General features: G+C 34.8%; 3 protein-coding genes and 1 pseudogene across 3 annotated transcripts; 3 read left to right on the top strand and 1 right to left on the bottom strand.

Annotated features, from left to right (window-relative positions):
* The first annotated feature begins 26,794 nt into the window (after positions 1–26,794).
* LOC125682451 (uncharacterized) lies at positions 26,795–30,639 on the top strand. The gene is made up of 3 exons (XM_048923056.2): positions 26,795–26,951; positions 28,767–28,849; positions 28,984–30,639. Exon 3 carries the CDS (start codon positions 28,993–28,995, stop codon positions 30,553–30,555), a length of 1,563 nt encoding a protein of 520 aa, XP_048779013.2. The 5' UTR covers positions 26,795–26,951; positions 28,767–28,849; positions 28,984–28,992; the 3' UTR covers positions 30,556–30,639.
* A 14,765-nt stretch (positions 30,640–45,404) lies between these two features.
* LOC130053140 (uncharacterized) lies at positions 45,405–47,504 on the top strand. Its single transcript, XM_056159799.1, has 2 exons — positions 45,405–45,510; positions 45,743–47,504. The coding sequence occupies exon 2, from the start codon at positions 45,763–45,765 to the stop codon at positions 47,305–47,307; it is 1,545 nt and encodes a 514-aa protein (XP_056015774.1). The 5' UTR covers positions 45,405–45,510; positions 45,743–45,762; the 3' UTR covers positions 47,308–47,504.
* Positions 47,505–54,879: 7,375 nt separating this feature from the next.
* On the bottom strand, positions 54,880–61,476 carry LOC130053143 (adhesion G protein-coupled receptor B3-like). The gene is made up of 3 exons (XM_056159808.1): positions 61,274–61,476; positions 60,655–61,160; positions 54,880–57,104 (listed from the first exon to the last, which is right to left on the bottom strand). The coding sequence occupies exons 1-3, from the start codon at positions 61,356–61,358 to the stop codon at positions 56,994–56,996; spliced, it is 702 nt and encodes a 233-aa protein (XP_056015783.1). The 5' UTR covers positions 61,359–61,476; the 3' UTR covers positions 54,880–56,993.
* Positions 61,477–69,149: 7,673 nt separating this feature from the next.
* LOC130048129 (uncharacterized) lies at positions 69,150–70,276 on the top strand (annotated as a pseudogene).
* Positions 70,277–72,089: the final 1,813 nt, after the last annotated feature.

Here is a 72,089-nt window from a genome sequence, read left to right as displayed (position 1 = left end):
TTCCTTGTTGATATTATATGACAGATACCATATACCAATGGGTCCCCCCCCCCCCGCTTCATATACACAATTTTCATCACAATGATGTCCTCTTTTCTACCCAGATTCCGTATTTGTATAGTGAATTGATAAAACGTGTAAAGTGCGGGCTATTTTTAACCATTTGACCTGCGCTGTGAGGACACAAGTGTAAAATTCTGGTCGTACAGTTACGCCCCCCTAAACGTGATTTACAGGATCATCATCAAAAAAAAAAAAAAAAAAAAAAAAAAAAAAAAAAAAAGAAAGAAAGAAAAAAGATAAGTGGGGACAATTGGTATGTGTGCACTTCTCTACTAATATTCTCTCTCAAAACATTTTTTCACAAATCGAAAGAGAGTATTAAATATTAAATAAATTCTATAAGTGCTATTATAGCTATCTGAGAGAGAGAGAGAGAGAGAGAGAGAGAGAGAGAGAGAGAGAGAGAGAGAGAATTATATAATAGGCCTAAAATGAATTGTTAGATTTTTCATTTTCATTGTACCAAATTGAACCGTTATTGATTACAGGTACATGAACCGTGCATAGATATATTCGAGCCAATTGTATATTGTGCATCAAGAGTTGTCACGCTTAACATCTGATAATGTACTCAAATGAATTTTGTCAAAATGCAATAAATAAATAAATAAAATTGATAAAAAGGTATCGTCAACGACAAAGATATCTTATCATTGAATATGATATTTCTTTGTTACTGTTTACTTGAATTTTTTTCACGTACCTGCCATGGCTATAACTTTTTAAAAGAAATTTCGCTGTGTGAGGGATCAATTCAGGTTCTAATACCTCGGACAGCTACAGACTCGAACAAAATTGTCTGTTTATATGGATAAATCGATGATAAGATATATTAAATATCCATGCTATGATATTTATACGTATTTATACGATATGTATTAATTTACAAAAACAATGGCGTTCGTATGCTTGTAGCAGAAAACAAAAGCGTGTCTAATATCATATGTTAAAACCACCTTATTAATCAAAGATAGCGTGTCAATGTAAATCATAATAGAAAACATGTTAAAGTGTAAAAGCTTGTCAGTTATTTAAAATGACGAAAAAATGCGAGTCCTATAAATAAATACAAAACGACATTGGCTGGGAGACATACCCGCATCTTGACTAGAAATGCAATATATAAAAGTAATACACAACAGCGTTCTCTTAGCCACAATACAAAACACAAAGTGCGATAAAAACACTGTATGAACATTTACTGGAAACAAAAGTGGTGCATTATTATGATAATATTTTGCAAACACAAAACCCACACATATACAAATAACAATATGAAGGCGTTGAAATAAACAAAAATTGAAAAAAATATGAAAATCTATTTCGCTCGCCTTTATATGTGGTAGTTGCTACTGCTCACAAATAATTTTAAAAAGAAAGAAAAAAAAAAAAACCCCAAAAAACCCAGAAGCACATACAAGGAGCTATTCAAGACTCATTTAAAGCAATATTTAAAACGAGAATTTCGTATATTTGTACTTTGCACATTTCCCCCCTAAAATTCGGGAATATTATGTAGTTTTTTTTTAATATTTGGGTAATTTTTACATTTTTCAATATTAAGCAGTGAAAAACACACTCATTACACGATTCAAACTTATGGAGAAACTACCCAGAAACACCTGCATCATTTAAGAACAGCTGGTGTAAATGATGAGTTTTCTACGTTAAATTCGCCGTGTTGCTATATTCAGACGCATATTCTTGTAAAACCAAGTGTATTTTAAAATACACATATACATGTATATCCATTTTAAAGTTTGAAAGAAGCCAAATAGTGATTATAATTTGTAAAATGCTCACAAATCATCGATAAAATTTTCACTCTACTTGTAACCCCCGATTCCCGTTCAATCCACGACTAATGCACCCACTTTTTAGTTTAACGTTTGTTCACAGCTTACCCTCTTGTTTTGTCGAAATATCTTCCCCGTCTTTGTACATTCGTTTAAAGCGCACGTTATGAACTATCCATTACATATACAAAGTGACAAATGAATATCTTTTTTCGCTTTAAATACTGAGAGGGTCAGTGACATTTCCTTGAAGAATACCCCAAAACTGTAAAATTCGGCGAAACGTGCGTGTGCCTCAAAATTCACGAACAAGGCGTTTTCATGTTCTCATTGAAATAGGACAACGCACTCAAGATCAGAGGAGGTATGTTAAATTTTTGTAGATTTTCTCACCTTTTCACAAATGATTTGATATCATGAATCAATTAGTATATAAAATTCTACTCTACCATTTCTTTATTCAATCAGAAATATGGTGAACTTTGTGAGAAAACTTTTTACTGCCATAATTCTTCAACCTTTTCGCGTTGGAAACCCAAACAATTTACGACTTAGAGGCTTTCATGGAAGAAAATCAGACGGAAGCACGTCGGCAGTTGTCTTTTTCGCCACCATGTTGCCAGTTTTAATGGTTGTACTTTTTATGTTGGCGGCTCATAGAGGAGATAATATGAAAACAATTAATCTGTACTGGATATCACCTGCGCCTATCTCGTTGACTGCACTGGTACTGTTGACTGTCATTATCGTAAGCATGTTCAAAACTGAAGGCATAGGACGCACCCAAAGAAGAAACGAGGCATCGTCGTACACACTACAAATGGGATTCTTGAGCCTTTTCGGATTATCAATTATACTATATAGCTGTTTGGAGGTCATGGTCACGGTGGGATGCATTAATTCAGAAGAGGATATCCTGCCGGGGTACGCTGGACACTTGGTTTCTACTATAGCCCTCATTATCTACGTCGTTTTGCTGCTGGTCTTCATTGCTCTTCATCCACAAAGAGGTCTAAAAAATACAATAATGATGAATTACTTTATTTTGGGAGTACTCTGGATGAATGGCAGCATTTGGTTTAAATCTTTTACATACAGATTTTCGGAAGTGTTTGAATTAGAAAATAGTACATATATTAACGGTATGTTAGACTGTTATCATAAATCAAAATCTCGACACATTATTCAAGATATAAGACCCTACACTGTACCCATTACGGCTGAATTTCTTTTTCTTGCCTCGTCTTATTTAGTCAAAGTATGGCCGGCCCATCAAAGAGAAACTGCAGATTGTATCTTTGGTGATGCTGAAGAGCGAAGAGTAGATAACTCGGGACCGCGGTCGATAAAAATAGCAGCATTTGTGATTACAGTTGTTGTTCATACACCGCTGGGGCTGATGTCTGTTCTCGTGCGTTTTGTCTATCGCTCCGATATCTCCACCATTCTCAACTTGTGGGAGTATTTTTCAATTTGTCAGAAATTGTTAATGTTGTTGTTAACTTTTGTTGGTTTCAGTTACTTAAAACCAAGGAACCCTTCCAAGTGGAAATTAACATCTACTGATTCTATACTATTCGTCTGCATGGCTGCAAAACTTTTTAGGTTCATTGTGATAATATTATCAACACTGAGCGCTTCCGGTCATTCTGCCAAACTTATAACGAGCAATAACTTAGTCTACCTGATTCTGGTATTCTATCAAACACTTTATGTGTCAATTTCCCGTCGTCCCGAGCTTTGTCGCCATTCTGCATCACGTGTTTCCGTTTTTATCCGCACTGTATTTTTTACTGTAAGCATTGGAAAGTGGGTGATTGCTTCTTTCATCATAAATGAACAGGGAAGTGATATACTAACAGATAGCATAGTCAATGTTTTCAAAGACCGCCGGGTTTGGATAACAATGCAGTATTTAGTCGCCCCACTGGATGTGTTGTACGATTTTATATCAGCCATGCATTTCTACACTTTGCTGAGGTCGACAGACAGATAACGCTACAGGTGTGACTATATAAATGTGAAAACCCATTTATTACCTATTCATCATTATTCCTGCTTTCTTTACACATTCATGGTACATTTTACAATAATTTTCACAGTAATTAAATACAATGCAGTCGTACGGGCACTCTATCGCTGTGGACATGGGGGGTAACTCTATCACATGACTTTAAAATCTCTACAAAATATACAATACTCTAATGTCCAGAAACACTATCCGCGAATTCACATTTTATCAATACTGCATTACTCTTTTAATCGCCCACGAATTTAAATGAGCACACAACCAGTATGTACATAATATTGTGCATATGCTACATGTAATACTGCTTTTCTTGGAGTTGCAACTGCAAATTAATTCCAGTACAACGTTACAAGCGAGGGGATCAAATATAATTCATTTCCTATAGTATTGCTCTAGCTTTTGATGGACTTTATGTTTAGCGTTCATAATAAAAGTGTTGGGTTAAAAGAAGGCAAGATTATTTACTTTATCTAACCATATAAAGATGTACGATGCTTAATGAAAAGTACTTACAAACATTGCTAACTTATAAGGAAGGACATTAACGCCGTGAAAAGGGTATCTTTGTTGATGGAAGATATGATGTACGTGACCCAAAAATTCCTTTTAAGGAAATAATGTAACAGGAAACAAACATCTTAAACGATATCATAATATTATCAAGATTATTTAATTGTTAATGTATGTGCGTCCGCTATTTGAATTAGGAAAGCCTTATTAGTTATTGCCATTGAGTTTAGGGAGGATGGTGAGCTATATCAAATTTTTGAAAATAATTTTTGTTATTCCCTTCCGTATCGGCAATCCTAATTTGTCGTCGGACTATAAAACAGACGGAAGCTCATCAGCTGTCATTTTGTTTTCTTGTCTTGTTTCATCGATCATTGTTGTGATAGGAACATTTAGTGGTCAACACAGATTCAACGAAGTCTCAATGAAAGTGATATGGGGACTAATCGTATCGCTCGTGACCACAGCAACATTAAACATATTCTTACTATTTTGTCACATTCGTAAACATCGCTCACGACTAACTTTACCAAGAATCGAAACAGATGCCTCTATTAAACTGCAACTGGGGTTTCTTTGGACATTTGGCTTAGGATTACTTCTTAGGACATCGTTGACCATTGCAACAAATATAGAATGCATCAGTGAGAAGCACCTTCCGTCAGACATTGGTAGTATCGTGTCATCCACCATGATGATAGTGTTCATGTTGTCTCAAATTGGTCTCATAACTTACATGCGGGATTTTAGATTTCTTCGCTCCGCTTGGATATATTATTCTATTGGAATGATTCTGTTGGCCAATGCAAGTATCTGGTTTAACTTTACGACAGCAGGAATAGCGGGAATTCTCCATAACGCAGTGTCAAATACGTCCTCCACTGACGTCACAGTAAACAACGCAAGTTACGGCTTCTGCTTCTTTCATTCCAAAATACATTCGTTATCTTTCAAGATTCAACCCTATTTATTCCAAGTCTCCTTGGATTTCCTCTTGCTGGCAATGTTATTTATCATGAGAACTTGGCCAAGTTTGAAAATTTCCCACTATTCGACCATGGAAAATGAATTAAAAGCAACTGAAAATGAATTCGAGATGCCAAGAACTGATCACAGAAAAATCGGAGTGTTCTCCGTGGTGATTGGAATAGTTTTCCATATCCCATTCCTCGTGTTGGCATTGCTCATCCGCTTTGTGTATAGCGATAAAACGTCTGCATTGCGTGAGACATGGCAGGTTAGCGTAATTGTGCAAAAGACGGCCATGCTTTTCTTTATCATACTTGCGTTTTCTCAAATTGATGAAAGAAGTAAAGAATTAAATGGTTGGACTCTCGGCTCTAATGACGTTGTACTCCTGTTTTGTTACGTAGGGAAAATAATTCTACCTGCATTTGGAATTATTGCTGCAACGTATTGTACAAAAGATGACGTATTACTGGGCAAAGGTCTGACGTCACTGTTCTTTTATTTCTATCACACGCTTTATATCATGATATCGAAGAGATCATCGCATACTGCTTTAAAAGAGTCACCCGTGTCCGTGTTTGTACATGTTTTATTATTTACTCTCAATATGACACAGTGGATAACTACAACCTTTATTCTCAGTGTACAAGGAAATTATGTTCTGAATGAAGGGGAGGGTTGCTTGTTCGTTAACCCCAGTGTGTGGATAATGATTCAATATATTTTCATTCCTTTTACTGTGTACTATGATTTTCAGTCGGCCATGCATTTTTACAGTATCCTACCTCGTTTTAGTTATGCCCAGCGTGAAAATGTCCATTCAGAATGAAAAAATAAAAATGATATAAATAGCTCTAATAAATTGTACACTGTAAAATAAGTATAGATTGTGTTCAAGAAAAGTTTAATTTATGGAGGCTCCAACTGTTAGCTTTTTATCCTCATAGCATGCCTGTAAAGGATTTTCTAGTGGTTGTGTATTACAATAATTCGAACTACAGGACTGTACAAGCGTCGCTTTTCTCCACTGTCCGAAATTTTGCTTGTACTTGTATGTGAATGATAGTAGATAGTGTTTTTCTACATATTTATCATTCAGACTGAAAACTGATCAAATATAGGATTACAAACACTGTTTTTAAAAGACAATATTCATATCTTGTGATTAGATATTCAAAACCAATAACGTGTTAAAAAACCCACTCTGATTCTACACACCACTACTCTGAAGTTGATATTAAAAAGATGGTGGAGTTTCTTATGGACAATTTCTACATAATACTTAGTGAATAGGTCTACCAACAGTCTGTTGGAATTTTCCTCGACACGAATTGCGCTCCATTATTATCTGACCTGTTTATGTTTATTATTATTATTATTTTATTCATTTATAAAGCGCAAAATTACATATAGTTTCTATGCGCTGTATGGATTCTGATAAGGCAGAATTTATTCAAAAGCTTCGACATAAGAAGGCAAATCCATTGTTGTGGCTCTCAACACGAACATTAGATACTTAGACAGCGTTTTATCCACTAGAAAATTCACTTTAATTGATATTCATGTCTATTCGATATTATCCAGTGAACTCGAAATAAAAGACACTCACTCTTCCACATCTGATTCATATTTGGATATTTATTAAACAAAGACATCAACGGTAAACTACTCATTCAATTTTACGACAAACGGAATGACTTTAGCTTCTACAATCAACTTCCGCTATATACGTTAGTAGCAATATTCCATTATTCCCTGCATATATTGCTTGTCTCTCAGCTAATTTGATGTGTGAGAGCATGCTCTGTCATAAGTAAATCAAGACAGGCTACTGACAAACAAGTCGACGTTGCAGAGGTTTCTTCAGTCTTGTTTAAAGTCTACAATCAACACATTTTATGATCGTATTTGCAAATACAACCTCCCATTAGGTCTAATTTTTCTTTCGTTATTGAAAAATGCAATTAAAATGTATTTCATCTTCAATTTCACCTCCGTTGCAGAGCTCACATAATCTGTGAGATTTATCTCTACTTCAAAAAACAACAACCTGTCATATTCAACTTGTAATTTGTGATTAAAACACTGATTTCGTTTCCTCAGTCTCCTCTACATTTATCGCTCTGGACACACCCACTCTCATTTACAGAATTGAAATTAGTCAGCTAACTTGTGGACTCTTGTTCTTGTACGGTTTACAAACAGTGCATCATTTTGTAGTTTTCATAACATTTAGCGGTTAGGATTTTTTTACATATCTGTATTGAAGAATACCTATGACTACGTTTTTAATCAAAAGGAGTCCATGTTAAAATGTTTCCAACATAACCACTTAGTATGCCAATGTTTCTTATAAAGATGTCATGTAAAGAAAACACTGTAAATTGTTGAAGTATACATGTTTGCTCAACTCTTAATTTTGTATTGCTTATATGAGTTAATAACTTTGTTATTTTCAACTTTCATGTATATACTAATGTAAAAGTGTTGCATTTTAAAATTGCTTTGTTTCTCTGAAAGGAGAAAATAAAGATTGAATTAACATTGGTCTTTCACATTTTAGATAAACAAACATTCCTTGGAACAGATTGATTATTTCAATGATTTACAGAATTATTTTTGTTCAATTTAGCTCCAATATATATAACAACCAGTCTAGATGGAAAAAAATACCGTCCCGTGAAGGTTGTTTATAATCTCATATAACAATTGACATATTCCCAGGTACAATGTTTTGCCAAAATCAAATTATCTTAGTATTTACAGATACATGTGTATATGTATATACAAAGATATAGTAAGAGCAAAACATCCACACCCATCAAATAATTCTAATACGAATTTTTTTCAGATTATACAACAGACTGTACAGAGCTTTTCTTGTTTGCTGCACAAGTCTCACTTTAGTCTTATGACAATCAAAGTACCATCTGTAGTTCAGGTGCAGTTGTAGCAAAAGCCACATTGGTATCAGTATATGAAACTGATATAATTTAAAAAAAAAAACTTCAATGAAAAGGTGAAGATAATGATCAATCACGTAACCTTATAAGGAATACAAAATTAGGAGTTGGGCAAATACGGATCCCTGAATACACCAGATCAGGTGCCCAGGAGAACTAAACATACCCTGTCGACCGGTCTCACCCGCCATAAGTCCCGTATCACGCTCAGGTATACGGAGTAACTCGTAATTGAAATCAATGTGTAAAGGTACCGTATAGGGGTTTTTTCCCGCGGGGGGATAAATTTGGCTTATTTAGCGGTTAGATACCTTACCGCAAAAATTTCACTTGCCAAATATGCACCCATTTGCGACTTCAGTATTTGCAAGAGAGATAAACCTTCCTTGTCCGCCAAAATTTATTCCGTTAAAATTATTAACATGCCTTTGAACCAGCCAATCGCCAAATTTCAGACCCGCGGAAAAAACCCCACCATACGATAATATTACTGTTATCAAACAGTAAATGTGATATTTCACAAATATCAGTAATTCTATTATATGCCCTAGACATGAAGCCAGTAAGGTCATTTAGAAACAAAGAAAATAAAAGAGGGTACACACTCTCTCCTTGTCTTGCTCCAATATCAGACATAAACTATTCTGAACATTTCATGCCATTCCTTACACAAGTTATACATTCTGTAAAGTAATAAGCATGGTTATATACCTGCCTTTTCCCCTATATAAAATCATAATAATACTACTAAATATTTGGACTGTTCCCGCTCAACAATGTATTGATTTACGGATTAGAGTAACAGATCCGTTCTCCGGTCAACCAAAACAGCTGTCGTTTGAGGATCCACTGCTTATTTGTACATTATTGCTACCGGCTTACGGTTTCTGCCAGAGTTAAACTTTATTTACTGAATCAAAATAGGTTATGTAGTCATTAAATGCTCAGTATTCTTTTTGTCAACTGTCTAAATATAATAAACCACGTAAGTTTAGATATGATTCACAGTTTCATATCCCTATACACGACTCACGAGTCTTGCATATTTTACACAGAGAATGTCAGATTTTTCCAGATAACGAAAAAGTCTATAGCACATTACAGGTAAATGATTTCTCAAAATCAATCCAAAATGTTTATTCCTATCTAATGGCAATTCTTTGTGTTTCCAGAATCATCCGTATCCTTAAAAATGGGCATATAATTTTCATTTCCCGCGGATCTTGTATAAAACCACTCTAAGAACAACAATGGAAATTTCTGTAACAAATACTGGCATTAATCTACTAAAGGAACGCTTTATTATTTTTTCAGTGATTTGATTGTATCAAAAACCTCTTTCTCGGTCGTATACTGATTAATTACAGAATTTCCTCACCGATCACCCTCGTAAGTCGTTCTGAATAGTCAGTTTCTACCTTCTGTAAGCTTCTGAGATGACCACTTGTAAGATACTAATACATGTATATGTGAATGGACGTAAGATCTACGTGTACATGTATGTGCATGCTGTTCACACTTCAGGTGCCTTAGGGCATATTTAGACCTGTCGGCAATTGTAATAATCAGACAGTTGAAATAAATTCAATTTAAAATCAAGTCATGATGTTTTACCTATCACTTTCATATGAAATAAACAGGATTTAACATTTAATGCACTCACTATCGGCGTTAATGTTTGTATGTGAAACTTATACGGTACCAATTTTGATGCACCAGATGCGCATTTCGACAAATAATGTCTCTTCAGTGATGCTCAACCGAAATGTTTGAAATCCAAAATAACTATGAAGTTTTAGAGCTAAATATAGCCAAAAACAGCGTGTTAAAAAAAGGGAGCCAAATTCGTCCAAGGATAAGAGCTCATCACTGGTAGGTGAAGTGCCACAAATTTCAACCTACGTATTGGCGCTCAAGGCCATAGTATTGATGTTTTTTTTTTATCGTACAAACACCCACTGTGAAACGGAACCAACGTCACATTGGAAAGACCCGTGGAAATCACATTTCTAATATCGAGCGCGTTGTAAAGAGCATTCACTACACAAGTTACCGGTAAGTGGTGCCTGGAATTCGAGTTCGAACCCGCTATTTCCTGGTTTCAGAGCCCCGCTATTTCCTGGTTTCAGAGCGAGCGCCCAAACCACGAGGCTACACCAGCAGGTTGGCAATTGTGTTTTGTCTCGATCAGTCCATGCAATTTAACTACATGTACTTCTTTAATGTTCCTAGTTCTCGTTTCGCACATGCATTTTTATATAAACCCCCCAACAACCGGAAGAATTTCATGCAACAAGTGCAATAAAAATACGGAAGAAAAGCATTGATTTTAGAGATAGCAGTGAAATCAGAGGTATAAAGCGGAATATACATGTACATAGACGGACTAATCAACAACTTTATCTGACACTATTGTCTGAAGTTCCTAACGCCATTCTAATATTGAAAGCTTGGTTGTTTTCAAACTAATTCTGTACCAGATGACTTTCTCATTCTAATTACGATGGCACGTTTAATGAAAATATTGAAAGTTGTATTTCTGATGCCATTTTCTATAAGCAATCCAAATGAAGTGTTGGAAAATGGGCACAGTAAGAATTCCTCCGCTGTGGTATTTTTTTCTTGTCTCGGTGCTATAATCATCGTTATAGTCGGAATTTTCAGTTGGCAAAAGGATGACGTTTCAATGGATTTGATGTGGGCACTAATCGCAGCTTTAATAACCATCGCAACAGTAAACATCTTTGTGATTTTCTTTCTAATTTCTAAATCTCGATCCCGATGGACTTCTATAAGATCACAAACTGATGCTTCCTCTAAACTGCAACTTGGATTTTTGTGGGCTTTTGGATTGGGACTGCTGCTGAGGACGTCAATGGCTATCGCAACGAATATAGAATGCATCACTGAGCAGAGAGTTTCTTTAGAGTTAGGAAGGATTTTCACTTCATTTGTGATGATCGTTTTTATATTATCACAAATTAGTTTCATAACATACACGAGGGATTTGAAATTTGTTCATTCTCCTTGGATAGAATATTCAACTGGCATAATTCTTCTGGCCAACGCAAGTATTTGGTTCAACTTTGCTACCGTGGGTATTACTGAATACTTGCAAAATTCTACAAACAGAACTTTAACGATTGATAATACCAGTTTACACAGCTGCTTTGAAGATTCGAATATTTTTAAGTTCACCTCAAAATTACGACCATATTTGTTCCAAATTTGTTTAGACTTCTTTTTGCTGGCAACATTATTCATTCTGAAAACATGGTCGAAATCTACATGTGATTCGAACATCGAATTTGTATCTAGTAGCAGTGAAGTAGCGTTGTTAAATCCAACGACAGAAAATAAGCGTACCTGTGTGATTTATGCGACGTTTGGTGTCATTATTCACGCACCTTTTATTGTTTTAGCATTACTAATTAGATTTGTTCATTACGAAAACGAGTCTAAGTTACGCGAAGTATGGCAATTCAGCATTTTCTTGCAGAAATCAAGTATGCTTTTATTGATTTTATTAGCGTTTTCAAAACTAGGAAAAAGGACCAAAGAAATGCGCGATTGGAAATTAAGTTCCAGCGATTTTATCCTTCTGTGTTGCTTCGTAGGGAAAGTTGTACTCCATATATTTGATATTGTTGCAGCAAATCACTGCGTAGTTGATCATATCCTTCTTATGAGTAAGGGCTTAGCATCTTTGATATTTTATTTTTATCACACACTTTATATTATGATATCGAAGAGGTCATCACAGAATGTTTTAAAAGACTCCAAAGTGCTAGTATGCGTTCACATTTTATTACTAACCTTGAATATGACACAATGGACGACCACAACATTTATTTTGAGTGTATATGGAAACTATGTACTGAACGAGGGGGAAGGGTGTCTCTTTGCGAACCGTAATATATGGGTTATGTTGCAATATATCATAATTCCTTTTACTGAGTACTACGATTTCCAATCTGCAATGTATTTTTACAGCATTTTACCCCATTTTGACACTGTATAGCAGGAATATAAGGAGTGATATTTACATTTGCCAATGCACTTCCTTATATGACAGTACTAATGAAATTGATGTTCAATTTCGTGTGACATGAAATTGGTCATGTGATCAGTTTGTTCTTGCGTATGAATACAATCACCGCTTCAAAAGTCAGTTCCTGTATTTTCACCTGGCTTCTTGCTTATGCAATGCAGTGGGGGATTTAGACACCCCCCTCCCACTCTAGCTACAAATTTAAATAATAGAAATAGTGTGAGTAAAATTCCAGATTGGCACCCAAAATGGCTAAGCATTTTGGCTAATACTTGACTTTCACACACATCCTTTCGGAAACCCTGGATCCACCACTGCAATGCCATCATAACAGAAATAAACGCAGCAGGATATTTATACAGTTTATTTTGTAAAAAATAAGAATTTCATCAATTTATAAAAGAGAAACATTAAACATATATCCTTCTGTTGTTTCATTTTATACAGTTTTAAATACCGTCTGCAACTTCTGCATGGCGAATTCATAAAATAAAAGTTCTATGATATTGGAAGGGAAAACATGTAGGCAGAGTTATAAGCCTACATGTATTTACTTCATGATGATAAGTTAACCTGTGTTTCCTGGCAACTTCCATCACGGCTATGACTCGGCATGATTATAAGCAAGGCTGGTTTCGAGGCTCAAAAATTTTACATATTCATGTCAGGGTACCGGTGCGAGTCTTCTGACATTAAAATCCTACAACAGAAATCTCTCAAGTGAACAAAAACTCCGTCAGTTCATTTTTATTTTCTTTTACACACACTGAAGGTAAATAAAAGACGCAACCTACCTGAACTTGGTCTAAATCTGTCCTACTGTCTTGAATCGTCTCCTGCATGGCTACAACCGCGAGTCCTAACGATGAACATACCGTTGTTTCTTTGCAAAAACCTGACTAAGAGCTTAACGTTAACTTGACCCATCATATCCACCATCAATTCTCTCAGATCCTTTGAATTTCTGTCGAAATCTGTGATCAACAATTGCGCTTTTCAACTTAGTAAGCTAGACCAACGCCAGTTTCTCCATCGCTGATCGCGACCAAATCACACCACGGATGTAGTTTACTCCGCTCTTCTTGTCATTTCAGTTAACTTTACCCTCTAAATTACCTTTATTTTTACACATGTTTCGTCTTTTTTTAACATTTTTAATTATATATCTATATCTTATATTCTCTTTGATATTGTTGCTAATTTTTTATTCGATAAAACTCTTACGAACTATATTTTGTGTTCTACGATCGTTATTTTGGTCATCTGCTACATAATCATGGAAGCTCGGTAAGAACACAAATCATAGAAAATATAAATATAAGAAATAAAATATCATTTTTTAATGTTATTGGGATATGACATGAAGTTGGTACGTGATCAAATCTACTATAACGCCCTTTGGGCGTTATAGGATTTGATCACGTGACCAACTTCATGTCATATCCCAACAACATTCAAAAATGATATCTTATTTCTTAATTAATCCTTATCAAAATTCTTGATTAGATAAAACAGACAAAAGGTAATATTCTTAAATCTGCACACCACTTTTTTCTTACCAGAAAATTGAGCCCTGATGTGCTACAAATTTGATTTTTGGCAATAATTCAATGGGCGTGTGATCGATATAAATCGACATTTTAATGGGGTTACAAGAATATTTCAATAACAAGGAAAGCACGTCTAGTGTGGTATTGATATTTAAGGAACGCTCTATAAAACATTACAAATAGAGTCATGACTCTCGTTTGCTATGAGTAAGGGTACTGAAATTGCTCAAATAATGCATGAACAATTTCAAAGCCTAGTGGCTCAATAACGCAGAGTTGATAAGCCAACAATATTAAGTTTGGCGTTTCCGGGAGACACAGAATATGAGGATTGTCCAAGAGGAGCAGACGACAGTATTTTACGTCAAGTCGTAATCGAAATCACGTGGTAACGGAAACTATAAACGTACTGAATAAATTCCCAATCAATTGTGAGAGTTTAACACCAGACTGAAACGATCGTATGTAGGATCCGTGCTTATCTATTGCAGTGGCTGCGTATTCATGCACCAGGCATTTAGATTGGCTTATAGCTAAGGCGTTATTTGCGGACGAATCACCATTTGCCTTTCACAGACCAGAGGACGACAGCTGATAATTAGGCGCACCAATATGTTCTGGATAAATGTTCAGTGATTGAGACATGTTCCCGTTAACATACAGGTACTGATTCTAAACGAAATGTGTATATCGATGTGATCTTAGGGTAAACTAACACCCGGAGAGAGGAGAAATAAAGATGGGGGCGTGGTCTGTCGTTCGAATGGAAATCCCTATCACGTAAAACATCTCTGTGATTTATGCAGAGAACGAATGTCCAGATCAGTAACTTAACTATAATCTATGTATTTAATTTTTCTTATTTCTATATCGATTTTAAAGACATGTATAAGCCAGCAATTTTCTAATATGGATATTTTTAGAAACTGAAAGTAATCATTCACATTAAAAATATATTAAGATAGAGTCTTATTAATATTTTTCTGCAAAATATGACAAAAACATCAAGCAACACTCGTTTTCTTGTGTACAAGTATGAATGAACGATTTGGATAATTAATCGAATATGTCAAGTCTTCCCACTTTTACTTTGTTCAGACATACATAATCTGGCGAGAGAGAGAGAGAGACAGAGAGAGATAGATGGAGAGAGAGAGAGAGAGAGAGAGAGAGAGAGAGAGAGAGAGAGATGAGCCCTCTTTTTGACAACGCTCAATATATATCATTTATACATACAAAGCTAGTTACATTCACAAGCAAAGTAATATAATTATACTGACTGACTGCTCCCTGTACAATTCTTTATAGTAGTATTGAATGATTAAATGTTAAAAATGTGTGATGAACGCTTGTAGTAAAGAAAGAATGCTCCCCCTCCGCGATTTAAAATTTTGAAGTTTGGGACAAGACTTTGGTACCCCCAACCCACCCCTATAACAACACACATATGAATAATAAAAAATGCTATGAGATGCGTACATTTTGTAAGCTTTACTATGGGATCTGTATGCTATGAAATATGTATGCTTTACCATGGGATTTGTGTGTTTTTAGATGTACAAGCTTTACTATGGGATCTTTATGTTATGAGATATGTACGTTTTACTATGGGATCTGTGTATTATGTGATGTGTATGTTTTACTCTGGGATTTGTGTGCTGTGAGATGTACAAACTTTACTATGGGATCTGTGTGCTATGAGATGTGTATGTTTTACTATGGTATCTGTATATTATGAGATATGTAAGCTTTAGTATGGGATCTGTGTGTTATGAGATGTGTACGTTTTACTATGGGATCTGTGTGTTATGAGATGTGTATGTTTTACTATGGTATCTGTATATTATGAAATGTGTATTATTTACTATGGGATCTGTGTGTTATGAGATGTGTACGTTTTACTATGAGATCTGTGTGTTATGAGATGTGTACGTTTTACTATGGGATCTGTATGTTATGAGATGTGTATTATTTACTATGGGACATGTATGTTATGAGATGTGTGTGTTTTACTATGCGATCTGTGTGTTATGAGATGTGTACGTTTTACTATAGGATCTGTGTGTTATGAGATGTGTATTATTTACTATGGGATCTGTGTGTTATGAGATGTGTACGTTTTACTATGGTATCTGTGTGTTATGAGATGTGTATGTTTTACTATGGTATCTGTATATTATGAAATGTGTATTATTTACTATGGGATCTGTGTGTTATGAGATGTGTACGTTTTACTATGAGATCTGTGTGTTATGAGATGTGTGTGTTTTACTATGGGATCTGTATGTTATGAGATGTGTATGTTATGAGATGTGTGTGTTTTACTATGAGATCTGTGTGTTATGAGATGTGTATGTTTTATTATGGTATCTGTATATTATGAGATATGTAAGCTTTACTATGAGATCTGTGTGTTATGAGATGTGTACGTTTTACTATGAGATCTGTGTGTTATGAGATGTGTGTGTTTTACTATGAGATCTGTGTGTTATGAGATGTGTATGTTTTACTATGGTATCTGTATATTATGAGATATGTAAGCTTTACTATGGGATCTGTGTGTTATGAGATGTGTACGTTTTACTATGAGATCTGTATGTTATGAGATGTGTGTGTTTTACTATGGGATCTGTATGTTATGAGATGTGTATGTTATGAGATGTGTGTGTTTTACTATGCGATCTGTGTGTTATGAGATGTGTATTATTTACTATGGGACATGTATGTTATGAGATGTGTATGTTTTATTATGGTATCTGTATGTTATGAGATATGTAAGCTTTACTATGCGATCTGTGTGTTATGAGATGTGTACGTTTTACTATGGGATCTGTGTGTTATGAGATGTGTATTATTTACTATGGGATCTGTGTGTTATGAGATGTGTATGTTTTACTATGGGACATGTATATTATGAGATGTGTATGTTTTACTATGGTATCTGTATATTATGAGATATGTAAGCTTTACTATGGGATCTGTGTGTTAAGAGATGTGTATCATTTACAATGAGACATGTATGCTATGAGATGTGTATGTTTTACTATGGGGTCTGTATAATATTTTATGAAATACGTTGATGATGTTATAATATGGTACATACGTGTACCAGAAAGATAAACATGGAATTTCTAGACATACATGTATCAAACACATTAAAAAGTCGTTAATCTGAAAATCTAAGCTGAAATGTAAAACTATGAAGTTATCCGAATTTAAGGTATACTGTTCTGTTTCCAGTAGTATATCATTTAAATGGACTACAGGTTAATAAATTTCATCAACAGAATCCATGGTTATTTCGATGTTTTAAAGCTATACTTTCACACAAATGACCATGGATATAATAACATTCAATTAAATATCCAACACATGCTATCAATTTCGGTTTTTCAAATACGAGTACATTATATTTTGACAACAAATTATTACAATAGCGGTGTGCCAAATAATATCATTATACTTTCATGTAAAATACTCGAACCTGATTGGTCGAGAAGCATTTGAAAAAACATATTGTTACCCTCTGATAACATAAAACACGCGCCCCAGGGCGATAGTATCTAGCAACAGGTAACAGTACTTGACAACGGGTGATATTATAGAAAATTATCACATGCGTCAAATTTATGCGCGTACGGTTCGCCGTAGATTGTTAGACGACGTCATTTGAGCGTTTGTAAAAAATGGGAATATCCGCATCGATATACGAAATATCGCATGACAGTGATTGATCAAATGTCAACAGACGTAAGTTTTTCTGCTTTCCTCTTTACATAACATTCAGTATAATAAAACAGATATTGCATGTAGTTGAGGGTAACATTGAAATTTTACCCCTTGAGAAACCATTGTCAACCTCGGATAAGCCTCGGTTGACAAAGGTTTTCTCGGGGTGAAAATTTTCAATGTTACCCTCAACTACATGCAATATTTATATAATATTAATTTTAGAACATTAATTAATTTTCGTATTTTAGATCAAATGAAGTGGTAACAATGTTGAATGTAATAGTTTAGCTTACAGACTTACACGCCTGTCCGATACTACAGCAAGCCACGTGATTTCAACACGGATAAAAATCCTTCGTGATGCTGTATGGTTTCACTAACTTTATCTTTCCAATTATTCCCATTAATTAAATAAATTATGTACGCATACGTCCCCGAGACCCTTTCTACCTGTTATACTGAGTTTTTTTTTTTTATTACATTGTACATTAGAATATATTTTACAACATTATATCAGTTTTTGTGGTTCTTTTACATCCGGATGGGTTTGGTTGCTAGAGAAAGTTCATTAGATACGTTTCCATGGTAATGTCGACCAAAATGCATCATCATAGCTTTACATGAACAATGAATATACAATAAATGAAATACATAATGCATTTCTGCCTTGAAACCCTTTGTGTTGTAATGCATGACTATATCAGTTCTTTGCCAACTACTTACGTCAGCATTATATGGAATTGCATGGTAACACGATATTTTACTATAAAATGTTTGTCAATGTGCTTGTAAAGATATTCAGAGAAAATCCGGATATGTTTTGCCCATTAGCAAATATTTTTGGAAGCATTAAAATCTGTATAATATTTCAAGTAGCAAAACAAAAATCAGTAAATAATGTCAATATGTACTTATGTTCAGGCGCTTCAAGCCACGGGGTGGGGTGGGGTGGGGTGGGGCGGGGCGAGGGTCTTCTCTATTCCACAAAGAATGAAATACCCATAAACGAACAATATAATGCGTAAAGATTTAAATTGAAGTAGATAAATTATATGGTCGTTATAACGACCTAGTTCGTCAATACAACTTATCACTGGGCCAAATGCTGTCTGCCATGTTTCATACCAATTGTTAGGCCGTTCTTGGCACACTGATTTTGACTACGGATAAATCCGTTTACCTAATGAGGATATAGGACTCACGGCGGGTGTGACCGGTCGACAAGGAATGCTTGCTCCTCCTGGGCACCTGGTCCCACCTCTGGTATGTCCAGGGGTCCGTGTTTGTCCAACTCTCTATTTTGTATTGCTTGTGGGAGTTGTGAGATTGATCACTGTTCTTTATCGTCACCTTTCATGGTAAATAAAAGTGTACATGATATAAATTTTGCACAAGCACCTACAGTTGACATCAGGAGGAAGGAAGTGCATTTTACAGATTCAGAAAGTTACAATGGCGACTAGCACATAAAGATGTTTGATATTCCTTCAGGTTTTTGTTCATACACATACTACACTGTTTTCAAAAGGAAGTTAATTCAGATTTCATGTAAATACCTCGTCAGTAATATTTTCTGTAAATTCGGAATTGTTAATGCCACATGAGCGGTCGTGGTAACTCAGTAGTACTAAGAGCGTTCGCTTCGTGACCGGGAGGTGGTGAGTTCGAGCCTGGCTCATGCCATGACCGCGTCAAACCTACAGTAAGATTAGTGATTGCTCCTTTGCTCGGTATTTAAAAGTGAGAGTCACGGGTCTCTCGGATACGACCCACGGGCACTGGAAGTTAATGTAAATATATAGTATGTATGTGCATGTATAAAAAAGGAAGGGTAGGGCACTCTTTTTTAGGCAAATTCGGGTTTGGGTTATTGTGGACGTTTCTCAAACGGCCTGACGCGATGAATCGTTCGTATATACCTTACTTTCAATATCTGTACGGTTTCGTTCCGCTCCAATGCCGTTCATTCGAAGAAAAAGATGTTTTTACACCTCCAAGTGCCTAAGAATTTTGTTAGACTGTCTTACTTCCGGTTTAATTGCACAATTCCTGGATCCGCCCCTGAATATGAGTGAGAAAGTTTTGAAAACAATCAAACTAACAGTATTACATGTACGTGTAGCATAAGTGCCATATTTCCGGGTATAATATTACGGTTCAATATACAAGGGAAAGAGTATGTTGAAACAAATTGAATGACTGGTAAAGCTCATTATTTTATTTGTATATGCAATGTCAATTTTTTAAATCAGTATATAGGAAGTGTTATGTACAAGTTAAAAGTTCTAAATGTTGTATTCATGTAATTTGAAAAGAAGGATGCAATTCTTAAATATCAACATAAACAGATCCAGCTTCCCGGGCTAGATATTTCATGCAAAAATTACGATCAGTTTAGCGTCATTTTATCATCGTTTGTCGTTTTTACAAAAAAAACTTTACTTTTAATTCTTTTTCAGCATAGGGAACACCCAGCGCATTATGGAACATGATTTATTTTTCAACTTGTTGACGTTTGAAATACAAATTTGAATGTTCTTAAATGCGGAAGGAAATAATACAAAATGTGCATTTTTTTTATCAAAAGTTAAAAATTCCGGGAAAAGCCGTACACTGATTAGGCCAAAATAAATTATAGGTGTGTTTCCGGTTTTCCAACCCTACCTACCGTTTTACTGCCGACTCTAAATATTTTATTGACGATATATATGAATAAAATAAAATTCCAGAATTTTCAAACCGCATATTTTTTTTTCTTTTTGCATTCGAGTTTTAACTACTATTGATCCTCAAAATGTGTGAAAAGTATTTGTTATATATATAGACCTGTATTGAAAGCATATCAAAAACGAAGATTTCAAATAAAATGTTTTAATACAATATAATCATTTACCTCCCTATCCTACCTAATATTTTGGGGAGTGAAACAGGAAACATGGATATATTTTATTTTAGCCTAACGTAAATATTTTAAGATCATCAACATTTTTAAATTAAAGGTATTCATCAGAAAGAAATGTGAAATCAATTGCAACTTGCTTCAAAACATTAAAATTCATTTGGTGACTGCCAAATCATGACCCCTCCACACACACAGAAGATTTGAATTCTGTACAATGAAACGTGAAGATAACGAACAGTGATCTATCTCATAACTCCTATAAGCAATACAAAATAGAGTGTTGGGCAAACACGGACCCCTGGATATACCAGAGCTGGGATCAGGTGCCTAAGAGGAGTAAGCATTCCCTGTCGACCGGTCACACCCGCCGTCAACCATATACATGCAAGGTGAAGATAACGAACAGTGATCAATCTCACTACTCCTATATGTTTCGTAAATGGAGTTAACCGTAGTCAAAATTAATGTGCCAAAACGGCCTAACAATCGGTATGAAACACGTCAGACAACATTTGGCCCAATGATAGGTTGTATTGGCAAACTAGATCGTTATAACGACCATAGAATTTGCGAAACTCTGACTTTAAATGAGACTGTTGAAACCCCTGCACCATCAACTTGTTTGTCAGTAGCCTGCCTTGATTTAAAAACTGATCATACGCAGAACAAGCTCTTGCTTATCGAATCAGTTGAGAGATATAAACACCATATGCAGGTGATAATGGAATATTGCTACATAGATATGGGAAGTTGACGATAGAGAAGCTGAAATCCCATAAAGTTGAGTTGTTAGTTTGCCATTAATATCTACTTCCAATGAACTATTTAAGTATGAAGCAGAATTGAACGACTCTGTGATTTCTTTTATTTCGTGTTCACTGGGATATATCGAATCGATATATGAATGAAAATTATTATTGTTAATTGCATTGATAATACGTCGTCAGTATCTATAAATGTCGAATTGAAGGCCACAGCAAGATATATTTTCTTCTCACGTAGAAGTTTTTGAATAAATTCTGCTTCATAGGAATATAAAAACAGGTCAGCTAACAAAGAAGCGGAGTTCGTGTCCATGGGAATTCCAACAGACTGTTGGAAGAACTGATCACCAAAGACTATGAAGATAGTGTCAATGAGGAACTCCAGCATATTTCTTATTTCAACCTCAGAGTACTTGTGCGTGGAATCAGAGTAGTGTTTGACAAAGTTTTTTTTTTTGGATGACTGATCTCTATTTTTGCATTTTCCCGTTTTCCATTTTTGTTGATGACGCAGCTGTCTATAATGTCAAAAGTGTCTAGTTTTTAATTCATCGTGAGATATGGTCGTGTAAAAATATCATAAAGTTATTGATTGGTTCAGAGTAAAACAGCTGCTGTTTTGTTTGACTCGAGAACGGATATGTTGTCCTAAACTGTAAGTTGAGAACAACAGATTTGCTCGAGGGTCAAACAAAACAGCTTTTGTCCGAGGATACAGTCTATTACTGTTTTGTTATACACCTTCATTTTTAGATTGTTTTACTAGATGGACATGGTTTGTTGACTTTGAACTTTTAACAAGACAGTGTGATTGCGTTTATTTATCACCGTTACCACTTGTTTAAAAGAAAGAATACACAGTATCCTAATTCATAATCAATGATGTCATTGTTCATGTTTCTGCTCTGCGTTTCATCTAATAAATTCTGTATTTCATCAATAGTTAAATCAGTGAACATGGCCATTACGTAAACAAAGCAGCAGACCGATAATCACGTGACTCTCGTAGCCAATAGAAATAAGACAGACTATTGCCCGGTCAGCAGTTCGAAAACGGTTGACCTGTCAATAGATCATGAGTATGAGAGCAGTTCTAAATCGCATTACCCGGTAGTTTCTTATAAGAAAAAATTAAGGTGTAATATAACAAATCAACATATTGACAATAGAATTCAAATATCAAATTTATGAGGCAAAAAAGAATTTAGTTAAAAATATACCGGACCTTTTTTTTTTTTTTTTTAGCACATTGTCTTCTTGACGCAAGTTGTACATGTACGTGCGTGCGAACATAATTCCAAACTATTTCACACAATGACGATATTAAGATATTCCAAGTGTCACATTACATCACATAAAACAAAACCAAGCAAACATGAAGATCATTTTACAGAATGGCTGACTTTAAGCTATTTGTATTTTAAAAAAAAAATAGTATTATAATATTCAATGAAAAAATCACCCATTGGTGCCTTGTGTTAAGGGAAAATATTAACTAGAAAATCGGACGAACACGATAGGATTATGTCACTCTTCTTTTATCAGTTGCCGCGTGTAAGCTCGGTTTTAGACGAGGAAATGCAAATGAATGCAATACCATCCTCGAAACAAGGCATTGACGAAGTCGAGTCTGACGAGATTGCTATTTCCAGATAGGATAAATAAGCTCTGATACATACATTTTTCCGGTTGTATTTTTGGTTTTGTTTACAAGTGTACATACAGAGCCATTGTAGTATTGGAAAATATATTGGAAAATGGGATATTCTCGAAATATACGTGTTCATGATGGCTGAAAACACTGAGATTACGATGAGACGTTTAAGAAAAATTTTGAAAGTTGTGTTTTGGATACCATTTTCTACAGGCAATCCAAATACTTTAGCGGAAAATGGATACAGTGGGAATTCTTCCGCTATTGTTTTACTTTCTTGTGTTGTTTCGATAGTCGTCGTTATCGTCGGAATGTTCAGTGGTCGAAAGGATGACGTTTCAATGAAAGTGATATGGATACTTATCACAACATTAGTGACCATCGCTACAATAAACATTTTATTGATTTTCTTTCTAATTTCTAAATCTCGATCCCGATGGATTTCTTTGAGAACACAAACCGATGTCTCATCAAAACAAGTCGATGCCTCTTCCAAACTGCAACTTGGATTTTTGTGGACGTTCGGTCTGGGGCTACTTCTTAGGACATTGTTGACCATTGCAACGAATATAGAATGCATCAATACGAGGAGTTTCTCTTCAGAATTTGGAAGGATCGTCACCTCTTTCGTTATGGTCGTGTTTATGCTATCACAAATTGGGTTGATAACATATATGAGGGATTTGAAATTTCTCCGTTCACTTTGGATTTATTATTTAATTGGCATGATTCTGTTAGCTAACGCAAGTATTTGGTTTAAATTTGCAACTCTAGGCATAGTGAATATACTTGATAAATCAACACAAAACAACACCGATTTGCATCCAAGGGTTTCCAATACGAGCTTTAATTACTGCTTTGAACATTCAGAAATATATTCGTTTACCTCAACATTAAGGCCATATCTGTTCCAAATTTCCTTAGACTTTCTTTTGCTTGCAACCATATTCATTCTGAGGACATGGCCAACTTCTAAACTTTCCTCAAACATGGATCACGTTTTGTTTGAAAATCACTTACAAACATCAAAGACCAAACGCAGGCAGACAAGTGTAGTTTCAATGGCGTTTAGTGTTGTTTTTAACACTCCTTTCGTTATTTTGGCTCTTCTTATTCGCTTTGTTTATTACAACAACGTGTCCATATTGCTCGAAATATGGCAAGTAAGCTTTACTGTACAGAAATCGTGTATGCTTTCATTGATTTTAATAGCATTTTCAAACATTGGAGAAAGGAGTAAGGAGTCTTGTGTTTGGAAACTAAGTTCGAACGATTTGATTCTCCTGTGTTGTTTTGTGGGAAAGGTTGTTATCCACGTGTTTGGAATGGTGGTAGCGTTACACTGCTTCAGTGATATCAACGGTTTACTTTTGAGTAAATCTATCATATCAATGCTGTTTTACTTTTATCACACACTTTACATTATGATATCCAAACGATCCTCACAAACTGTTTTAAAAGCCTCTAACGCGTCAGTGTTTGTCCACATTTCAATGTTTATATTCAATGTAACGATGTGGATGATTACAACATTTATCATGGATTTACAAGGACATTATGCCCTGGACGAAGGGGAAGGTTGTCTGTTTATGAATAAACAAATATGGGTCATGTTGGAATTCCTCGTAATACCGTTTGTTGTGTTTTATCATTTTCAATCTGCTATGTATTTTTACAGCATCTTACCTCATTTTGTAAATGCATAACCAGAATGTAATACTATGAAGTTGTAACACTAGGGCACAAGATAGTAATTACTACGTTTTGTTTTCATTGATCTTAATTTGCATGGTCAAGAGAGAGGCTCTACCACATCACTAGAAAAGCTAGCTAACTAGCGAGGCAGTATAAATTCCTTATATACTGCCCGCTACAATAAGCATTTATGCCAAAAATTTGGATCCTTGAGGAGTTTTAACTATAGATTCATGTTCTATTGAATAATGTTTATCTATACATGTATATGTATGCATGAATTTATCATTTTCATTAATTCTTATATAAATCTAGTTGTGTAATGAAATAATTTTCGTTTTAATAAAACCTATGGAACTCTAAGAAGCATTTGTTGGCAAATCTGTACATGTGTGCGTTTTTGAAATGGGTCGAATCGTGTGACATTATAAGAATACGTCACACAAGATATAGAAGTGATGATTACTCCTAAAATATAGTATAATCTATTTCTGTGTGTAATAATAATTGTATTCAAAATTGTCTCTGCATTTAGAATACGATCATTGTTGATTTTTGGTTTTTTTTTCCCCTTTTTGTAGAATTATTTTCGATAGTCTTTGAAAAAATATCTCGAAATATCTCTATGATATTAAGATTTAAACGATCGAAGATCATATAGAACCCGTACGAAGAACCGATTTTCTCACGAAAATGCAAGCTTCTGATCGGTAGCAGTTAGCTGCAGAACTGAAGCTCTCTGAAAAAATATTTTGACATAACAGAGAGCTACAGTTCCACCCCTAATAAAAACCTTCGATTTAGGGCGCACAAACAGCTGCGCACGGTTGAAGCCTGATATCGTTGTATTCTTGTGTTTCAGCCTCATAAATTTAATATTTAATCGAAGGTTTTTATTAAGGGTGGAACTGTAGCTCTCTATTATGTCAAAATATTTTTTTCAGAGAGCTACAGTTCTGCAGCTAGGTAGCAGTATGCAAATACGAGTACTCGTAATCTGACTGGGACAAGATAAAGCCTATGCAGTCCTTAGTGGCCGCATGCCAAAGCTACACGGAACTAGTTATTTTTTTATGTTACACAAATGTTGATTAACTGAAGCTCGCTTGCTCCTTCAATAAAATGATCATAGACACTATTAGTTGTGTGGATTGACAATAATTGAGGTGACAATGTAAAAAGGGGAGATCACCAAGAAATATTTTTAACGTTAATGACCGTTTTAATTATCAAATGAGTATGGTTTGTATGTTACATGTAGCTCTTCCAAGTTAAAAAAACCCAGATCAAAATTAATATTCATTTAACTCAAGACACCGTTATCTATACGTACATTGTAATGTATGATATTGTAACTGTTCATGGACTATAAATGATTTGTGGTAATGATTTATGGGCGTCTTTCGGGTACTACAGAATTTAGATAAGGATGTCAACAGTTTTTTAAAGGAGAAGGTAGGAGAACGGTCATTTTGAGAGGACTAAGTAAACCAAATCACGTCTATTAAAAAATGAGGACCAGCTTTGACATACGAGATATTCCAAATTAACAGGAAGATCACGAAGTTAATAAAATTCCACATTTTTGGCTAACAATTGACAAATTTGAAACATCTTTAGGAAATACAGAGCACATACTTTATGCACCAGTATCAAATGAAAATTTGGTACAAAAATGGTATAAGACAAATATTTACTCAAGGTTTTCTGAAGCAATATGTATTTAAAATTTCCAAAACCAAATGTGCAATTTTAATCTGAAACTTTAGATATGCTAAAATATGTACATTTTTGTAACAATTCTTTTAGTCACGTGCATTCATTATCGTAATTTAATATTTTTTCCTGACAAGTTTTGGCAAGCTTTCAAATTTTAAGGATTTTAAGTGGAAACGGGAACCACTTAGGGGTCCTTTGAAATATATGTATGTAAAACTATTACCATCTCTCTCTCTCTCTCTCTCTCTCTCTCTCTCTCTCTCTCTCTCTCGTGTATATTTGAATTACTGGAATTTTCTTACTTGCATGTACAAGATATTACCACTGATGCAACTATTAAATTACATATAACGTTTACTAGAGGTACATATTTCTAGATTAAAAGGATTCAAAGTATCCCTCGAAAATAATTAACAACACATCAATTACAACAAATAAACAACTATATTTAGAAATCCAAAAGGAAGCATTTCTATCATTCAACACCACATGATCAGGACGTTATTTATGATATCAACCACTTCCCTGTGTGAGAAATAACCTAGCGCTTTATGGTAAGAAGTTTATTAATAAATTTCATTTCGTAGAGTTCACTTAAAAATTATTCATATTAAGGTATATCTAATTCCTTTACTTTTTTTTATTGCATTTAAGAAAATAAATAAACAAACAAGACAACTTTCATCCTTGCGTTCACACCAGTTGTTAGAAATAACAGCATGAGTATATGTAGTACATATATGTATTTTGATGTGACAGCAATTAGATTATTTGCAAAATAAAGTCATCCAAAAAGACATTTCCATTTTGACCACCTTTATATCAAGCCTTTAATGTCGAAAAGAGTTTTTTTCCATATGAATAATGAAATATATAAAATGTAAATACCGTATAAGCAGAATGTTTAGCGAAGATTTAATTTTGGCATTATTAGCAAGGGTGTTGAGATTGCTAAAATTGAATATCTCTAATAATTTATTCTGTATCGTATGTAATCGTTATATTTCTTGGAATTATAAAATTGTTAAAATTTGCTCTTGCTAAGTATGTATATCAATTCTTATGGAAAAATCGCTAAAGTTATATCTGGCTTTAAATTCCACTTACATGTATATGATATGCTAACATATAATTAAACATGAAAGGCAAGCCTTTTCTATAGAATGAAAATATACATGTATATCTATTGACCAACATAATGATAAGATTAATATTGTTTTCATGTTCATTCAATTGGCCAAAAAGTACTGTTAATAATCGAAATTAAATGAAATCCTTTGTCATACACTTTCTTATAGAAGGTTGTCTTATTTTGTATCTTAATTTTGTCATTGTACCACAAGGGTTCAGGAAATTAAGTTGAGCAATATTGATAAGGTCAGCAAAGTAGAGTTAGGCTTCCTTCTAGGAAATATTACTGGTAGAGAAAGCTTTTTGCCTAGAATAGTCTGCTCCACATTGAAAGAGGTGTGGAATATTACATTGTGTAATTTCGGAGAATAAGTTTGAACATGCTGATTTTTTTTAATGAGCAATCACCTTATCCAGGTCAATGTAAGTGATTTAATAAAGCTGTGTATAGTGATCATTGTACACCCACCTCTCAAGTCCAATTGCATCGTTTTCTTGACTATTCTCTCATTTTCCCCTCCCCAAATAAATTTTATTAAAGTTTTTTTTTGTGTAAATTCTTTTATCCATAATGCATTAGGTCTAAGGAGAGATAAAAAAGTGGGTAATCGTTGAGAGTAATAACCTTTTCGTAATTGCAATTTTACCTATTAGAGTAATATTTCTTTTCCATCAATGAGCACCGCCGCGGTAGCCGAGAGGTTAGAGCGTTCGCCCTGCATGCGGAAGGCCGTTAAAACCCCCAGTTTCATTGCCAAACGCTCGGCATCAGGTGTGAATGTCACGGGTCCTCGGAGATGACATTAAAAACGGATGATTCGTGTCACAGTAGGTGTGGCACGCTAAAGATTCCTCACTGCTCAATGGCCGTAAGCGCCGAGCATAAACCTAAATTTGAAGCCCTTCACCGGTGACGTCTCCATATGAGTGAAAAATTCTCGAGCGAGACGTTAAGCAAGATACAATCGATCAATGAGCAATTTCTTTATGCATATTTGTCAAATTTTCATGACGTTTAACTGCTCTACATTGTGTAAATATGTTGTGTATATTACAATATTACATATTGAAAGGCACTTTTAAGGCATTGTTTTCCATAATTGTTATTCAAAGTGGCTGAAGAATAAGCTTTAGAACCTATCCACATGGCTTAGTTTTTAAAATGTTTGACTCTAAACCGGAGAATATTTTGAAAACTGAAAAAAGAAGGTCAAGAGCAGATTTCAAACTTTTTTCAGACCCATCGACAAAAAGCACAGTGTCATCAGCGTATTACAGAAGACATAGTTGTCCTTATTCATTGGAAAAGACTGTCGCTAAGGTATATCTAAAACCTGCTAGTATCAGTAATATAAAAATTTTCAATTTTGACAATTTGGAATGCCCCTGAAATGATTCAACTGACATGTGATTTTATTATAATCATGCACAGTAAATATTCAATTATCTTTGTAGCTAGGGACAATGAAATCTGTACGTTTCTGGTTTTCAACGATAGTGAAAGCAATCCTTATTCCATTTTCAACCAGTGGTGCAAATTCGGCACAATATGGCGAAATTGATGTGAATGGAGAAATAGCACCTACATTGACCTTTGCTCATCTGGTTTCATGCCTTTGCGTTGTCCTTGGTATATATTCAGGGAAGCAGACGACCAATGCTACTGCACATGTAATCGTCTGGGTTTTGGTCATGGGACTTGTCTGCTTTGGAGTGCTAGCGTTATTTGTTTTGATGCTCTCCAACTCCAAGATAAAAATTCGACACACCGAGGTCGTACCCAAAGACTATTCTTTGAACTTAAGAGTAATATTTCTTTGGGTGTTTGGCCTCGGTGTCATTTTGCATAGCTCTGTGAACATTGCAATAGACATAGAATGTATTAGCATGTTTTCGCACGATGTTTTCATGTATTTAGGAGTCTTAAGTGCCGTTGTGTTTATTTTATTTATAATTTTACAAATGGGAATCATAACATATCTAAGAAATTATCATTTCAAGAAATCAGTCAAAATTAATTTTGCAGTGGTGTTTATTTCGCTTGCGAATTTTGCAGTGTGGTTCAATTCTGTGGTGAGCAGCATAAACAACACTTACAACACTAATCCGAATGCAACAACTAATTTGAATATTTTTAAAAACGAGACAGCTTGTTTTTTTGGGTCTAGTATTCATAAAAAATTGGCACAAAAAATCATTCCATTTTTGTTGCCAGCGCGAATGGAATTTTTGATCTTGGCGTCAAGTTTTATGATTTCATTTTGGCATTCTTCATCACAGGAACAGACTTGTGAAATTCAAATTCCCCTCGAAGAGTCAAGAAATGAAGAGTCTGAAGAACAATTACCTTTGTTACATATGCCCCAAAGATCGGAAAATCGAGCTAGTCATGTGTTTGCCATCATGGTAGCCATCTTTCTAAATTTGCCAACGTTTCTGACATGGCTTCTTCTCGCCTTCGTATACGTAGACAACAATGGAAAACTAAACAATGCATATGAAATCTGCCATTGTCTCAACTCAATCGCCACTATAATTGTTGTGTACATAGCCTTTGACCACTTATCAAATAATTATTCCATCTATGAGCATCAGAATTCTCTTACAACCAGCGAGTCAATTTTGGTCTTTAGTTCCGCAGGTGTAGTAGCATACAACACCTATGGACTACTGTTTGCTGTGCAATCAAGAGTTGAAGACAATATGTCTCTTCTTTTCCGAAGCATTGTTGCAATATTAGAGACCTTCTTACAGACATCTCTGTTGATACAGTGTCAGCGATACGTGTTGTCAGAACGAAGATCCAAGCTTCTCTCCTCCTTTGCATTAGTTTTGACAATAACAAACTTAATCAATTGGTTCCTTTACTCTATATATCAAAATGTACCGACGGAGGGACGGGAAAAAATTGTTGGCAATAAACGAAATTGGGCATATGTTAACAACATTCTTGTTCCATTGCTCATCTTCTACAGGTTTACCTCGGCTATGAATTCATATGCCCTCTATCATCAGATAAAACCATGATTTTAACATTACTTGATGAAGTTATAATGTGCTCATGTTTTCATGTAAATGATTTGAAAATAAATATCAAATTGCATATTCATATATACTAGTATGCTTATCAACTTCATATATAGGCCTATTTGTCCAAAGAACCAATGTTTTTCTACCTCCTGAAAGGAGATTATATTTTCAGTTCTGGTTGTTTCTATAGTCATGTGTCTGTTTATACGTGAGCTAATTTCACAAATGTTCATAAAATATAGAATTGTTGGCTGGAAAAATGACTTAATCTGGAAGCGACCTATTGCAAATTCTAAGGGTCATTAACCGCTTTGTCATCAATTGTTACAATCATAGGTCGCTTCCAGGTTAATTTACATTGTAGTCCTTGAGGAACCAGGTTATAATAGGTCCTCAGTAGCCATTCACGATAAACCTGCTCCCATCACTTTTCAAATTAAGAAATTGATATGCTTTGAAGTCATATTAACAATATCAAAGTGTAAAGAACTGCCTAATAATCGGTATGAAACACGTCAGACAGCATTTGACCCAATGATAGATTGTATTGACAAACTAGATCGTTATAACGACCATATAATTTGCAAAATGCAGACTCTAAACAAGACTGCAAATTGAATAATTAGGAAGAGGTTTGTTTTCAACAGGAAACAAGTTTGTTGAAAACCCAGTACAATTAGCAAATACCCGGAAACAAATAAGCATGGTTACATGTACACACACTTGTAATATATTCTGTCGAATCCAATCCACTTTAACCAAGAAAAAAATAGCAAATAGAAATTAAATTTGTGGATTGCGAATTTGCAGTAAATGTTTTATTTTTCTCGATATTCTTAAAGATGAATATAAACAAGCTGGAATATTATGAAAATTAATGATAGGGTTGGCTAAGAGAAATTTTAACAAGTCTACAATTATGATATAGGGTACACCATTACAATGAAATATCTCCATCATAGCTACATGTATTATGCATTGGTATCCATTGATTCTTAAATTCCAAAATGCTATATATTCTAAATTATTACTTGTAATGATAATATTAATGACACGATAAAATTAAGTATAGCGAAATCAATGTTATATCTAAAACAATAGTTTCTGTATATGTCATATCTCAAACAGTAGTTCATCAATATAACGCAATGAAATTGTAAAGAATTTACTTTGACAATGCGTAAAATTCTATTCCAGATTGAAAATGAAATAGGGCGCATAAGGGGACTAAGACATGCCTTATAATGGTCAGGGTATGGGGAGTAAACGTTTCTTTAGTATGTTGAGATACCGTGAGTTTTGAGTACCCCGTCATTGTGTTATGAATCCACAAACTTATGTTATACACCAGTAGAACCAAACAGACTGCTTTCTCACTCACTCTTCCACATGCAGATCCCTTAAGTTTCAAGAGAAGTTGTGTTTGATAGAATGACGTTACTAGAGTTGATATTTCCCTTGCCAGATGGACGTTTGATGGTCCTGCAACACTGAATATGGACTTTGTTGTATTGATCATGCTGAAAGCAGACACGCCCATTAATGACAAAATGAGAAGATACGTGTTAAGTCCAGCACTAACCGGCTGTGTGTTTTGCCGATTTCTTGTTGCATAGGTCAGCCAGATTATGAAACAGAAGGAACTGATATTTGTAAGTAGGAAACCCCATTCCTTTGTCAAAAATACTAATTCAGTATTTTCTTTAAAAGCAAATTTCCCCACACAGGACAAAAAGATAGGAAATGCCATGAATATTCCGAAAACAAATCCAAAGGCAGAATAACCTGATAGCATGTTGGACACACGGTTATCCGTAGTTCGATTATCATTACTGCCATATTCAGACGGCCATAAACGGCAAACAAGAATGGTGGCCATGGCACTAAATTCAAGACGATATGGAATCAAATAGGGTAAAACCTTTAAGAATTCGGAATTAATCGATGAATTAATTTGACATTCTATTTCATTCTTAAGAGTACTCCCACTGAGATTGAAATGTGTTTGTGAATACAATCCGTAAACATCCGATACAAAGGAGTTCGTCCAGATCGTTAAGTTTGCCATGGAGATAATTGCGATGCATCCACGACTTAGAAAGCTGTTGTACATCCTCCTGAATCTGTTATACGTAACTAAAACCATTTGTAGAATGTAGAACAACGTATACAAAACGTATGTTAAAACCGAACACACTGCATAGGTTGTGTTATAATGTATCTTCCAAACACAGTCCACGACCCTCACTATGGCAAAGACCGGATACAACGTCATGACTAGACCACACAGCCACAGAAACGTTAATCGCATGTAAGTTTCAGATTCTGGCGCAGTGCTGCACTTTTTTTTCTTGCTCATCATGAAGAATGCCATGATTTCAAATAAAACACTAATTACGAGGACTAACAGGATTACTCCCCATACTACAAACCGAGCCATGTCGTGGGTGATCTGATGACCGGCATAATTTGTTATGACAGTAATCAGCACTGCAGCAACACTGGAAAACAATACTACGGAGAGAAGCTCATTGTCAAGACGGGGTTTTCTTTCAGGAGCTGCCATGAAGCTTGTTTACTACAGTCCAGAATTAGGTACCAATGTTACTGCACACAAATGATCTGATTTCAAAAGCAACCAATCCTGTCCTTTTTTATATATTTATTATTCAGATAACTTTATCTATAATGTTAAAAAAGCCTTAAAAGATAGATATTGTGTTGAACTTTCCTTGAATATCATAGATGATGATATTTTATACTTCCCACTGCAGCAACCAATCATAGATTCAATCAGATAAAAAATATATCAAACGATAATTTTAGTGTCTTTATTACGTGAAATCACAAAAACAACCAAACAACCAAACATCATGCATGTGTTTATCAATCGCAACTACAAAGTGAATATTTTCCGGTAGGAAACATTCTTACCGTGTGTTAAGATATATGTGTAAGTACCAGAGGAATTTCTACAGTTTCGCTGAAGTACGCGAACTTGTAAACTAACACAAATCTAAAATGAAATAATAAATTAATGATTTGGTTTTTTGAATATTCTGATTTCATGAGAAAGAACATCTTTGAATAGGCACGGTTGCTTTCTTCATCATCCCATCACCTGCGGTCAAATTATCTAAGAAACTGTCTACCAAAAATGATTTTTCCGGACCGGCAACCTACAGGTTCTACATTTGTCACATAACAGTTTCAATAAAGATAAAGTATAACTGTTAATTATTCTGTAACAATCTGTACCTTAAATATTTATAATTTTAGAATTGCTTATTTTTCCATTTCATCAATTGTAACGTAATTCATGTAAACTGTACGTCTGTCGTGTTGATACAAGTTCTCCGTTTTTTTTATGTTTGATTTTTCCTGATATCATTTTTTATGTAACGGCAATAATTCAAAGTCATTTTGTAAGATTTCATCAATTTAGTTTTGTACAGTTTTGCTGATGAAGATAGGGTGCCGTGAGAAAAGCAGGCGCTACAGGTTATGTATAGAGAGAAGTAGAGAGATGACAACAGAACAGTGTGATGTTAGTACTTGTTATCGCTTTATAAAGGAATTTCATATCGCGAATATAAAATAGCTAAAAGACGTTTTTGCATTGCCTTTAATGAAAAAAAATAATAATTATTTAGAGTATCATTAAAATAGATCTTACCTTTTTATGCCAAGCAAAGTAAAATACACTGTAAGCAAGTAAATAATGTAATGTATTTAGGGGGAAACACAACGAATCCCATCACACTGATTAAATGCATGTATCAATATTGAATAATTCGATGAAACACGATTTTAAAATGTTGGTGTTCCATGTCATTAATATGTGTATTCGATCTTCAATAACAAAGTTTACTTCCCGGGTAACAATATTTGGGTTTATCAATTACATGTACCTTTTTATTAAATGTGGAGCAAAAGATTTTTAAAAAAAATACCAATTTCATTAAATAGCAACATTTTAGTGCTCGCGCTGGTTTTTGCCAATAGCTGGGGAGTTGTTTTGAAAAGTGGCGAAAGAAATTCAAAAGTAGCAAAAATTATGTTTGCAATATATTGAATGTAAAAATACTATCTTGAGTTTCTTTTCATGTTTATTTGTCTATTCAGTCAGTCTCTGTTTTCTTTTTATGTTTATTTGTTTGTACTACGTACAGGTAGATAAGATTCGTCTTGATAAAATGCTAATGATATCCCACAGGACCATATAGATAATTTAAAACCCACAAAAAGACTAAATTTCGGCAAGAACTTCTCAAATATTTAACATGGGCGCTTCCCACTTCTTTGGACTTGAACAGTGTGATTAATCTCATAAATCATAAAAAGAATACAAAATCAAGAGTATGGCAAACACAGACCCCTGGACATACCGGAAGTGGGATCAGGTGCCTACGAGGAGTAAGCATCCCCTGTCGACTGGTGAAATCCGCCGTGAGCCCTATAGATGGAGTAATCCGTGGTCAGAATCATTGTGTAAAGAACGGCCTAACAATCGGTATAAAACACGTCAGGCGACATTTGACCCAAGGGTAGGATGTAGTGGTAAATTAGATCTTTATACAATGTAACGACTATAAAATATGCGAAATACTGACTGTAAGGAGGAATGCTAAAGCAGAGAAACTTGATATGGATGAAAAGTGGAGGTTGTGTACAACTATATTTTGAAATTGAAAACTTTCTAAACTTTATTCAGTCAAAAATGTAGTTTTAGTAGAAAGTAATCTAAAAACAAATGTAAACCCCTGCTGGACTCAAATCCGCGATCTACAGATCAGCAGTCGACACGCTAACCTACTGAGGTAATCAGCTTGGCAATTAAATCTAAAAGAAATGGACAGATATTGCTGATACTTATGTTTTCTTGCTTTAAAAGGAAATCAGCCATTACGACGATGCAGTATACCTCCTTAAAGGATACGAGCTTCGTGACGCACATTTATATCAACGCCTATACTTGAAAAAGTAAAACATACTACAAGTTGGATCCGAAAATATGAATATGACAGGAAAAATGAGTAGTTGCCTCATGGAGGATCTGAAAGGAATAGAATTATGGGTACTGTTTCTGTAAAATCAGCAAAGTCATGCTTCAAATTATTTTTCTACGTCTGTAATCATTTATCTTTGTGGACGACATTTTTTTATGGTTTGAGAAAAATAAACTTGTGATTTAGTGTGGACTTTTATTGTTAGACAGTTCGTATTCTTTGTTACAAAAGTAAAAATCCATAAAACAAAAAAAATCAGAAAGATATATAGGATATAAAAGTAAAAGTCCATATAACAAAAAATCAGAAAGTTATGTACAATATAAAAGTTGAAGTCCATATAACAAAACAAAATCAGAAATGGATGTATAATATATACGGGGGTTGTGACCAGTCGACAGGGGATGCTTACTCCTACTAGGCACCTGATCCCACCTCTGGTATATCCAGGGGTCCGTGTTTGTCCAACGCTCTATTTTGTATTATTTATAGGAGTTGTGAGATTGATCACTGTTCGTTATCTTCACCTTATATAGAAGTTATGAGATTGATCACTGTTCGTTATCTTCACCTTATATAGGAGTTATGAGATTGATCACTGTTCGTTATCTTCACCTTATATAGGAGTTATGAGATTGATCACTGTTCGTTATCTCCACCTCATATAAGAGTTAGAGATTGATCACTGCTCGTTATCTTCACCTTATATAGGAGTTATGAGATTGATCACTGTTCGTTATCTTCACCTTATATAGGAGTTATGAGATTGATCACTGTTCGTTATCTTCACCTTATATAGGAGTTATGAGATTGATCACTGTTCGTTATCTTCACCTTATATAGGAGTTATGAGATTGATCACTGTTCGTTATCTTCACCTTAGATAGGACTTATGAGATCGATCACTGTTCGTTATCTTCACCTTATATAGGAGTTATGAGATTGATCACTGTTCGTTATCTTCACCTTATATAGGAGTTATGAGATTGATCACTGTTCGTTATCTTCACCTTATATAGGAGTTATGAGATCGATCACTGTTCGTTATCTTCACCTTATATAGGAGTTATGAGATCTATCACTGTTCGTTATCTTCACCTTATATAGGAGTTATGAGATTGATCACTGTTCGTTATCTTCACCTTATATAGGAGTTATGAGATTGATCACTGTTCGTATCTTCACTTTTCATGTAAAATATAAAAGTTAGATCCCACAATAACAAAACAAAATCAGAAATGTATGTACAAGGATTTACAGTATTTCAACACTACAATTTCCCGCGACTGTAGGAACAGTACTTAATGAAAAGACATAACAAGGAAATATTACCGTCATATTTGTACAAGTCAGTGTGCTGGAATAAAGCTGGTCACATGATTTCCGTTTCGTAATTAGAAAACTTCAATTTCAAATTTGGAATTTACATGGGCGTCCATGTGTCAGGATTAAAACATTTCGTGAGTAAGAATTTCCTTTGATCATTTCGTAAAGGTATACAGATGTATATGTGTAGTTGCTAAAAGAATTCCAATAGGATTTAATATTTAGTGTAAAAGGCTACCTACCAACACATGGTAATTTAAAATGTTTGTGTTCGAGGGAACTGATTAATTTGAGTCTTAATGCTTTAATATTATTTAAAACTTATTATCTAAAAATTAGTTCCGAATACAAGCAACTACGTGTATCTAATTTGCTTATATCTTTCTTTACATTGAGTACATTTTGACCGTCTTCGAATTAAAAAGAGAATGATTTCAATAAATTCTCATATGATATGCATATATCAATTTTGCTACAGTGACACTAAAATAGAAAATAAGGGTAATGTTTTTACCTTCTAAGATCTAGATGACATTACCGGTCGACGGGATATGCTTACTCCTTCTAGGCACCTGATCCCACCTCTAGTATATCCAGGAGTCCGTGTTTTCTCAACTCTTTGTTTTGTATTCCGTATTGGAGTTAGAGATTGATCACTGTTCGTTATCTTCACATTTCTTTGACTTGTATTCCTTATAGGAGCATGAGATTGATCACTTTCGTTATCTTTACCTTATGTAGGAGCAAGATATTGATAACTTTTCGTTATATTCACCTTATGTAGGAGCAAGGGATTGATAAGTGTTCGTTATCTTCACCTTATAGGAACATGAAATTGATCACTGTTCGTTATCTTTACCTTATATGAACATGAGATTGATCACTGTTCGTTATCTCCACCTCATATAGGAGTTAGAGATTGATCACTGTTCGTTATCTCCACCTCATATAGGAGTTAGAGATTGATCACTGTTCGTTATCTCCACCTCATATAGGAGTTAGAGATTGATCACTGTTCGTTATCTCCACCTCATATAGGAGTTAGAGATTGATCACTGTTCGTTATCTCCACCTTATATAGGAGTTAGAGATTGATCACTGTTCGTTATATCCACCTCATATAGGAGTTAGAGATTGGTCACTGTTTGTTATCTTCAACCTTTCGCACATTCCGATCAGTCATCCAATTATATTCAGTTCAAGTGTTGTGAGAAACATGTCTATTTTTATACATATGTAGCAAGGATATTTGTATAAGATGAGGGGGTTGGGGTTCAAAGATTGAAATTGATTGGGAGTTGTGGCGTATTCTAGCTACTTGGAGGTCAGAGTTGGTTATGTGTAGAGTGTATAGCGTCAGTCTACAGGTGACCTTCATCATGGTGCGAATAAAATCTACGATGTCAGGAAATAATTCTATTTTATTTGTCTGTACCTAGCACCGCATGGAAAAACTTTAGTTGAGTCTATTCTGAGAGATTTAGAACGGAACATTTGATTTTAAGAGCAAGTCCACTCACCATTGCTGAGAATTTGTACACGTGCAAATAGTGATGATATTGTCTATCAGCTGGTTATACAAGGCTAAACACCGGTAGTTTCTGACCCCACCCTTCACATCCATCCTGCACAGATATTCATTGTCGGGTGTGCATAAAGTACCTGCATTGTAATATAATATTCTATTTCAGTAATATAATATTCTATTTCAGTAATATAATATTCTATTTCACTATACTTATTGATAATTACAGGTGTTATGTTCCATGCGATAGACATGACGTCATAAACTAGTCATATACATGCATATTTTTATGCTAAATGAATTTTATAACATGCGAGGAAAAGAACAATACATTATATACGGCTCTCGTTTTCAAAGAAAAATATACCGCTGCGGTGGTCTAGAGGTAGAGCGTTCGCCCCACATGCGGAAGGTCGGAGTTCGAATCCCGGCCGCGACAGACCTAAGTCGTTAAACAGGTAGTGACAGTTCCATTACCAAACGCTCGGCATCAGGTGTGAATGTCACGGGTCCTCGGAGATGACCTTAAAAAACGGATGTACCATGTCACAGTAGGTGTGGCACACTAAAGAACACTCACTGCTCAATGGCCGTAAGCGCCGAGCATAGCCTACATTTGAAGTCCTTCACCGGTCATGGTGACGTCTCCATATCAGTGAAAATTTTTCGAGAGGGACGTTAATCAAGATACAATCAATCAATCAAAGAAAGATACACATATGTTCTTTCTGTGAAATTAATGTCCAGATTTTGAATTTATTTCTGTCTTAGGAGCGCGGTATTCATCTGCTGAAAATGATCACTATTTTGTGTTAGAACTTTTGACAGAGTTTACGTCTTTGTTTTTAGCAGTGCTGATGTGAACACTGTTTCACTGATTGTATCCAAATAAACTTTTCTTTAGGTCTCATCTGAACCACGAATTCAATCCTTTGATGAATGAACTGAGTACTACAACCACCCTGTCGTCTGCTGACTAGGATGAAGCTAAGCTGATATTCCTCTGTCAACAACAACGCTTCTCACTTTGTCAGCGACAGAATGAACAGACTTTTGGAAGAATAAATAGAGTGAAGTTACAAAAAGTTCTGGTACTCCAGTTTAATATCATCTACGGCGATTTATACTTTTCAAATTAAGAATAATGAGGAATATGTATTCCAAACTTTGTGATGCAGTGTTCATAGCACCTTTCAGTGCAGGCAACCCTACGAAGACAAGTCGTGGTGAACAGGAAACAGACGGTAGCACTTCCGTTACTGTCTTAACTGCGGTCAGTTTTCCATTGATAACAATAATGTTTTTCATATTGACAAGACATAGGGGAGACAATGAAGAATTATTTAATCTTCACTGGGCGTGCAGCACACCATTTATGTTGATTGCTTTGACATCACTCATTGCCTTCACAATTAGTACATCAAGGAATAAACAGGCATGGACGAAAGAAAATGCAAAGAGTAAACAAGAGACGTCAGTTAATGTGCAGCTAGGATTTCTTTGGATATTTGGAATAGCAATGATGGTGCGAAGTTCCTTGGAAATCATAGTTGTAGCAAGCTGTATATCTTCCACTTCCGGGGTTCTTTTGGGATACCTTGGTCATCTGTTATCTTCAGCTGCAAAGATTGCATACTTGATTGTTCAATTACTTTTCATTTCTAGCAATATGAGAAGACATTTCGTGAACACTATCTGGATCAACTTTATGCTGGGGGGTATCGTGTTTACTAATGCGTGTATATGGCTTGAATATGTATCGAGAAGAATTGCGTATCTATATGAATTTGAACAGAATGCCTTTCTCAATCGTACATTAACATGTTATCATCATTCCAAACCCCAGGAAATAATTAGGACGATCTACGTCTATATTGTTCCTATAACAGCAGATTTTGTTCTTTTGGCAATTTCATTTACAATGAAGATGTGTCCAGCAGTAGGGAGAGGAACAAGCTCTCGGGAAAGGAATCTTGTTTTGACGGAAGACAGCCATATTGGACACAATCTAGTGATGAAAGCTGCAAAAAAGTTCGGATTCGTTATAACCATTCTTGTTCATATACCGGTTTTCATTTTTGCTTTATTAACTCGCTTTGTGTACATGCACGACACCAATGCTGTCCTCTTCTACTGGCAAATAATAGGTGTTGTCCAAAAACTATTAATGTTAGGTATAACCTTTGTTGGGTTTTCATATTTGGAACCAAGAAAGTCTACAGCATGGAAATTATCATCCGATGATTATGTTTTGTTAACGTGTATGGTGGCAAAACTAATTAGTGTTCTTGTGGTTAATCTTTCCACTTTTAATTGCGGTTCCAATCAAACATCTTTAATAGGCCTAATGTACCACGGTTTCGTTTATCTGGCTCTCATTTTTTATCAGACAATTTACCTCCTTATGTCTAATCGCCCAATGTACAACCGTAATGCAAAGTCACGCGTTTCAACATTTATTCAATCTGTGTTCTTCGTGGCATATATATTTAGATGGTTTGTCGTATCATTCATTCTCTCTTATCAAGGGAAAGATATCATTACAGACGACAAAGTGTGTATATTCAAAGATTCTCGGGTATGGAGTACAACACGGTATTTAATTACTCCATTTGGCACATTTTATGATTTTATATCTGCCATGTATTACTATGGTATGATATTTACTCAATGACATCCACCATGATTTACATTTTATATCTAAAACCAATATTCTGCATTATCAGAATATTTTTTTTCTTTCCGTCTGTCATGCACTAAGGTATTCGTTTCTATTTCGTTGCATAATTATAAATGAAAGAGGAATCTAATTAATATATGATCTTCTCTAACCGTTGCACTAGACAAGATCTGACAGAATTGCATTTGAGGTCATGTTATTGACCCCAGTCTCATGAATAATTCAATAAATATTCGACCAATAAAAATAGTTTGATAAAAAATAAAGTACCAATCAGGAATCGTTATACTGAAGCGTATTCGGATTGTAAATTCATATAAAATGGCGACGATCCATGAAAAGTTTAAACGAATTCCAAATATTAGCGTCAACGGAAGACCAAAAGAAGATCTTAGATTTTATACATCCATTATCGTTGAAAAACATTTTCTGTTGCGCACTAACATCGCTCGTGGGTGCCATCATCTTCTTCGATTATTCTCCCGTGCTTCTAGGCAATTATTGACATGCGTATTATAAATACATAAATATCAAGTATGTTTGGATATATCAGCGAATCTTTCATGTTAACGAAAGCCGTCATTTGATTGATAAAGTGTGAAAGGTAAAATAACATGACCTCAAACGCAATGCTGTCAGATCTTTCTCCAGTGTAACGGTTGGAGAAGAACCGGTTTTAATTAGATTGAATGAAAGACTACATCATGTTTTAACATCAATATAACATGTTATATTATGGTGTTTTTTTAAACCAAGATTATATGGACTATTTCTTTTTCATACGATATTATCCGTTCATTATTACATAAATTTCCTCGGGATCGTTAATCAAGGTCCCTATTTAGAACCCCGTGATCCAAAACGGCCAGACTTAGTCATTGTCAGAGGTCGCTTACAGTAAAACAATAGTGATAAAAGTTCTGATACAATATATGTCAAAGTATGTCAAATTCTGGAAATTTTCAACTTCTCCATCCTTAAGTATTGTATTTTTACTTCAGGTGATTAATGTAAAAACGTTATGGATTTTTTTTTTATTAAAACACTTTTTTCTGAACCGGTATTTTGGGCATAATATTGCCCCTAGTTTGTATATTGTGATTGTATACATGTTTGCTTATTGTCATGTATTTGTTTTGAATTTGAATAAATAACCATTCTTATTCCTTTAAGGAGTTATACTGTTATGAATACATAGGATTGACAAATAAACATAAAGCTTTCTTCCGTATTAATTGATTGTACTCACTTTTTAAGACAATGAAAAATAAACTACAAATGACCCCCTTCCCCAACTATTTTCAGAAACAAAGTATAGTTTTGAATTACATATAATTTTGTTTTGTTCTTGTATTTGTCGTGTTTGGATATCATCATACATTTGATGGTACATCAGGACGATCAGTTTCAACAAGATATCTATCTCCTTCCAATACAGTTTATGTAGAAATTCCACTAAGTAGCGATAGGGCACAGGGGCTATCTTTGCAATAGTTGGAGAGAGAGAGAGAGAGAGAGAGAGAGAGAGAGAGAGAGAGAAAATTCACTATCTTGACTTCGGGTTTCGTTCACAAAATGGCACCCAGAAATCTAACTCGTCATTAAATTGAAAAGAGGTAGGGGCAGTTCCATTTTGATCTATCAGTATGTGTCTTTTGGTCACTTAGGTCAAACAAACCGATCATGTTCAGAAATGATATCTAGAAAACACATGCACACCTTTTCTATCATGCCCGGAAACAAATCCTCACTAATGTCCAAAAGGTTACTATTAGGAAGTTTTGACATAAATCCAGACATGACAGATGGTCTTGAACCATGAATGAAGATACATTGTATTTTGATATGTGTAAGATAAAGATGGTTTAAATCTGTTCACCGTAGACTATCACCTTGCTGTTGAGTACAGGTAAACTTTTAGGAGAAGAACTTGTAAGCTCTATGAACTTGGTTCTGATCCTTTTGTATATATCATATATAATAAAATACGTTCAAATCAAACCAGTAAATTTCCCTTGGAGGTACTAATTATCAAAACCAGGCAGTATGAAATTGCACCAATCAAGATAAATTCTGATGATTTTGATTAAAGGATAAAAAATACAGAAGGCTTTTCTCTCGTCTCTCGATTCCGCCCCTCGCTTTCCTTAGCACCAAATCACTTGGTACTCGAGGAAAGTTTACTAACATATACTTAAATACCTTCCCAAGCTCCTGTGAGGTATGCCAGAGAAAAGGGACCCAAAAGTAGGTGGCTTTGATAAAAGCTCACGATCGACCTAGGCGTGAATTCAACAGTGTAAACTCTCATCAAAGTTGAATTTTAAGAATGATAAGTCTGTAGTTTTTCGCACTTTCTTTTAGAAAATTCATGTTTCAATATGTAATTTCTGCAATGTGTGTTCACAGAAAACCCCACCTCTTTCGTTGGCTGTTATTATATTGAGAAGCAGTTAATTTGCAAGTCCACTCAATCTAACCATTGCGACCTTGTGAACTAGGAATCATGTAAAAGGCGTTTTGGGATTTCTTGTTCAAATTTTGTTGCATTTAAAGTATGAAAACCCGGTATGTTTTGAGTTTTCTTCCGCTTAGAATGTCCTAGCAAGAAACCGAAATTTTTTAAGGCGAACAAATTGTAGAGGAGTACGTGTATAAAATCCGGGTAGAAACGGTGTTTCAACTTTAAACTCTCCTATTGGTATGAAAAATAAAACAAGAACCAGTTTAGAATAAATCTAAAAGAACATTTTTTTATTCATAGCATGAGCTAAATAATATATTGCACAATCGTTTGTTTACAATGGTCAACTAAATGCCCAAATCTACATAGTATAACGTTTTCCGGGACAACCTGATAATTTCTCCAACTCTGATCTTGCAATTCACATGGGCCACATTAATCACCATTCAATTCATTTAAAAAGAATTAGAATACACAGTTGAATTAAACCCTTTAAAGAAAAAAAATCAAATGGTAAACATATTGGTAATTTCAAATAAAAAATAATAAAAAAGAAGAAAATCAACGTTTGAGACGTCGAACTATGTCGTCTAGAGCAACTCGATATTCCAAGGAAAAGGCTGAATAGGTGAAACATCGATATCTGAGGCAGTTGATGGTACTTGAAACAAACATGGAAGAGGTGGGTTTACCAATAATGTATGTTGTTACATATTTGTTAAATGTAGAATTCAATATTCAAACGAGAAAATATAAGAATATCATACGGTAAACAGTTGCACTTAAGCCTATTGTATATGCATTTATCACACACGGCGATCTATAAATGTAGCTTTACATTGCGTTAATTTCCCCATTCATGCGACGCTTTTAGAAATCAGTAATGTTACAGTTCAAAGATTCAATAATATTGATAACATTATACGTATGCTATGTAGATAAAATAAAGGTACGATATTCCCAACAGTTGACTACGCAACATAAAACACTAAATATTTTATCCATGAAAGGTGAAAATAACTAATAGTGATAAATCTCAAGGAAAGAAATTAAGTGTTGAACAAACATGGACTCCTGGACATACCAGAGGTGTGATCAGGTGCATAGGAGTAAGCACCCCAGTCGACCGGTCACACCCGCTGTGAGCCCCATGTCTTGATTAGGTAAACGGAGTAATCCGTGGTCAAGATTAGTGTGACAAGAACGGCCTCACAATTGGTATGAAACACGTCAGACAGCATTTGACCCAATCATAAGGTATATTGGCTAACTTAATCATCGTAACAATCATACTATTTGCAAAATGCTGACTTTAAACGAGACTGTTGAATCCCCTGTACCATCAACTTGTTTGTCAGTAGGCTGTCTCGATTTTTAAAATATAATCACACGCAGAACAAGCTCTTGTGTATTGAATCAGTTGAGACATAAACGCCATGCGTAGGTGATAATGGAATAAATATAAATATGGGAAGTTGAAGATGGAGAGGCTTAATTCATCCCGTTTGTAATAAAGTTGAGTTGTTAGTTTGCCCCTTAATATCTATTTTCAATAAGATATCTAAGTACGAAGCAGATGTGGAGAACTCTGTGGTGTCCTTTATTTCGAGTTCATTGGGAAATATGTACATGTACGTATTCATTATGTAATTATTTTTATGCATTTCCTATAGTGCATTGTGATATCAGTATTTTCAAAACACAATTTCATTGAATCTATTAGATCATTAAATGGCATTAACACTTTCAATTGCTTTACCCTTTGCTATAAGGAAACTTTTCATAAATCAATACTCTATCATATCAATATATTATAAATACCCTTAGGCTTAGAGGAAATATGTTGTTTCGAGAACAGGTTTTCATGAAGGTTGACGACTGACAAGATTCTTCACATTGATATATCTCTAATGTGTTGAGATTTTCATACAAAAGTTCTATCACTGAGGTAAATTCTTGTTACATGCACTAATCTTAAAGTTTGATTCGCTTAACCCTTGATTGATCGATAGCATTTAGCCTTGTGTTTTTCGTTTTATGTAAGTAAAACATCATTTGATAGCAACGACAATTTTACATATTCCAATAAAAATATGTACAGTATGAGTACAAATGCATGCGATGTACATTTTATTTAGTGATATATTTCTTTAACTTAAATTATTACATGTTATTTTCAGTTTTTGGGGTCAATGAAAAGATGGTAATTTGGAATATCCTCCACGTTATATTTATCAGCCCTTTTCGTTTTGGAAATCCTACAGTTGCTGATATCTCCGATGGAAGGACTTCATCGACTGTCTTATTTGCTTGTGCGTCAGCCATTTCACTAATTTCTAACGTGTATTTGTCCATTCAACCAGGAGGCGATCAAACAGCAAACAACATGTTATGGATACTACAAGCTTTTTCCGAAGTTGCTGGAACAATTGCACTAGTGATTTTGCTGGTGTTGATTCGTTTCTCCACATCTTATGTTCTTCTTCGAAGACAGCAAGTAAAAGACAAAAGTATCAACGTTCATCTAAACATTTTGTGGCTTTCTGGACTTGGGGTACTTGTTCTAACAGGAATTAGTTTAGTCATCACCATTAAGTGTATCTATTCAGAACAAACCTCTGAGGGAGCTTTACAAATGATCTCTACAATACTGACAATTCCGTTTATCGTATTGCAGTTGAGTTCCATTACGTATTTGAGGAATGTTAGCTTGGCTGGTGGCATGTTTATAAACTACTTAGTGGGAACAATACTATTAGTCAACGTCAGCATGTGGTTTAGTTTCGTAACCTGGAAAATAGTTGATATCCACACTTTTTTAAGGTCAAACTTTACCAAGTCTATTCCTAAGGAAAGCACATTTGCCCAATGTTACTTAGAGTCTGGCAGACAGAATGTATCGTGGGCCACAATTCCTTTTTCTCTAAGCATAAGCATGCTTTTTTTCATATTATCTTCAGTGTTTCTGATTAAGATATGGTCCAGTATTGAAATAACATCTCATATAGACCCATGCAAAGCCAGAGGTAGGGAGGGAAATGATGCACCACAGCTTCCAGAAAGTATCATCCAACCACATGAACAGAACGGTGGCCCAAACCTGAAAAACATCCGATTCATATCCACTATTGTGGGAATCACGTTAGTCGTAGCATTTTTGACTATGGCTCTTTTGATGAAGTTTGTGTACTTGAGACATATAATTGCAGTTAAAATCTTCTGGGATGCTTCCATTATTGCATGTTTGGCGATAGGTTTGATCATTGTCCTTGTGGGTATTAAAAGTTTGGACTCTTATCGACCGATTACATGGATGCTATCGTCTTGGGATTGTGTACTTCTGTGTTGTATGGCTGGTAATGTGGTAAATAATACAATAGGAATTATTTCCGTCAGTATCTGTCATGTCGAGAGACCAAAAACGATCTTTACAAAAAATTCATTAAACTTGTTTATGGTGTTTTATCATACGGTATACATAATGATGGCGAGAAGAATTCCATCAAACGCTTTACGGAACAAGCCTGTGACTTTATCGGTTCATATTGTATTCTTTGTATCGTATGCGGGAAGGTGGTTTCTGCTAACATTTATTCTTAGCACGCAAGGAAAGTATTTATTACAGGAAGGACAACAATGTTTATTTTCTGATCAAATCTGGTTGACTTTGCAATATTTCACGATTCCTATAAATGCATTTTATGATTTTCAATCATTTGCATATTATTATAGTACTATATGGTAGATAATTTGACATGTGTTTTTATTTTTCATTCGCGGTGTATTAAGTAACTTACATGTACTATGTTATATTTCATTATTTTCGCACATTTTATTAATCATAAATGTAATACCTGTGTTTTTAAAACGTAATTTCATAAAATATGTTATATCATGAAAGACCCTTAACACTCTTATGAGCATTAAAGCTATAAGGAAACTGAATTATTTATATATAAAGTTAATACGTTGTCATATCAATATGATAAACCAAACCGTTGCCGTTGGAGGAAATATGATCATTTGAAAACAGCTGTCATAACATCGATGACTGTGATTTGATTCTTCGAATTCATGTATCTTTATATATTGCATCTTGAGATTGATGCTGAACTGGTATTCCGTTTAGGTAAATTTTCGCTATCATACTTATTTCTATATGTGTTCATAACTGGTCAAAGGTCACCATACCTACCATGTCTGTTTGTTTATTTGGTTTACGCCCATTCAAGAAGTTTTATCGCATATTGAGAGATCACCAGATGTAGGTGAAGTACCACAAACTGAGACCTACATCGTTCTTAGCAATCTCAGGGTCGTTACAGTGAGAGGTTCTAATGTAACAATGACTGTCACGACACGGGTTGGTAAGAAGTCGTCCGAAAAATCCGCGACTCTCAATTCCGGCTGGTGAAGGTTTAGTGAAGGACTACGTACTTCTTATGTTTACGTCTCAGCTCTTATGCTGCCAAATAATGAGCATGGCTCGAATCCCAGAAACGAACCCTCTAACCAGGGAACTAGGAGACATTTGTCCGAGACCAAATACGGTGATGATTTGGAATGCAGCAAATTGCGTTGGATAATGATATCAAGGAGCTCATGTATTGTGTGTGTTTATTCCATTTTTGGAAATATCCGAATTATTTTGATATTTACCATGTTACCAGTTAGAAAATAAAAACTAAAAATTAGATCGACCAAAACACAGCCACCATGTAAAGATCACAATGTACCAGATTGCATAGTCTTAATGCATTTATAGTTGGTTCGAGAGTTTAGAGATTGTTCAGCAATACAATATATTTTGTGAACCGTTGTCAGATGGTACCGTATAGTCAATTTGTCTTGCGAATTCGATTCGGGCAAATGAATACAGAGATGAATAAAGATTTCTTCAGATATTTTAATATGCATGGGAGTTCCTCTTGCGATCTGGTCAGAGCTACAGAACAAAGAAAGGGTATGGGAAACACGTCAATCGTGACCCTATAGTGTGCAGAAATATGTCATTTTCCCGAGATAGCAAACGATCTGTCAATGTACAAAGAATTACAATACGTGTGATTGATGAAGGTTTCAATACCAGATGACTGATAGTGGTTACATGAAATCATTGTTCTTGAATATGAAATGTAGTCCAGATTTTGTTTCAAAATTCATAGGGTTATTTTTCCCAATTTCAAGAAATCAAAAATGTAAAATTAATTAACAGTTATCAATTTTATAAATCCTATAGAGAATACGAAATTGAAAAGTGTTGTCTCATAGGGCCTATACAATATTTAGACTTTCTATTTTTAGAAGTTCACTTGAAAGATTGTCGTACCATTCTATGTTCAAGAAGAGAATTCTCCAGAACATTATCTTAGCATTAATAGACGATAACATTTGTGGAAATAAGCACTAACTGAGCATTCTACAGAAATTTGAATTATCTCTAGAGACTAATTAACGGCTGTTTGTTACACCTAATTATCACACGGCGGTAAACAAACAAAATACCAAACTGTGTTTATGGGAAATCTGATTAGATTGTCAACAATTTATGTTCTTTTTTTTCACTCTCATATTTTTCTGTAACAAATTGTAAATAAATTGTTGATTTTTTAAATCTGCTTGTGGTTGATTTCTGCTGGTTACTCGGGTTATTGTGGTCCATAACCAGGACCTTTGGAAGCACAAGAGGTGGGAGCAGGTCCCTAGGAGGTAAGTATCCCCTGTTGACCTGTCACAGCAGCTGTGAGCCCTTTATTTTGGTCATGTAAACGGAGTAATTTTAGTCAAAATTGGTATGTAAAGAACATATTGGTAAGGAACCCGTCAGACAGCATTCGACTAAATGAAAAAATGTAAGAAGCAACATGCTAAGCTGTTACATCATTGATTCTATATGGAAACATTTTTTTCAGTCTATATGAGGAATCTATTCTGCGAATGTTTTGCTGTTGTTGTTTTTCCCATATGCATATATAATACGTAATACATTTACTATATACCGGTAACACAAATATCTTGGGAAATTAGATGTAATTTCTTTTCTCTTGTCTCTGTGAAATAAGACATTGTATCAAAATAATCTTGAATTGGGTTGTTACGCATTACCATATTGGATATTGTATATATACATGCATCCTGTATTGTCAGTAGTACAAGATATATGATATATATTCAATACTCATTAGCATAAAATTAGTGTAATTGATTATGCAGAATATAAATAAGAATGACTCATATAGTCAATAGTTATTATGTTCAGGTGTTATAGAATTCCTTTGTTTCCCTGAGCTTTATTTTCATTCAGTCACAATATATACTTTTAAATATTATCGAATCGGTGTAGAATATATGTATATAAACCTATATATAGATATGCAATTCTCCAAAAACAAATACACATGTAGCCTTATTTGATGTTCTTTTTTTCAACTGTAAATTAAAGCCATGTATTCAATCCACATTTGATTTAATTTAGCCCAACTATTTTGGTGAATATAAAAACCCGTGTATCTGATATGCAGGACTATATTGAAAACTAAGTTTATTGTCAAATATGTTATCCTGGATATTGAAAGTATTTATCCTCACAGAGTGCGAAGTTAAAGCAATACTACATGTAAGTACTGACAGTACTGTATGCAGTTTTGAATTGTCTGCTGTTATTTTCACTTTCTTGTCTAAATCCACTTTCAAGCGGCTTCGAATTCACTGTTTTATGACACCATGATAACGCCTTTGTTGAAGGTATATTCACTGTGTATTCAATTTAACGGATTTGGTCCTGAGAGAAATAATGAGCTTTAAAATACAACGATAAAAAGGATGTACATGTATGCAGTATTCCTTCTGACATCATCATTAACGGAGAATATTTTGTTGTCCTATTTTACTGTAATGGAATTGTAGTCTGTATTGTACAATAACGGTATTAATACAAACTACAAATAAGGTGGAAACAAGCCAGGAATGCAACCAGGAGGAAAGAGTTTGGAATCATCACACCTATCTCTAGTTTTGTGTTTTCAATAGATAATCTACCGGTATTAACATATCAACACTAGTCTTTATTTGCTCCAAAGTGCATAACATCATTGGTAAATCATAGGTTTTGTATTTATTCTGATAAGGTTTACTTTAACCGGTCGTGGTGGCTCAGTGGTAGCTCGTGACAAGGAGGTCGTGAGTTCGAGCCCCGTTCGTGCCATGGTGACCATGTCAAACCTAAGGCATAAACGTAGACAATGATTTCTCCGTCGCCAAATGCTAGGCATTTTGAAGTGAGAGTCACACGTCTTTCTGATGTAACCTTAAATGCGGATGTTCCATGTCGCGACAGGCGTAGTAAGAAACGTTCACTGTTAAGACTCTGACCGCAACGTAATTTTGAGAACAAAAATTAATTTCTTTTGTTCAAAATTTGAGGTTTGAAAAAAGTCCTAAAAGAGACCCGGTTTTCATCGCGCTGTGGCTGGCTGTGTATGGCGACATTTTTTAAACAGGACACACACAAACTCACGCACGCGCACACACCAAAAGAAAACCCAACACAATCCTTCAAAGAATACAAGATTGAGAGAAGGGCAATAAGGAAGAACTTTGGAATTAGTATACTGTAGGAAGTACTTTCGTGTAAACTTTTCCCTCACAATGAAAAACATTATCACAAGTTAGGAACCATGGACTTTTCAAAGAGCATGTTCATATAACGATACCTGATATCAGGTACGTTTGGAACACAGAAAATAATGATAAGGAAAAAAAATCTTCGTAAATAAGGGATAAATATTGTTAAAAATGGATTTATGTGCATGTATCTATTTTGTATTGCTTATGGGATGTATGGTGTGTGACCGGTCGACAGGAGATGCTTACTCTTCCTAGGCACCTGGTCCCACCTCTGGTGTGTCCAGGGGTTGGTGTTTGCCCCCACTATCTATTTTGTATTGCTTATAGGAGTTATGAGATTGATCACTGTTCGTTATCTTCACCTTTCATTGTTCGTTATCTTCACCTTTAATGTATGCTTAATTCAAGTCTGCAATATTCCCATGAAGTATGCAAGAAGCTGTTCATCACAGACATCCTTTAGCCATTCCTCTAGGAACCTAAAGGAAACCTTAATCACTACTGACTTGAACACAGATGAGAAAACGTCGATAACCATGTTTTGTCAAGGTCTTTAAAGACGATCTTCAATGACATCTCACTCATCATCCGCCAATAGACGCTCAGTATTTTTAATACCGATTGCTCAATAGGAACTACATATTTTCTGTATATATTTGCAGAAGGAATCTGAGTTGATTCTACAAGATATGGAACAACAGAGTTCGAGTACATTACTGTGGTTTTTCAACAGGGTGATGTGTTTTGGATATATGTTTCATCGGAGTCTTGGATTGTGTATCTTTGAATTCTCAGTTATTTCAAATATTTGTGCTATTAGATTTCTGATCTTTTAGTCTACTTTATCAATTGACTCAACGCTGAAAGGAATACATTTTGTCTATGCTATAATGGTATTATATTCTATACTTGACTTTCTAACTCTTATTAAATCAGGGTTAAATTTTGTATCAAAGAGAATATCAGAAGGTTCGGACTGAAATCAGAAAGGCTATTCGAATTTCACCCCTCCGAATTCACTGCACTGTTACTCTCAATCAAAGCAATGCATCCCAGTATACTCTCCTATTCTACATATGATTATATTGGCCAAACCAACTGTGACGTAAAAAAGTAATTAAGGACTTAGATCCTCATTAGGACTGCCTTCGCTACAATAAATGCACGCATTCCTAATGTTATATTGTAATAACCACATGAGATCTACACATATGAAAGTATAAAGAATATATTTTCAAAGGGATGAAAATGAATGATATATTTCAAAATGTACTCAATTTCGGAATGTCAGTATTATCAAGGGATATAATGCTTATAAAATTCACTAAAGAAGTTGATATTACAGGGATTTCAACATTCTCGTTTTTATACGCCCACATAAAAATGCGGGCGTATTATGCTATACCGCTATTGTCCATCCGTCTGTCCCTTTAACTTTTTCTTCGCAACTCCTCCTAAACCCCCTAAGGGATTTTGATGAGACTTGGTACAAAGAAAGATCACAATGTGGAGCTGTGCATATTGCAAGGGGAATATGTCCAATGTTTTTAAAAGGAGATGTGACACTTGGACTTATTTTTTTTTAATATTCAAAATACTTTGTCTTCGCAACTTCTCCTAAGTCCTTTGGGAATTTTAATGAAACTTGGTACAAAAAAAAGCTCAAAATGTGAAAATGTGCATATTACAAGGGGAATGCTACACCATTATTTGTTAAGGAGCTAGGGCCCTTGGATTTAGATATATTTTTTGCAAGTACCTTGTCTTCGCAACTCTTCCTAAACTCTTTGGTGGATTTTGATGAAACTTAGTACAAAGAAAGATCACAATGTGGAGCTGTGCATATTGCAAGGAGAATATATCCAATGTTTTTAAAAGGAGATGTGACCCTTGGACTTAATGTTTTTAATATTGTCCAATGTTTTTAAAGAAGTTGTGGCCCTTAAATTGCACTTAATTTTGCTATTCAAAATAGTTAGTCTTCGCAACTTCTCTTAAACCATTTGGGGGATTTTAATGAATTTTGGTACAAAGAAATATCACAATGTGGAGGTGTTCATACCGCAAGGGGAATGCTGTCCAATATGGTTTAAAGGACTTGTGGCACTTGGACTTGGTTTATTTTCTATTCAAAATACTTTGTCTTCGCAACTCCTCCTAAAAATTTTGAAGGAGTTAATGAAACTTAGTATAAAGGAAGATCACAATGTGTACATGTGCATATTACAAGAGAAATGCTGTCCCACTATTTTTGAAGGAGTTGCAGCCCTTGGCAAAATACATTGTTATTGCAACTCTGACGAAATCCTTGTGTGGACAATCCTTTCTGACTTGTTCAAATTCCTGGGTCAATAAAGTGTGCGGGCGTATCATGTATCAGTTTAACGGTGCCCTATTTTTATCTTTAAAGTCAGCCTTGCGCAAATTTTATTGTCTTTATAATGATGAACAAGTGTATATAACGAACTGTGATAAATATCATAAATCCTAAAAAGAATAAAAAATCAAGAGAAAGGCAAACACAGACCCAAGAATATACCTGAGGTGGGATCAGATGCCAAGGAGGAGTAATCATCCCCTGTTGACCGGTCACAACCGACGGCAGTCCTAAATCTCTATCGGGTAAATGGAGTAATCCGCAATCAAAATCAGTGTGTGAAGAACAGACTTACAAAATTGATATAAAACCCAGTAATATGTTGTATTTGCAAATTGCATCATTATATTAACACACCATTTCCGAAATGCTGGCTTTAAACAAAACTGTTGGATCCCCTAAAATATCAACTTATTTGGCAGTAGCCTGCCTCGATTCAAAAACCTATCATAAGCAGAACACGCTTTCGTGCGTCGAAACAGTTGAGGGATATAAACACCATATGCAGATGGCATTGGAATATTAATACACAAATATGGGAATGGAGAAGCTGAAGTCGTCCCAATTGTCAAACATTTGTGTCGTTAGTTTACCGTTGACATATATGAAGCAGATGTGGTGTCTTCTTATTTCGAGTTCACTGGGATGTATCTAATCGATTGCTTGGTTATTGTTTAACGTCTCGCTCGAGAATTTTTTACTCATATGGAGACGTCGGCATGGATGAGAATGAGCGTTGCTAAGACATGAAACGTAATCGATATATCTAAATATTGAAGCAGCAAGAGGTTTTCTTCTTATGTAGAAGATTTCGAATAAATTCTGTCTCGTAAGAATAGAAAAATTGATCATATAGGAGTTATGAGATTGATCATTGTTCGTTATCAAGCTTGTAACAACGTTGTCTTTGTTTGTAAGGCTCATTATTACAACTGTATATTAAACGAACTTGGCATGAATTCCTCTTTTGGTAATCGTACCTATACTCAACTGCCCTTTCAAAAGATGAAATTCTTCAAAACCATGCTTCAGTTTTAGACACATTTAATATCCCAGTCAATGGGGCAAATGAATATGAGTTACCGTACCTACATGTATACTGGATTCTTAAACTACATAAAACCTCTTACAACGATAAATTGCTGGATCCAGTAAGTAGTCTACCAAGCCCATATCTTTGCTATTCACGAATTTATTAACAGCTGTAAAGAGAAACTTCAAACTTAATCAAATGTGGATTCTAAATAATTCTGAAGAACTTTTAGTGAACTTGAAATCGCAAACCTTTTCCCAAATCAATAACATCAAAACCTATGACTTTTCAACACTTTACAAAACCATTCATCACGATAAATTAAACAGTAGACTTTTTTGACGTCATGGACAGTTGCTTCTTCAACAAACATGAAAAACGGAAATATTCATATCTAGTGATCAGTCATTCAAAAAAGTACTTTATTAAACACCACTCTGATTCTACGCACAAGTACTCTGAAGTTGAAATTTATATGCTAGAGTTCTTCATTGACAATATCTTCGTGGTCTTTGGTGATTAGTTCTTGCAACAGTCTGTTGGAATTCCCATAGACACGAATTGTGCTCCTTTGTTAACTGACCTGCTTGTATATTCATATGAAGCAGAATTTATTCAAAAACTTCTACGTGAGAAGAAAAAATCTCTTACTGTGGCCTTCAATTCGACATTTAAATACAATCTATCAACAATAATAACTTTCTTTCATATGTCGATTCGATATATCCTTGCGAGCTCGAAATAAAACACACCACAGAGTAGTCCACTTCTGCTTCACACTTAGATATTTTATTGAAAGTAGATATTAAGGCAAACTGACAATTCAACTGTATGCCAGCTTCTCCACCGTCGACTTCCCATATTTTTGTAGTTTTTAAATGAAGGCAAGCTACTGACAAACAAGTTGATGGTACAAGAGTTTCAACAGTCTCGTTTGAAATCAGCATTTCGCAATTCTATGGTCGTTATAACGTTCTAGTTCGTCAATACAACCTATCATTGGGTCAAATGCTGTCTGACGTGTTTCATACCGATTGTTAGGCCGTTCTTGGCACACTGATTTTGACTACGGATAACTCTGTTTACCTGATCAGGATATAGGGCTCACGGTGGGTGTGACCGGTTGACAGGGGATGTTTACTCCTCCTACGCACCTGATCCTACCTCTGGTGTGTCCAGGGGTTGGTGTTTGCCTAACTATCTATTTTGTATTTCTTATAGGAGTTATGAGATTGATCATTGTTCTTTATCTTCGCCTTTCATTCAAATAATCACAAAATATGAAGAAAATATTAATCATTCAATTATGAAATACGTGATATAGAAAAATAAAAATTTCTGCCTTTTACTTAATGCATCTAAATTGTTAATAAGAAAAACGCATTGACAAGAAATATGGAAAACACATGGCATAGTGTAACATCGTAGTAAATAATAAATCAAACACTCAGACTGATTGTATACCAAACAATTAAATCATAATAATACACAAATAATCCTAAAATTGATGGATTTTATGATATTTAGATATATCGATGACGTTTTGTCTATTACCAATGATAGCTTTCATTCATATGTTGATTTGATATATCCCTGTGAGCTCGAAATAAAGGACACCACAGAGTCGTCCACTTCTGCTTCATACTTAGATATTTTATTGAAAGTAGACATTAACGGCAAACTAACAACTCAACTGTATGACAAACGGGATGATTTCAGCTTCTTCATCGTCAACTTCCCACATTTATGTAGCAATATTCCATTATCACCTGCATATGGTGTTTATATATCTCAACTGATTCGATATGCAAGAGCTTGTTCTGGGTATAGTCAGTTTTTAAATCGAGGTAAGCTACTGACAAACAAGTTGATGGTACAGGGATTTCAACAGTCTCGATTGAAGTCAGCATTTCGCAAATTCTATGGTCGTTATAACGATCTAGTTCGTCAATACAACCTATCATTGGGTCAAATGCTGTCTGACGTGTTTCATACCGATTGTTAAGCCGTTCTTGGCACACTGATTTTGACTGCGGATAACTCCGTTTACCTGATCAGGATATGGGGCTCACGGCGGGTGTGACCGGTCAACAGGGGATGCTTACTCCTCCTAGGCACCTGATCCCACCTCTGGTGTGTCCAGGGGTCCGTGTTTGCCCAACTATCTATTTTGTATTGCTTGTAGGAGTTATGAGATTGATCACTGTTCGTTATCTTCACCTTGCATGATATAGAATTGGCCGTAAATATAAAAATATAACAAATGATAAAGATAATGTTGCAATGAAAATAATGGACATTGATGATGAATGAAAATATTTCTTTACATTTGACTAAAGTATGCACTTTCATAACACAATAATGAAATTGATCCTTCCCGGTACATAGAAATATATCAATCCAGCATGGTAAAATTAACAGTCATATTGACTGGATTTACAGGAGCCATCCGGGCACCTATACAATCCTTCCGGACAGGGTGAAGAGACACTGGATCCACCATTACCTATAAAGATAATAATCCTTTCATAAATTTGTTTTTGAAATACTGAAGAACTAACATAATTCTTTGCTTAGGCCACACCAATTTGTAAAATAGTTCTTCGGGTTTTCAAACAAAAAAAGTGAGGCGAGAGGGCGAAATTATTTTACAAATATTATTTTTAATTTTGGAGATAAGAATTATGAGGCGAGCGAATACAAGAAATATAAATATTTTTAATTGAATTAAGTCTGACTTTAAAAAGCGGGCGTCTAAAAATAAAGATCTTTAATCATCAGATATCATTTGTTTACCACATAAACTTAATATTTTTCAACTTTGTTGATATAGTTTACAATCAATAAGAAGTATTTTAGGTTTCAAAGACTTATTTTCTTCATACCTAATACATGTACTTTGCAACATTACCTGATAAGGTCTTTTTGAAGAATTTTATTTAAGTTTCATTTCTACAAACTTTCGATTCAGAGATATGCATATTGCTAGGGACACATCCTGTTTTGACATTCATTGCAAATGCAATATCCATTGCATCGCTTTGAGCATTTTCTTGAATTTTGATAGGACATCACCAAACCTTTTGTGAATTTGTCGTTAACTGTCGGTCCGGTTTAAAATAGCCATCGATCAGTACCCCTTGCTTGTTGTAAGAGGCGAATAAATGGGGCGGTCCTTCAGATAGGACTGCAAAAACTGAGATCCTTGTCACAGCAGGTGTGGCACGATAAAGATCCCTCAGTGCCATAAGCGCTGAGCATAGGCCTAAATTTTGCAGCCCTTCACCGGCAATGGTAACGTCTTCATGTGAGTGAAATATTCTCAAGAGAGACTTCAGTCAATATATAGGCTAATCAAACAATCAATCATACGCTGTCAATGTTTTCTAAATAGTGGTATCGAATAGCGCTTCAAAAGTTTCATCAGCTTCCAGTTCGATTCCAGCATAAGGAACAACTTCCAATCCAGTGTTATGAAGTATCGTACATCTCAAGATAGACATCATGAACTTAACCGTATTACACTGTTAGGAAATTTCTCGAGAGCCCGCGCTTCTGTCATTTGTCAGCATATACATCAAGGTTATTTGTGCGCTTGTTGTAAAAACTAAAAAAAAATATTTACGGATATTTTTTAATCTGACCTCTCTAATGCTGCGACCAGTTTGTATCATACCAATGGAAAGCTCTTCCGCTCTCTTCTGCAGACATGTGCGGCAGTTTTCCGACACTTTACATGATTTGTGGTGTCAAAGATGTTAAAAAAAAAAACCAAACAAAAATAAAGAAGAGAATTTTTTCCCCCATAAAGCACGAGCACTATTTTCCTTTTCAGAATAAAATTGTAATGATATATTGAATTTCTAGCGATTTCAGTTTTTCGTTTCGTTGAAACCCGAGTATTGTCAAATGAAACCTCCCGTACAACTTCATATTGTGTCACAGCTTAGTTAAAATGTTATTTTGAAAATACGGGTGTCGGGTTCGAAGTTTTGATTAGTATACATGTAACGGTAACACAGTTACCTTACAGTTAATGTGTAATATATATATATATATATATATATATATATATATATATATATATATAGTTTGTAAATAAAGAATTCGGTATTTGATACAGTAAATACATCCAATAATAAAAGTCAAGAAACACAAAACTCGAATAACATTTCACTGTTAGCGCTTTCGGCTTTAATGCCTCTTCAGACAGTTATAAAATAAAATCCATATATATATACATATATATAAAATCCATATATATATACATATATATATATATATATATATATATATAGAGAGAGAGAGAGAGAGAGAGAGAGAGAGAGAGAGAGAGAGAGAGAGAGAGAGAGAAAGAGAGAGAGAGAGGTAACGATAATACAATTTACCTTTCCAGTTAATGTGTAATATATATGTACATGTAACGATAATACAATTTACCTCATAGTTAATGTGTAATATATATGTACATTTAACGATAATACAATTTACCTCACAGTTAATGTGTAATATATATGTACATGTAACGATAATACAGGTTACCTCACAGTTGATGTGTAATATATATCTACAACCTCGCATTGGGTCAAATGCTGTCTGACGTGTTTCATACCGATTGTTAAGCCGTTCTTGGCACACTGATTTGACTGCGGATAACTCCGTTTACCTGATCAGGATATGGGGCTCACGGCGGGTGTGACCGGTCAACAGGGGATGCTTACTCCTCCTAGGCACCTGATCCCACCTCTGGTGTGTCCAGGGGTCCGTCTTTGCCCAACTATTTATTTTGTATTGCTTGTAGGAGTTATGAGATTGATCACTGTTCGTTATCTTCACTTTGTATGTAACAATAATACAATTTACCTTTCCAGTTAATGTGTAATATATATGTACATGTAACGATAATACAAGTTACTTCACAGTTAATGTGTAATATATATGTACATGTAACGATAATACAATTTACCTCATAGTTAATGTGTAATACATATGTACATGTAACGATAATACAATTTACCTCACAGTTAATGTGTAATATATATGTATATGTAACGATAATACAATTTACCTCATAGCTAATGTGTAATATATATGTACATGTAAAGATAATACAAGTTATCTCACAGTTAATGTGTAATATATAATTATATATATAGATGTAACGATAATACAATTTACCTCACAGTTAATGTGTAATATATATGTATATGTAACGATAATACAATTTACCTCACAGTTAATGAGTAACATATATGTATATGTAACGATAATACAATTTACCTTTTCAGTTAATTTGTAATATATATGTACATGTAACGATAATACAAGTTACCTCACAGTTAATGTGTAATAATATATATGTGCATGTAACGATAATACAAGTTACCTCACAGTTAATGTGCAATATATATATACATGTAACGATAATACAAGTTACCTCACAGTTAATGTGTAATAATATATATGTACATGTAACGATAATACAAGTTACCTCACAGTTAATGTGTAATATATATGTACATGTAACGATAATACAAGTTACTTCACAGTTAATGTGTAATAATATATATGTACATGTAACGATAATACAAGTTACCTCACAGTTAATGTGTAATATATATGTACATGTAACGATAATACAAGTTACCTCACAGTTAATGTGTAATATATATGTACATGTAACGATAATACAAGTTACTTCACAGTTAATGTGTAATATATATGTACATGTAACGATAATACAAGCTACTTCACAGTTAATGTGTAATATATATGTACATGTAACGATAATACAAGTTACCTCACAGTTAATGTGTAATATATATGTACATGTAACGATAATACAAGTTACCTCACAGTTAATGTGTAATATATATGTACATGTAACGATAATACAAGTTACTTCACAGTTAATGTGTAATATATATGTACATGTAACGATAATACAAGTTACCTCACAGTTAATGTGTAATATATATGTACATGTAACGATAATACAGGTTAACTTTACAGTTAATGTGTAATATATATGTACATGTAACGATAATACAGGTTACCTTTACAGTTGTTTTACTACACTTTACAGTTTCCTCCAAATTTTCCGAACAGTGTTTGCCAGACAACAATGGTTCTGCACAAGTTCTCCGTCTTTCTCTAATCCCTTCACACGGCTGCGAACACAAGCCCCATTCACTCCACGGGCTAAAGAAACCCTCATCCAAACACACAAGTTCCGCATCACAGAAAACCTTTTCAAAGTTACTTCCTCGGCAGACGGTTTCCTGATCTGAACAGAACCTGATTCGTTGTCGATAACCGGTTCCACACGTCACACTACAGGCATACCAGCTCGTCCAGTCACTCCACTCTCCTTTCACCGGACAATCATTTAACAAACAGAAAACATTTTCTTTATAAGCCCCAGTACAGTTTCTACCTTCGGTATCTGATTCATAGTTAGTGCAAGTTTTGCTCCTTGTTCTGGCTCCTATACAAAGTGTGTTTCTGCACCATTTCCACGGGCACGGCGTTTCACATCCGGACCATGCAGACCATACAGAATCTAAAAATTGACAAAATTGGAACAATGCGTCAAATTAACAGAATCCTGTATGAGAGAGAGAGAGAGAGAGAGAGAGAGAGAGAGAGAGAGAGAGAGAGAGATCCGCGACTTACCGTTACAAAGCACTGGGTGCGAAGCAAGATTTAGAAAAATGAATATAAATACAATATGAATGAAATGAATATTCGACAAAGCCATTTACAAGTTACCAGAGATTTGTATTTAGTATTTACTACTATCTACGAAACAATCAGTTATGAAACAAATGGTAGATGTTTGAAAGGATGTAGAGAGAGCTAAATATAAGCACTTATCCTCTTGTGTGGGCTTACGTGCGGGGGATTATCCTCATTACATATTTCCCAAACATTTACATGTTTTAGCAGTGATTCTGTCACATTGTTTTTTCAAATATCAATTTTCTTTATGCAAGATAATTTTAATGTACATGTATACGTACTGTAGTATTAACATAATTGCGTTGATGAATAATTTGTCATGCTAGAAAAAAAAACAATATTGTAGTTTTATGAAAGTGGGGTGTTTTTAAAAAAAAATGATTTATCAATAGATTGTATATTGAAGAAACACATTCTTGTAAAAAAAAAATCACTATTTAAAAACTGTAAATACAAACTGATTAGTGGAGAAGATGAGAACTACCTTAATAAAAACAACTTTTATTCCCATAAAGAATACAAAATCAAAATACGTTTTATATCATCTGTGTAAATATGTCTTTATATTATGTGCCATATAAAATACAAGTAGAGATATCGTTTAATAATTTCATAATATGAACACACGTTTGAGGACATAACTTTAAAAAAAAAACCCACATATATAACATGATTATGAATTACAACGGAGTTTCCAGTCAGCTTGATTGTTTTGAGTGTCCTCAAGTCGACCTACTCCGAGACATATCTCAAGAGCTCTGCATACGTTTCTCACTGTACAGGGATGAATGGATGATCGATTCTCCTACTCTATAGTTCAGTCAGTCTACCAATGCCCCGGATGTTTCAAACTCGTCTTTAAATGTCTTAAATATGTGTCATGATTTTAATTAACACCCAACCAGAAATATAAGATTTTTAAAAAATGAAATCGAGGCAGGCTACTGACAAACAATTTGATGTTACAGGGATTTCAACAGTCTCTTTTCGCAAATTGTATGGTTGTTTGCCAATACAACCTGTCATTGGGTCAAATGCTGTCTGAAGTGTGTCATACCGATTCTAATTAGGCCGTTCTTTACACACTGATTTTGACTACGGATTACTCCGTTTACCTGATCAATATATAGGGCTCACGGTGCATGGGTGTGACCGATCGACAGGGGATGCTTACTCCTCCTAGACACCTTATCCCACCTCTGGTATATTCAGGGGTCCGTGTTTGCCAAGCTCTTAGTTTTGTATTCCTTATAGGAATCGGCTTATGTATCGCCAGCATGCACTCTACTCTACACTGACTTGTTTCCAGCGAATGAAACTAATGCAACAGCTAAATACATACTAATGACATTTCAGTGCATGGACATGCAAGAAAAAATAACTGTCTGTAAAGTGAAGAAAACGGCCGAAAGTTGTCGTAATCTCGAATCTGTCAGGTGATGACAACGGACCAATTTTATAGCGTATGACCATTTCAACGGCGCGAAATAAACGTAGCGTGTTTGTTGCCGTGAAAGTGAGAATCTCGTGTCTGTCGGAACGGAGCTCGCGTGTTGCGGGATGCGGCGCGTTAAAGAACCCCTCAATTTTCTCAATGTAATTAAGGCACTTTACCTACAGCTAGTGAGGTTTCATTAATTATTAAAAGTGTTGTCTGAAAACTGGACATAATCAGCTTCAATTATGTGTCACTTATTGCAATTATTCTGTGATTTATATTTTTTCCCTTTTCTAAAACCAGAATTATAAATTATATATAGTTATCTAAATTGATATTCTCATTTTCCATACCTGTGCAATTATGGACATATCCCCATTCATACAATGCCATTATTTGTTATCATTATATCAGAAAGGAGAGTCATTTGCTAGTTGTTTTGGTCCGTCTGTCTGTCTGTCTGTCTGTTTGTCTGCAAAAACTTTAATCTAGTTCGTGACTTATTGTTTATGCTTAGTGATATGACTTTCATTTTTTATATGTTTATCCCTTTTGACAAAACTTTATTTTAGTTCCAAAATTTTTGACCTCATGACCTTGATCTGAGATTTTGACCTACTTTTGAAAGAAAATATTTGGCCATAACTTTTGAATGGCTAGTGATTGGGCTGACTGATTGATTGCTTAACGTCTCACTCGAGAATTTTTCACTCGTATGGAGACGTCACCAAGACCGGTGAAGGGCTTCAAATTTAGGCCTTTGCTCGGCGCTTACGGCCAATGAGCAGTGAGGGTTCTTTAGGGTGCTCACCTACTGTGACACGGGACAAACATTCGTTGCTGCTAAAAGGGATCATCATCACAAACACATCTTCATTTCTCTCAATTTCTCTCTATGAAAGCCTCTGATATCGATGCAACTTAGATCCCTTCGAATCAAAATCACAGGCAATTATATCATTTGGGTTCGAATTTACTATTAAGAGCACTATTCAATAGTAAATTCGAACCCAAGCGATATAATTGCCTGTGATCAAAACCGTACGATGAGTTTATGTAAAACTTGGGGAGACTATTTTTCAGTCAATATAATTGTTTGGCCTCAACTCGCATGTGTATATAAATTTTTGTGTTATTTTCTATGCATTTCTCTATGTCATGTTGATTGACTTATGAGAATAAATGAATTGAAAGTTGCCATTTGTGTAGTATAATAGACCTGGGGCCCTTTTACAAAAGAGAACTTAAGACTTACGACAAAACTTTACATACTAGAATTTTCTGGTTTATTGTAAGATCATTCACTCCGAATGTAAAATACTTTTTTAAAATGTTGAAAATTAAGCCTCATAAAAGTTTTACTTCATTTACTTTTAAAAAGTAATAACTGTGTAATACAAGTTAAGACTTGCGACTTTTCCGTAAGTTGTTTTGTAAAACGGGCCCCTGATTCCTTCCAATACTTCGTCAATATAAGAACACCCCTGTCTTGGACATAAAGTTACCTAAACATTCGAATAAAGAAAAACTAGATAAATTATTGCTTTGAACTTCATCTTTTTGACAGGCGATTCACTATTTGAGTGGGATTTTTTTCACTCGGGGGTTTCCTCATTTACTCTGCTTGTTGGAAATACCATTCATCAAAACATCACTAGTTTTAAACAAAATGTTTTATCAATGTAATATTTACACCATTTTTTTATGTAGACAAATTCTTAACAACAAGTATGATACGATATTATTTTAATATCGTCGCAGAAAACATTATTTGATAATTCATCAAACTCCATGGTTTTTTTTTCTTTTGGTGCTACAATAGAGGACCTCAGGTCGAATAATCAACAGATGTGCTTGACTTCTTACAAAATGGGTGTGAAAATGGGCTGGAGCAATAAAGACAAAGAAATGCATATAAATAATAATAAAAAATACATGTGTTAAATGTAAATGGTTTTCTTTAGCATATTGGGATGGTAACAACCAAACCAAACCGAAAAAACAAATGGTCGCGTGGTTCGTTATATTTGCACATCGAAGAGTCATGAAATACAGGTACAGTTTGTGTATTCAGTACACATTCAAGTGAAGAAAAAAAAATTCAATTAACCTCTTCTCGAAGACAGAAATGAAATAAAGACATATTAACAAAAGCACGTGTATGACAACGTTTATACTGAACTGGTTGACCCTACAACTTAGTCCGAAATATCTGACCTTTTTTTCCCCTGGCCTTTTTATGATTTCGATATTTACCGTGCCATGAAAACCTATATAACGGGGGAAATTTTCCAGGAAAATGTCAGATATTTTGGACTACCTGCAACCATACACATGGAATACAATTTTCTGAATGTGTAATATTCACCTCAGTGTTAATTCTCCCTCCGCCCCTCGCTCCCTGTTCCTTTTACCATGTACATTCCCACTCAAACAGATGTTAATTATATCAATACTTTAAAAAACCTATATTTAAAAAAAAAGTTATCAAATATCTGAAATGACTCGTACTGGAAACGCCCATAGACTGAGTGGTGTCTTATAGTTATCCATGTTGATTTGCAAGAGGTTTCCTCAGTATTCTCAACACGCAATATGGACTCATCCTTTTAAAAGTCCAATTCGTATTTTCACATGTACTTGTGGACATGGTCATATACCCCCCACCCCCCCACCCCCATTCCACACTTATAGTTTACCCACCCATCCCCCCAAAAATTACAGAATGAATGTATTAAAGCATTTTACTATAAGTATGTACCAAAGGTGCAAACTAACGGTTATTTTATTTACGTGCATACATATACTAATAGTAAAACGAGTAATAAAATGAAAATGATCATTCTACATATATTTAAACTTAAAAAAAGGAGGAGGCATATGGTCATGCCCATAGCTAGCTCAGTCATCTGTAATTTGTTTGAGAGAAAAAAAAAACTACATGGAAAGTAATCTCGGCTATGCTTGGGCTTGACTGCACATTTGTACTGACATCTTCAGTGTCAAAGGCCTCAGTTCACATATCAAGTCCAATCTCGTCAGATCCACCACTTCCTGAACCTTCCCAGGTAACTCTTTTGTGTGCAGGGGTAATTTTCGGTCCACGTAGAAAACATAGAAGATGGCGGTTCACGAATCGCTCCATCTGTAAGTGGGCGTTAATTATTGTCTCAAGTGTGTATGTAATGCATAAGATGCTCTGTTTAAAGCAGTTTTAGTTTCGTTACAAAGTACTTGTTGAATGCAGTTAATCTCATCTTCGGCGCTTTTGAGTTGAACACTTTTAATATTTGACCGGCTCTGAGTTTACTAATGACAACGTTTTATTGTCATTAAAGTAATGTATTAAAACATACTGAAAGACTCTTACCCTGTTAAGGGTAATGCAATTCATTATGTAGATGATTATACAATTTAAATAACGTTAGGCATTTTACGTGAATGAAACATATACACGGTCATACACGTTCATTTGCCCTCAGGTGGGAAAAAATCAGAATATACCCGCATGTATATATTGGTGGTATTCTGTTATTATATGTTGTGAGATCTTGGTCTTATGTAGTTCAGCCTTTTTTATTTTCTGTCGTAATTGTTCTGAAAAAATATCAGCATTATCTCACAGAATTTGTCATAATCTCATTTAGATGTTGATAGGGAGGACACTGATCACATGACTGAAATCTTTGCTGTCAGGGACTTCATGTTGTAATAGTGGCTGTCATCACTTTACTAGCTATGATATCATAGCCTACTAAACTATACTAGGTCTCGTAATAGGCTGTGATGTTATACATGTTATAGCTTTAAAAGGAAGGGAGAAATTCAATGAACCAGACTGGGACTCGAACATGCCCCCTCCCCTCAATCTTCAGTCAGGTGCTCTACCAACTGAGCTATATGATCAAATCCTTCTGACTGCTACCTTCCTCACTCCTTTAATGTCTTCACACCCGAGGACATCAACCCAGGATCTTTATCCCCTGGCAGGCATTTTCACCTGTCAGTTCCAGGGGCTGGTCTATGGCACTAAATGTAACAGAAAGGGAGAAAATGCAATGGACCAGACTGGAGTTCGAACCCGAGCCCCCGGAATCTCTAGTCAGGTGCTCCACCAACTGTGCTATCTGGCCGCCAGTCATTGAACCTGGCTGACTGCTACATGCAAGGTGAAGATAACGAACAGTGATTAATCTCATAACTCCTACAAGCAATACAAAATAGATAGTTGGGCAAACACGGACATGAATTGTGTTCATCGTGATGTCATAGCTCAAACCTGAGTGAATTAGAGCAGTGCTGAGGCAGGATTTTCTATTGAATTTCTTGTACAAATCTCCTTCAAACTTAATGAAATATTCAGTTGTATAGAATGGGTCCATTTAACTATTTTTTTTAAAGGTATTACTTTTGAACAAATATCATAAACATGTTTCCTCTTCTCCCCATAAAATCAGATGAATGTGTCTGTAACAGGGTTTTACGAAGAAAATTTTCCTGTATTATTGATCAATGTATTTTTGTGTAAACCATAAAATCTGGAAAAAATATTGAAAAATTATTGAAGAGTATCTATCCCTAGTTACTAGTCTTTGTGAATTTCAGACAGATTCATTTCAGATGATAAATATTTTAACATGACGATGAGGTCGTGCTTGATGTTTCTCAATCTGGCATTTTTTCTAAAATTGTATTTTTATCTCCTCTATATGAAAAGTTTTTGTATGAATTCTGAAATAGGTTTAAATTATTCACATTGTGTAGTGATATCGCCATACTTCTTACTTCAGCCCGGTCAGATCACCTATCCAGTAATGCTAGGATAACGGGTTCGATCCCTGATTGATCCAAATATTTATCTCCCTTCCTTGGGTACAATAACTTTAAGTTAGTAATGTTCATATATTCAACCTTTTGTAATACGTATTAGCTGACATACATTTTTACTTGCCACAACCAGGAAGTATTTATGCTAACTCTAAAACAGACCTGGTAATTTACCCTAATTGTTTAGTAGAAACGGAGTGAATATTACCCAAAATGTCATGAAAAATTATATATTATAGAGAAATGTTTCTTACGTCTTTAATTAGTTTTTACTGATTTTCAAGGAGTTAACTCTTCCATGCCAGTAATTCGACGACCTTTCCCACTGAACCACGCAGTAGCTCATATATTTATAAGGAAAATTAACTTACAGGTGAAGATGAAAATAATATCAGCGAAGTCGTTTCGATGATTTGAATTTTACAACAAAATGTCCCCCTGAAACAAAATTTCAAAGCGACAGTTTTTTTTAGCGGAAAACTCCAAGAACATATGTAAATCTATTTGGTTTCATCACGGGGGCAGATTTCTGAAATTCGGTGATACCCCTCCATTTTAACGCTACAAAGCATATAAATCGCGTATTGCTTGATTTAAACTCGAATTATTTTGGCAAATTTTGTCAATACACGATTAAACTTATTTTCAAAAATGTTTGAATCAACAAATAAGTTCCAATTGGTTATATCATATATTTCATCAACTTAATTTTATCGATCTTTCATGCACCACCTTTAGGGAATATTAACATGAGACTTGCAACACCTTCTTTTATTAAAGTTTTTTTTTCTAATTCTTTTATCCATAATGCATTAGGTCTAGGGAGAGATAAGAAAAGGTGGATAATCGTAGAGAGTAATAAGCTTTTCATAATTGTAATTTCACCTATTGGAGTAATATTTCTTTTCGATGAATGAGCAATTTTTTATGGATATTTGTCAAGTTTTCATCAAAAGATGCTCTACATTGAGTAAATATGTTGTGTATATTACACTTAATATATTGAAAGGCACTTTTAATCCATTGTGTTCCATAATTATTAATCAAAGTGGCTGTAGAATAATCTTTAGAACCTATCCACATTGCCTTGGTTTTTGAACTGTTTGACTCTAAACCAGAGAATTTTGAAAACTGAGAAAAGAGGGTCAAGAGCAGATTTCAAACTTTTTTCAGACCCATTGAGAAAAAGCACAGTGTCATCAGCGTATTGCAGAAGACATAGTGGCCTTACCAATTGGAAGAGATTGTCGCTATGATATATCTAAAACCTGCTAGTATCAGTAATATAAAAGTTTTCAGTTCTGACAATTTGAAATGTCCCTGAAATGATTCAACTGACATGCGATCTTATTATAATCATGCACAGTCAATAATTATCTTTGTATCAGACTCCTAAATACATGAACAAATCGTGAGAAAACATGGTAATACAGTCTATGTCTATTGCAATGTTCATAGAGATATGCAAAATGAGACCAAGGCCAAACACCCAAAGAAATATTACTCTTAAGTGCCGTTGTGTTTATTTTATTTATAATTTTACAAATGGGAATCATAACATATTTAAGAAATTATCATTTCAAGAAATCAGTCAAAATTAATTTTGCAGTGGTGTTTATTTCGCTTGCGAATTTTGCAGTGTGGTTCAATTCTGTGGTGAGCAGCATAAACAACACTTACAACACTAATCCGAATGCAACAACTAATATGAGTATTTTTAAAAACGAGACAGCTTGGTTTTTTTGGGTCATCAAGAATTGGCACAAAAAATCATTCCATTTTTGTTGCTAGCGCGAATGGAATTTTTGATCTTGTCGTCAAGTTTTATGATTTCATTTTGGCATTCTTCATCACAGGAACAGACTTGTGAAATTCAAATTCCCCTCGAAGAGTCAAGAAATGAAGAGTCTGAAGAACAATTACCTTTGTAACATATACCCCAAAGATCGGAAAATCGAGCTAGTCATGTGTTTGCCATCATGGTAGCCATCTTTCTAAATTTGCCAACGTTTCTGACATGGCTTCTTCTCGCCTTCGTATACGTATACAACAATGGAAAACTAAACAATGCATATGAAATCTGCCATTGTCGCAACTCAATCGCCACTATAGTTGTTGTGTACATAGCCTTTGACCACTTATCAAATAATTATTCCATCTATGAGCATCAGAATTCTCTTACAACCAGCGAGTCAATTTTGGTCTTTAGTTCCGCAGGTGTAGTAGCATACAACACCTATGGACTACTGTTTGCTGTGCAATCAAGAGTTGAAGAAAATTTGTCCCTTCTTTTCCGAAGAATTGTTGCAATATTAGAGACCTTCTTACAGATATCCTTGTTGATACAGTGTCAGCGATACGTGTTGTCAGAACGAAGATCCAAGCTTCTTTCCTCCTTTGGGTTAGTTTTGACAATAACAAACTTAATCAATTGGTTCCTTTACTCTATATATCAAAATGTACCGACGGAGGGACGGGAAAAAATTGTTGGCAATAAACGAAATTGGGCATATGTTAACAACATTCTTGTTCCATTGCTCATCTTCTACAGGTTTACCTCGGCTATGAATTCATATGCCCTCTATCATCAGATAAAACCATGATTTTAACATTACTTGATGAAGTTATAATGTGCTCATGTTTTCATGTAAATGATTTGAAAATAAATATCAAATTGCGTATTCATGTATACTAGTATGCTTATCAACTTCATATATAGGCCTATTTGTCCAAAGAACCAATGTTTTTCTACCTCCTGAAAGGAGATTATAATTTCAGTTCCGGTTGTTTCTATAGTCATGTGTCTGTTTATACGTGAGTAAATTTCACAAATGTTCATAAAATATAGAATTGTTGGCTGAAAAAATGACTTAATCTGGAAGCGACTTATTGCAAATTTTTTCTAAGGGTCATTAACCGCTTTGTCATCAATTGTTACAATCATAGGTCGCTTCCAGGTTAATTTACATTGTAGTCCGTGAGGAACCGGGTTATAATAGGTCATCAATAGCCCTTGCTTGTCGTAAGAGGCGACTAATAGGGTCGTCCTTCGGATGAAACCGCATAAACCGAGACCCCGCGTCACAGCAAGTGTGGCGCGATAAAGATCCCTCCCTGTGCAAAGGCCGTAAGGGCCGAACATACATGTAGACCTAAATTTTGAAGCCCTTCACCGGCAAAGGTGACGTCTCCATGTGAGTGAAATATTCTCGAGCGGGACGTTAAACAATATAAAACCAACCAACCCGCCATGAACCCTATAATCAATCAATCTCCCATTGTATAACTAGAATGCTTGCAGAGTTCACGCATCCATTTGGGTGACATTTTTGCCACATTGACTGTTTATGATGCCTTAGAAGTTATCACCAAATACATAACAATCCTGAATCATTATCAACAGGATCGAAACAAAATGATTTTTCCTAACACTATGAGTCCATTTCACAGCGAGAACACCTGCCTTTTGTTCTAGCTCAAACGTTATTTTCTAAAATGTCGTTTATCTTGCAAACAGACAAATCAAACAAATTGGTAAACGGAGAACTACTTTATCTCAGCTTTACTAGTGAAGGTTTCGATGAAAATGGTGGAGATCTGTTGTTGGCAATATATATGAAAATAGCTCTTGCAAATGAAGGCATTTATTTTTGTTTTCTTCTATGACTGTTTTATTAATCATAAAGACACGCGAAATACAATTCACACATTAATCATGAAAATGTGAAGATAATGAACAGTGATCAATCTTATGACTCCTATAAGGAAAACAAAATTAAGGTGAGCAAGCACGAACCCCTGAATATACCAGAGGTGGGATCAGGTGCCTAGGAGGAGTAAGCATTCCCTGTCGACCGATCACACCAGCCGTGAGCCTTATATCTTGATCAGGTAAGCGGAGTAATCTGTAGTCAAAATTAGTGTGTAAAAACCGGGCTAACAATCGGTATGAAACACGTCAGACAGCATTTGACCCAATGACAAGTTGTATTGGCAAACTAGATCGTTATAACAACCATACAATTTGCGAAATGCTGACTCTAAACAAGACTGTAAATCTAATAATTAGGAAAATGTTTCTTTTCAACAGGAAACAAGCTTATTGAAAACCCATTTCAATTAGCAAATACCCGGAAACAAATAAGCATGGTTACATGTACAAACACTTGTAATATATTCTGTCGAATCCAATCCAATTTAACCATGAAAACATATCAAATAGAAATTAAATTTGTGGGTTGCGAATTTGCAGTAAATGTTTTATTTTTCTTGATATTCTTAAAGATGAATATTAACAAGCTGGAATATTATGAAAATTAATTATAGGGTTGGCTAAAAGAGATTTTAACAAGGTTACAATTATTATCTAGGGTACACTATTACAATGAAATATCTCCTTCATAGCTACATGTATTATGCACCTGTATCCATTGATTTTTAAATTCCAAAATGCTGTATATTCTAAATTATTACTTGTAATGATAA

This window comes from Ostrea edulis, chromosome 1 (assembly GCF_947568905.1).
Source record: "Ostrea edulis chromosome 1, xbOstEdul1.1, whole genome shotgun sequence".
In the NCBI taxonomy this organism is placed as follows: domain Eukaryota; kingdom Metazoa; phylum Mollusca; class Bivalvia; order Ostreida; family Ostreidae; genus Ostrea; species Ostrea edulis.
The sequence above is the reverse complement of the archived record's forward strand: the minus strand, read 5'-3'. Positions and strand labels throughout refer to the sequence as shown.

Coding starts and splice junctions, on each gene's coding strand:
- LOC125682451 (XM_048923056.2), top strand. CDS start 28,993: ATGAAATCTGTACGTTTCTGGTTTTCAACGATAGTGAAAGCAATCCTT.
- LOC130053140 (XM_056159799.1), top strand. CDS start 45,763: ATGGTAATTTGGAATATCCTCCACGTTATATTTATCAGCCCTTTTCGT.
- LOC130053143 (XM_056159808.1), bottom strand. CDS start 61,358: ATGGCTTTGTCGAATATTCATTTCATTCATATTGTATTTATATTCATT. Junction 61,161..61,273: donor GCACCCAGTGCTTTGTAACG/GTAAGTCGCGGA, acceptor GTCAATTTTTAG/ATTCTGTATGGTCTGCATGG. Junction 57,105..60,654: donor GTAGTAAAACAACTGTAAAG/GTAACCTGTATT, acceptor TTATCTTTATAG/GTAATGGTGGATCCAGTGTC.